At 37.1% G+C, this 59,064-nt stretch overlaps 1 protein-coding gene and 1 long non-coding RNA gene across 2 annotated transcripts; one reads left to right on the top strand and one right to left on the bottom strand.

The window, feature by feature from the left end:
• The first annotated feature begins 1,802 nt into the window (after window positions 1-1,802).
• On the top strand, window positions 1,803-7,081 carry LOC103024302 (uncharacterized). Its single transcript, XR_453801.4, has 3 exons — window positions 1,803-1,977; window positions 4,407-4,496; window positions 6,741-7,081. It is a non-coding gene; the product is annotated as an uncharacterized LOC103024302 (long non-coding RNA).
• A 1,040-nt stretch (window positions 7,082-8,121) lies between these two features.
• On the bottom strand, window positions 8,122-55,919 carry glud1b (glutamate dehydrogenase 1b). Its single transcript, XM_022670332.2, has 13 exons — window positions 55,336-55,919; window positions 44,032-44,112; window positions 43,135-43,190; window positions 39,540-39,603; window positions 36,425-36,519; window positions 28,653-28,832; window positions 22,346-22,483; window positions 20,750-20,887; window positions 20,122-20,202; window positions 18,224-18,347; window positions 15,031-15,122; window positions 11,928-11,990; window positions 8,122-9,994 (listed from the first exon to the last, which is right to left on the bottom strand). The coding sequence occupies exons 1-13, from the start codon at window positions 55,733-55,735 to the stop codon at window positions 9,875-9,877; spliced, it is 1,632 nt and encodes a 543-aa protein (XP_022526053.1). The 5' UTR covers window positions 55,736-55,919; the 3' UTR covers window positions 8,122-9,874.
• Between the last annotated feature and the right edge of the window lie 3,145 nt (window positions 55,920-59,064).

Here is a 59,064-nt window from a genome sequence, read left to right as displayed (position 1 = left end):
ATATTCTAATTTTCTGAGACACTGATTTGTGGGATTCCTTTGGCTGTAAACCATAATCGTCAACAATAAAAGAAATAAACGCTTAACCCTTTCAGACCTGAATTGTCTTGCAGTGGTATAGGTAATAAAAAAGTATAAGAATGCTGTTTTCTGTCTGTTATGCACACAAAACATTTAAATATAACATTTAAATTTAAGATCTTAAATAAAGCCTATAATTGCTTTTTGATGTCACGTTGTTCATGGCAAGTAACAATTTATTACACACAAAGTAGAACAATAAACATGATAAGAAGTGTTTTAAATCACATAAAATTGGTAATAATGAGCCCTTATACTACCTTGTTGGTTCTATTGCTGCCACGCCCTAATGCAGGGGTCAGCAATTAAGTCTGGCTTGGGGCTAGATATTTTCCAAGCCATTATGTGGCAACAAAAAAAATCTGTTTTGGAAAATGAAGTAATGAAGTGTAATGGGATGATGTAGCGCTGCAACAGACTAGTAGCTCTCCAGCCCAGAGGGTTGTTGAATCCAATTGCAGAACAGTTGATCTCAAAGCAGGTAAACCCAAGAAGAAAGGAAAATAAATAAATAAATAAATAAATAAACACACTGCTCCTCACGCGGGATTAAACCCATGTCGCCAGGGTCACGTTTAGTGGCGACACGATCCGATTAGTCTATGGTCATTCATTGGTTTGATTCATCAAATTTACAATATCTTATTTCTAAAGGTGGGCTTGATATAAGTGATGCAAAGTGATACAAGTGATCAGTAATACACCACATTAGGCACTACTGGTCAAATTTAAATAATTTAATTAAGATATATATGTAATGCCATCAAGTGGCTTTTTTTGGTAGCAGCAGTGTGCACTATTAAAACAGCAATGTGCAACATAACAAAATAAATAATAAAAAAATACAGGAACAGTCATGCAAAAAATAATAGAACAATTAGAGCCTTAACAAACTGAACTCTATCCTACTATAACAGTTAAACATGAAAAATAAGACTTTAAGACTTTTTCAGTCCCTGAGAATGACAAGTTTTTTTCTTTAATAAAGATATATTATTAACTTTATCTGAGAGAAAGATGCTCCTTAAAGGTACCAAAACTATTAACATATTTGAGGCTAGACAAAACAACTGTTATTTTTATATTTTTAAGTTTTTCTTTAAGAAGATGAGAATGTCCACATTCTCTGGAGAAAGGTTGGCTACAGTGTGCTGCACCGTTTGCGTAGCGCGCATGCTTGTGTAGCTTACCTCTTTTTGACTTCGAGGCTCGAGACCATGACATAATTTCGATCGATTTCGATTAAATATCAAAATCGTGACAGCCCTAGTTTCAATACACTACAGCTGCCCTGGCTGTTGAATTGGGACACGGCCGAAAAAAGCGCCCTTATAAGGAGATAGGGAGCCCAAGAACAGGTGAAAAAATTAGACTGGGCGGAAACTAGTCACGTTGAGTGAGACAGAAAAGCAAAAAAATAAAATGCATCACGTCTATTGTAATGGACACAAGATCTGAAAGGGTTAAAATAGATCACTCTGTGTGTAATACACACATTTATATAATATATGAATTTCACATTTTGAACTGAAATACTGAAATAAAGTAACTTTTTAATGATACAGTTCTTTAAACGTTGTATTTTATTCTGTCACTGTGTAGAGTGTATAAGGTGTGTGTAGAGGAGTGTGTGTGTGTGTGTGTGTAGGGGAGTGTGTGATCAGCAGTGAATGGGTGTATACTCTGTGCTCTTTGTGTAGTTGGGGTGTGTTTATGGGAGATGGCTCAACATTCCAGTTTCTATAAGAAGCTCAGAGCTCTCTCAGGTTTACCCACAAACACTCAGACTTCACTCCCAGCGCTTACCTGCAGCTCTCAGCCGGAATACACCCGCAAACATGAGCTTCTTGAAGGGAGGTCTGGATGGACAGGTGGAGAAGGTCATCGATCAGGCAGGTACGACAACGCAAAGGCATTTCTACACCACACCTGTCTGTTTTCTCTTTTCTATTCAGGAGAAAAAATAACGCCATGGTTATATAATTAGACAATTCCATTAGAATTCCATCTAAAAATCCATTAGACAACTTTACAAAATTAATTTACTGAGTTAAAATTGAGTTAATTGAGTTACCACATACCAGACACTAACAGATGGAACTCCAGTTATAATTGGCTTTAAAAGTAGAATAAAAGTTGAATAATTGCACTTCTGACCTTAACCTAAGGTCATTATATATCATTATATATCACTGTTGTCCAATAAAAATGTTGTAAAATAAATAAAAATAACATAAAATAGAATGACTTTTTTTAGGATTAGAAACAAAAATGTGTTTCAATTTGAATGGAAGTCAATGTAAACTAAAAGCATTTCCAAATAATTCTAGAGCATTTCTACTGGTTCATTTATTATGTACCATTTACTTATATAGTGTACTTATAAAAGATGTCCATCTGAAGAGGCTTAAAGTTAAAAGTTTTGCCTGGTTAAAAGTAAAAAAAAAAATTATAAGTTATATAAGCTTATAAGTTAAAAAGTTAAAAGTTTGTCATTAAGAAGTTGTAGCGAAAACGCATCTATAACACCTCCATAATATGTGTTTTTATTATTTTAACTAATACAAAAAAAAAAAAAACTACCAAATAGCTAATTTAAAAATACGTTCTTATATAAAACAGCTTAAAAAATAATAATAAATCAGCGTTTTAACCAGGTGTTGCTGGCAGGTATTTTTACTTTTATCCATCATTTGAACCCTGCTGCTGCCCAGTACACAATGAAAAAAAAATTGTCCAACTGGAATGAATGTACAAATATATATTCTCTAAATTTATTTGGAAATACTTTTAGTTTACATTGACTTTCATTCAAAGTTAAACACATTTTTGCTCCTTCTAGTAAAAAGAAAAAGAAAAAAAATCGTGTAGCGTACTGGAAAATTGAAGAAACAATAAGTAACTTACAGTAAGTTGTTGTCATCATGCAAAATCCTTGTATCTTCAGAAAGCCAGCTTTACAGGAGCAGTTAAAAGAAAAAGAAATAAACCCTCCTTAACCGTATATAGCACAAATTTTACATTTGTGTGGAGATCCCTGTTGATATATACATAAAAATAATAACCACTGCTTGCAATGATTACCTTGTTATATAACTGCATGTTACATGTTATATTAAATAAATTGAATTAACAAAAAATCACAAAACGCTGTTTTAGTTTTAGTAAGACAGTAAAAGCAAAACAGCCAAAATAAAAAAAACAGAGTGAACGTACAATGCAACAATCAAAAAAAAAAAGAAAAAAAAAAGTGTTTTGTTGCCTGAAAGCAACTTCATGCCATAGAGGGTTAACTCCAAACGGACATCAGCGTAAAACAATTTTATTAAATTTTTTTTAACTTCTGAGCATTTCTATTGGTCCAAGCTACATTAACATTTTTTCAAAAAGTGATAAACAGGATACAGTATTTATAGAGAGTACTGGGCAGCAGCTGAGCTCAAATGCTGGATAAAACTAAAAACATGCAAAAATGAAGACATCCACCAGCACTACCTGGTTAATAACATGTCAAAAAACATGAGACGGTCAATAACCTACATTCCATTTGGGTTGAAAGTGAAAAGATGTTCATCTAAAGAGGCTCAAAGTTAAAGGGTTTGTCTATTAGACCTCTCTTTAAGATGTCTTTTAACTTTAACTAATACAAAAAACTACCAAATCTACAATTTAAAAATACGTCCTTAAATAAAAACCTTATATAAACAACTTTATACATTTTTTAACTAGTTGGTGCAGGGGAGTGTAAACTGTACACGTAAAAAAAAATAGACTAAAAACAACTAGAATGAACGGACAACTAGACATTTTCTCAAATTATTTAGTTTACAAAAACTTCATATTTGAAAACATTTTTGCTACTTCATCTGAAAAGAAAAATAAATATTGTTCTACGTAGTACCTGGAAGAAACTCCATACCATAGAGGGTTAACTTTAAAAGGACATCAATTTAAAAACGATTTTATTCCATTTTATTTCATTTTTAAGCATTTCTATTGGTCCAAGCTGAAATTGACATTTTGCCAAACAGTGATAAACAGCATACAGGATTTTTGCCTGATTGATTTATAGACTAGAGCGGTTTTCCACACAGCGGATTTTAAGTCTAGTTTTAGACATTAAGCCTAGTTTTAGACATTTTTTAATGTTGTTTTTTTATTTTATTAAAAGTAAAACACAGTTTAAGACTACGATTAAAATCCCTGTGTAGGAAACCAGCCCACTGTTTTTAAACCCTTTTTTAATCCCTTTTCTTCATTTGTGATCATCTAGTAGAATATTTTACCATTTTAACTCTAACATTCCTCTGTTAATTCTCCTAAAGCTGACGTTGCCAAAGAGAAAGTCGGCAGTCTGATCGGTGGAGGAGAAAAGAAGGACAAGAAACAGGGAGGAGGAGGAGGAGCAGGAGGAGGTAAACCACATTCAGTTCTACACCTTTAGAAAAGCTGATAAAACACAGCGTATTACTTAATTTCACCTATAATTAATCTCCATTACAGCGTAATGAGGAAACCTGCTGATTTCTGATCTCTTTTATTGTAGAATTATAGCTATAGCCACTCCTCTTTTTTTATACTTTACGTAACATCTACAGAGTGGCACATTCTCTATACCGTTTAAACATTTAAGTTATATAAATCAGTGGTTCTCAAGCATTAAAGACTATGAAACACCCACACCCATCTAAAGTGGTTCTTGCTCATTGCTATCTTACACCCTGTCAACTGTCTATTTTCACGCCTTAAGCCCACTCCATTAAAATAGCGTCTGAGTTTAGGAACAAATCTACACTGATGGGCGTGGTGGTCTGAAAGTGAGGTGTGTTCAGGTAAATTTCTTTTATGTTTGTATCTTGGCGACAGGAAATACAGGTGCGCCACTGACTGATTAAAACCCTGACAACAGTCGACAGTCAGCCTTTCAATCCTATCTTCTATCTCCTATGCAGGTGTGCCACGTGCATTGTGCACCCTCAACACCTATAAACCCCTGCTTATTATACACACACAAATAAACGCACTGCAGCGCAAGTCTAGCTTTTACATCTACAATAAACAGAATAAAAATAAAACAACATTGCTGTTCCCTTAAATCAGCAGCTGGTGCACCTTCACGCAGCTCAGTATCTGTCTCTGCTGAGACGCACAAAAGCGCCACGCTGTTAAGATACGAATGTGCCAAAGTCAGAGCTCACCTGCTGTATCTCTTAAAGGAAATGACAACTGGCACACTGATTGGATTATTTCATGGTACGGCCAAACTTAACCACACCGATGATTAATGAAGAGAATTAGTTCATGCTTTTCGCGAATTTCGAGCTGTGCAAGGTGTATTTTTAGCAATGTTTCCAAGATACCAAAGACAAACTGACACACCCTAAATCCAGCTGCATGATGCACAGTTGACGAAGTGCTTTAGATTGCTAAAATAGGGCAGATTGTCTCCAATGAAACCAGGCATTTTCTTAAGCTATTTGGACATGCACTTGTTTGTATAGGCTTTTGTTTTTGATACATTAAAAACTTCTATTTTGTGGTGTACCACCTTGGTGCGCATCACATTCCACAGTTTGAGAACCACTGATCTAAACAATGTGTTAAAAAATGTTTCGCACCCATCTATCTATCTATCTATCTATCTATCTATCTATCTATCTATCTATCTATCTATCTATCTATCTATCTATCTATCTATCTATCTATCTATCTATCTATCTATCTATCTATCTATCTATCTAATGGAAATCTGTACCTACTACTGTCTGACAATTTAATTTAAGTCTTTGAAACCTCCTTTCACAAAAACTGTAATACTTTAGACATAAAAGTAGTCAATTACCAATAAAAATAACTTTAAATGACAACAGAGGCAGAGCTTCTTACTCTTTGTAAACAAATTTAACAGATTAAAACAAAAGGGTTTCAACTAGGATATAGAATACAAGAAGCCTTTATATACATAAGAGCAACAAGATTTTCCCCTCAAATAAACAAACCTACAGGCTTTATCAACTATAAATAACTCAGTTACAACATAAGCTATAAAAGTGCTTCAGCCAGTATAAGGAAAATACTGTATGTAGTGGAGTTGCTTGAGGTGGTGGAACAGATTAGATCTATTAACGTTACCGCTGCTGGTCGGCTCCACTCTCCGGCACAATTTACAGCAAAGCGGCAAGCGGCTGACCGGACCGAGTCTACCTTAGCCTTGAATCCGCTCGTCCCGGCTCCATTTGGCTCCAGCGCGAGACATTTTAAATGCGGAGCGGAGCGGACTCGAGCCTAGCCTAGCCTAGCCATTTTAAAATAGCCTTGCCTAGCCTAGCCTTTCTGGCTACGTGCCTGTGTGATTACGTTACGTTACGCACTGACGTAGCCCAGCTACGGGGGCTGATTGTGTTCAGCTCTGCGGCGAGCTGACGCCAGTAAAAAATGCCTGTTGTGACAGATTCTATAAATAATACATATCGATATACCACAAAAACGATATCACCGCTACTAAAACATTTCTTATTGCGATAAATACCGATATTGAATTATTGTCCAGGCCTACTATTTAGTAGCATATATTTTGCACAGATCTGTATATGTATATACATATATGTGTGTGTGTTGCTGTAATATGGTTAATTAATTATTATTAATTATGCTTTCAGCTGGTATTGGCAATATGGTGAGCGGAGCAATTAACAAAGCTGCTGCTGATGTTGCTGCAGACAAAGCAGCCGACAAGGTGATGTCTATTGGGAAGAACCTACTGGGATGATCCATCATCTTCTTCACTCAATCATCTGCGCACCGGAACAGAAATTAAGAGTTATATATTTACAGTATGTCCTGTGTGATGAAATTATTAAAACTACTTTGTTTTTGATTTACATGAGTGTGGGTCTACTTTTTGATGTGTAAAAAAAATTATATTAAAAAAAAGTACATGATTTTTAGGTATTTGTTTTGTCAACTCAAACCACCTGTAAATAAAGCTGATTTTAATTCATTTCTGCATTAATTTGTATTTTTTAAAATATTACGTATTAAACCATTACTTAGGAAAATTACTTTCTTCTGATAATAAACGTGTTTTTAATCATCACACCAATGTTGCAGATGACTCAAAACCTCCAATACATAATACACGTTGGCCATAATACTCAAATACAGCATGAAAACGTTTTGTCTTTTGAACATATTTAAACATATATACAGCTCTGGAAAAAATTAAGAGACCACTTCAGTTTCTGAATCAGTTTCTCTAATTTTGCTATTTATTGGTATATATTTGATTAAAATTAACTTTGTTGTTTTATTATATAAACTACAGACAACATTTCTCCCAAATTCCACATAAAAATATTGTCATTTAGAGCATTTATTTGCATGAAATGAGAAATGGCTGAAATAACAAAAAAAATGCAGAGCTTTTAGACCTTAAATAATGCAAAGAAAACAAGTTCATATTTATAGAGTTCAGAAATCAATATTTGGTGGAATAACCCTGGTTTTTAATCACAGTTTTCATGCATCTTAGCATCATGTTCTCCTCCACCAGTCTTACACACTGCTTTTGGATAACTTTATGCCTCAGCTTGGTTTGATGGCTTGTGATTATTTATCTTCCTCTTGATAAGCTCGTTCTACAAACTCAAGTTAAAGGAGAGGTAGATAACGCAGCATGACAACGACCCAATTTAAGAAGGCTGGATGTTTATCATATATATGTGACGTGGGGTTAATTTAAGCGGGTTGTGCATACAGACGCCTGTAAGCATCACAGAGGTGAAAGAATTCTGCATGGAGGAGTGGGGAAAACCCTTCTTTCTGTCTAACTAGGGGTTATTAGGGCATAGGGTTCATTGCATTTTATTTAAAAGTATTTAAAAACATATTTTTATCGTGTTTTATTTATTACTACTGTTGGTTATGTATACGTTTTATATATATATTTTTTGTATAGGGATTCATAATCTTTTTTCCACATTACTGTATATATTTTAAAGGGTTTACATTTTAGATTAAGAAAGTGCAAGAAAACACAAATATTTGTTGTAATTTTTTATTGTCAACAAAAAAGGCAATACAAATTTCCAAAAGCAAATTGTCCAGATGAAGATCTAGATGAGTTTTATGAATTGTTTTGTTCCCAAACGAGCTACAAGTCGCCTTAACCTATCACACCTATCTAACTGAGGGCTTGCCCAGTGTCCTGTGGAACCGATCCCTGCGAGATATGGGCGATCAAAACATTTTAAAATAAAGAATTCAGATTCTGCATGTCCCCAAAGCAAAATACTGAACGCTGGACGGATTTCAGGTACGGCTGGAACAGTTCTGAACCTCTGGGTAAAGAAATAAAGAAATAAAGAAAGAACTCCTCTGAGTATAAAACTCCTGCTCTCGGCTCTAAGGCATCTTTAGTGCTGTCTTTATTTATTCTCACTAATACAGACAGACAGTTAGGGGTTAACGAGGGCTGGGAAGACACAGACTCAAAATAAAACAGAACCTAAAGCTAGTTCAGAGAACCGACGAAGAAAACACAAATACTGAACACCTCGCCTCGCTCTCAACCCAAGCTGGTTTGACACTGCGCCACTGAGAATGAAAAATACAGCCAATAACAGACAATACTGGAGAGATAGCTCTGAATACGGAGAAGAGAGGATCACATTAATCAACAACGGATTGATATAAAACCCCACCACAGCTGTTTGATAGGATAGACCGGATCATTCTATCATTCAGAATTACATCAGAACAATATGAAGTACTGCAGAAAACAATGCTGCCAGCATACAGTTTATTCCAGACATGAGGCTACTTGTTAATGGAGCCTAAAAATGCGGAAATAACCTATTTTAAATTGGTTTTATCTGCATTCTGTATATTTATAATAAATTGACCTCACTTTTGATAAACCTCTGAATATTTAGTGGTGCAATTCATACATTTGAAGTTCTGAACTTTGAAGTTTCAAACTTTTGAACTTTGAAGTTTTAAACTTTTGAACTTTCAAACTTTGAAGTTTCGAACTTGTGAGGTTGTGAAAAAGTTGCTGTTAAAAATACATAAAAAAAAAACTTAAGATTTTAGGTTTATAAATTTCAGATCCATAGTTTTATTTAAGATTTAAAAACTCAGATCCCTCAGTTTAAAGGTATTTGAACTCAAAATAAGACAGATTTAAGTTTTATGATCTGAAAATGTATGGAAAAGGAAAAAAAATTAGTTTTATTAAATTGTATTTTTTTTCTCCAGCAAGTTTCAACACCTCAAAGGTTCAAAAATCACAAAAAAGGCATTTTTGAAATAAAAAATGTATGATTTACATCATGAAAAGTAATTCAACGTTAATCAAAAGTCAGGTTTAATTTAAGTAAAATATGCAAAATGCAGATTCATATACTTGTTTTAGCTTTTAAGCTCCATATTTGTCGTACAGTAGAGCCGAATATTAAACCTACAGTCTCAGAATGGAACGAATGGAGCAGAGATGTTGTGAAAACTGTGTGTGAACATGTTTCAGGCTGCGTGAAGGTGAGCCTGGAGGTATTAATCTAATTAACTCTAGTGTTTCAGACAGTATAGAGTTTAGGGCTGAACTCCTGTAAACTCCTGATATGTCAAAAGGTGGGGCTGGAACAGTGGGGTAGAGACAGAAAGTGGACGGGGCTGGAACAGGGAGGAGGGCGGGGCTGGAACAGGGCTGGAACAGGGCTGGAACAAGGAGGAAGAGTTAAAAAAAAAAAAAAAAAAAAGGAAAAGAAAAATAAGGGAATAAATGTGAGGAGGTTTATGTGAAGGTCAGGCCGGCCTCGTTGTAGACCTTGAACACCTTCTCAATGGCGTTGACGTAAGCTGCCGTCCTCAGGTCCAAGCCCAGGTTGTACTTGTTGGCTGTGCGCATGATTTGCTGAAAAAATATAAAATAGAAATTATGATTTACAATACAGTTAGGGGAATGAAGAAAAAGAAGCACCAACACCACCAAAAATGCACTAAAATTCAAATTTTTAAATTTTTTTGGCCAAAACTGACAAAATATAAGATATTATGGAAACATTCTGCTGAGTTTAGGCACAAACAGCTCTCGTCAGCAGAGCTTCGGCCAGTATTTTAATACTTGAACTCTGCAGGACATCACGGTAATCTGTGTGGGTTAATACTGATTGCTCCTTAGAATAAACAGAACAAAAATACTAAATCGTTGTTTTTTTAATGATGACATTCTGGCCTTTCATGTTAACGGCCTCTCCTTTATTTTAACTCTGTAAAATATTAAAGTACCCCTTATTTTCAATGCAGCTGAGCGTTTATGATTCAAAGGGACTCAAGAATACATTTAAAATTAAATTAAAACAAGTATTTAATCAGATGAGCTAAAATGAGGAACTTAATAAACAAATAATTAAAATTAAATGGTAAGAGCATTAGAAAAACAAGCAAACAATAAAAGATTGTATTAAGAGGAAATAAAATAATTTAGAATAAAAGCAGGAGTGGACAGGTTAAATGTAAAGCAATAAAATAAAGAGATACATACTTAAAATAATAATAATAATATATATAATAATATATATTGAATAATTTATAATATATATATATATATATATATATATATATATATATATATATATATATATATATATATATTATGAAAAGCCTAGTGATAAGTGGTGCGAAATGTTTTCCAATTTATTTCATTTATTTATTTGTAAAAATGAACTTAAACCTACTGCTCCCTCCTCAGTTGGAGGGAATACCGAAAACAGTATAAACTACTATATTTATTTACAGTTTTATTCAGCTTTTTTGACATTTTTGGTTGCCAAATATTCAGTGCATCCCTATTAAATATGCAGCAATTTAGCATTCAGACAGTTTCATACAAACTTTGAAAGTAAAATGCTGAAAACTGATAGACTAAGTTAATTATGAGATGTGGGAGAACCCCCCTGGGGTGCGTGTGCAGAAGTGAAGGGGAGGTTTATGAGGTTATGTGCTTTATGTGGTGATAATTCCACAGTGAAAACTCAAAAAGCTAAGGAGGTGTCAGCAGAGAGCGGCTATAATTACCCTCTCTTACCATCAACAGCTCCACCACAACAACATTCCTGTTATTAAGCAATTGAAGTGAAAAAGCAGAGCAGTTTGGTGGATGAACTTGAATACAGGAGAGGCTGTGATTTACAGAGAATGTTTAACGATGAAGAAGAGCGGCTACCACCCTTAACTGTGGTGAAACGATCACAAACACAAGAGCACGAGTGCCAAGAACATACAGTGCAGTATGAGAAATATGCAACAATGCTCAGTAAGTCTATAATAACTTTATAATTAATGCTAACTGTGAGAAAGCTTTCTCCCGCCCAGGAATGGAGGTGGTTAACTGTAGGTCATGGGGTCAACACAATTATTTGTTTAATAATTAATTAATTAGGGCTACTATTATAAATAGGGTTACAGGGTTCTTGCACCATTTTAAAAGTCCAATGTAATGCTTTTTAAGCCCTTTTTTGATCACAATAAATATAACTTAATACCCAAAAATGTTGTTATAATGTAGGCAGAAACATAAAATTGGTAGAACATTTGTAGAAAATAATTTATTTGATTGGAAATCAAAACTTAACGCTTTCTATTTATCAATTTTTTTTCAATCTTCCCGTAATGTTAGCTAGCTCTCGCCACCATTAGTTCTCTCCCCAGTAAGCTAGCTAACGTAGCTAACTGACCACTAATGTTACTATGTTAGCTATATATATATATATATTTATATATAAATATATACATATTTATAATGTATTTCTCAATACATGGTTCCGAAATTAAGATAAACAACTTACCCTTGCAGATCTCTCCATAGTGTAGGCAAGACCAGAGTGCACAATGTCCTTCTCAGAAGCACCCTACACAACACACACAAAACCCAAATTAAATCAGTTTCCCATAGCAGAGCACTGTTTTTTAGATTAATAATAAAAAAAAAAAAAACAGACCAGATCTGATCACATTTGACAATGTCTTACACTTCTGCATTGTTATCTTAAGTTCTAGCTAGCATTGGCAACGGTCACAATCCATTGAGTTCATTCTAATCATTGATTAATTTTTTATTTTATTTTTTTTATGATGCAATAGAGATGCAATGCTATTTTTGTCCCACCCATTCAGCCGCTACTTAGCTGTATATCCCCCATCACAGGTGATGCCACAACAAAAGGAGGGTGAAGGCTAGCCCATGCCTTCCTTTAAACTGCTGTTGATGCAGCATTGCTGAGTAGCATCACAGTGCTGATACATCAGCTCACAGACGCAGCCTTGTGCTGATCCACATCACCCTAGGAGTGAGGAGGGAAAGAGCACCATCTACTGTACACACGCAGAAAGATCAATGCTTATTGTACTCTCTCAGGGCTCCGGCAGCTGATGGCAAACTACATGACCGGGATTCGAACAAGCGACCTCCCGATCATAGTGGCAGCTCTTTAGACCAATGGACCATTTGGAGCTCTAGATTGAAGAGCTTTACATAAAGAAACTGCCAGTAGATTAGTAGGCTTGTATTTATATTTATACATTGATTATCATAAAAGCTGAATATATAACATGAATGACAAAGGTCAAAGGGAGCTGATCGCTAGTCCATAAAAAATAGATAAATTATTATAGAATTAAGATACAGATTTATTTTTATATTGGTTTCATAAGTTTTAATTTGCTTGCATGTTCTTGGTTGTGACTCCCTTAAAGAAATTCAAAGAAAAAAATCAAAGAAAAGTCTCCAAATTTGACAGCTGTAAATAGTGTTTCTAACCATTTTGGAACATCTACAAAAATAATAATAATAAATAAAAAAAAGAAATTATAATTAAAAATCCTTTATTTCATTTACAAACTGGAGGAATATCAAGATTTTATTATTATTATCATCATTATTTATTTTACTGCCAAGCTTTTATTCTAGCACAAATATGCTCAAAATAAATAATTTTCATTAATTAAATACACCAAAGCTTAATTGTTGGGTGCTTCATCATCCAGCCACTTTATATTATAATATACTTAAATATAATTACAAAAGCAATGAACAATAACTTAGAAGTGAGCTGGATTTGGCAAGGCCTTTCTGAATTATTAAGTCATCCTGATTCCTTAAAAATCATCTGTAAGTGCTAAAAGTTAACTACAGATATGATGTGTGATGTGATGTGATTGGTTCTGACAAACACGGCTTGTGTGTTCAGGAACGCTTGGCTGACAGACAGACAGAGAGAGAGAGAGAGAGAGAAAAAAAAAGAAATTTCCATCCATTTAGCTCCATTATACCACACACTGTACACAGAATTTACTCCAGATTTCACTTTTCAGGAATTATTATATCTTGACAGATGCTAAATTATTAGCTAGTGAAGTATGACAGTTCCAATAGAAGACAGATCAACACATCTCATCATTAGAAACACTGGAAATATGATCTATATTTCAGATCTTTTCATTTCTCGACATTCATACAGCCATAAACCATTCAGCTGTCAAACCCTCACAATGCTATTTAGCGCTGCAAGCTAATTAGCAGAGCTAATTCAGTGAACAGGCCAATTATTTCATTCCATTTTAGATGTGAACAAATGTGCTGCTGGAATGAGTAAATTAAATGAACTGTATATTGTAAGAATAAAAAGTAATGAACACAGCAAAACCTACATGATAAGGACAAATGTATTGTACTGGAACATCTATCTGCTCATCCGTTTTTTAGCACAATAGCAAAGATCTTTTTAAGTTTATTCTGCTTTTGATTTGAAACAATTGGGTCAATAAGTGAGGTCAGGATTAGGGATGGATATCAAAATTCGATAAGAAAAATGTAATTATTATTATATTTTTTTAATCCAATGCTTTTTTTCGCTGACATTAACTGTTTCATAGCATGCTCAGTGAGACACTTAAATAAATAAATAAATAAATAAATAAATGAACCGGCATACTGATGCAAACAGAATTTCACTTAATCTTTTAATTTCTCTCCCAATTCTTCAATCTCTTTCAATTTCTCTCAATATTTTTCTTTTTCGATCTTTCAATCTCTCTCTCTCTTAATATATCTATCAATATCTTTCAATCTCTCTTTCAATCTCTCTCAATATCTCTGTCTTTCTCAATCTTTCAATCTCTCTCTCTCTCTTGATATCTCTCTCTCAATATCTCTTTCAATCTTTCCCAATATCTCTTTCTTTCTCAATCTTTCAATCTCTCTCTCTTGATATCTCTCTCTCAATATCTCTTTCAATCTTTCCCAATATCTCTTTCTTTCTCAATCTTTCAATCTCTCTCTCTCTTAATATATCTCTATCAATATCTTTCAATCTCTCTTTCAATCTCTCTCAATATCTCTGTCTTTCTCAATCTTTCAATCTCTCTCTTTGTCTTAATATCTCTCTCAATATCTCTCAATATCTCTTTCTTTCTCAATCTTTCAATCTCTCTCTCTCTTGATATCTCTCTCTCAATATCTTTCAATATCTCTTTCAATCTTTCCCAATATCTCTTTCTTTCTCAATCTTTCAATCTCTCTCTCTCTTAATATATCTCTATCAATATCTTTCAATCTCTCTCAATATCTCTGTCTTTCTCAATCTTTCAATCTCTCTCTCTCTCTCTCTTAATATCTCTCAATATCTTTCAAACTCTATTTTAATCTTTCAATTTCTCTCAATATTTCTCTCTCAATATCTCTTTCTCTCAATCTATCAATCTCTCTCAATATGTCTCTATATCTTTCTCAATCTTTCAATCGCTCTCTCTCTCTTAATATCAAAAATGCATTCATTAGAAGGGGTGTCCACAAATATTAGGATATATGGTATTAAAGTATACAATTTCTTTGAGAGACGCAAGCAGACACACACACAAATGTGTGGACAGACTGAGAAAATGAATACTTACAGCCACTCTGGCCTGGAATTCAGCAGTTGGGACCACAGGGATGGGACCACCTTGTTTTCCGAACTTCCTCTCAAGACTCTCCTGCACAGACACTGAAAAACAAAAAGAGAGGAATTAGATAAATATCAGATTGACAGACTGTCCTACTGTATGCTCATTCTACCTTTATTTTAGGCATACACTACGCAAAAATACTGTATTTTTCAAACTATAAGGTGCTCTATCAATGAACGTCTATTTTCTGGTCTATTTTCATACTTACAAGGCGAACCTGATTATAAGGCACATTAAGCGACACTAGTAAGGATGAAGCGCCAAAGTAAACAAAACTGTAATTCTTAATAAAACAGTTTATTTTAAAGTCAAACGAGGGCTGGATGTTAATCTACACAGATTTCTCCCCTGAAAACTGTTTATTTGGGTGAGTAAAGCACTTCCGTTTATGTACAGTAAGCTTAGATTTCCAATATTTTGTCTAAGTATGAGTTTTCAGTGAAGTTTCTCCAGCAGTAAGGCTGGGTGCAGCAGCATTAGCATTAGCCGCTAATTTTGCAGGAGGAAAATGCCACGTGATAGTGCTGGGCTAAGGAACCCTGAGTGTTCAGGTAACTCAGCTAGTGGTTTGTCCCACATAGTTTGTTTTAATACGGCAAACACGCTGACTACAGTGAGCTAGCGAAAGAGCTAGCGCTGCGGTTAGCGGCTAATGCTAATGCTGCTGCATCCAGCCTTAGTTTTGAAGAAACTTCTACAGAGAAAACTCAACCTTATAACCATATGTACTTCAGTGGGGTCTTTTGGTGATTAAACACTAACGAAGGCTACATACATACGTACGCTTAACTACGTAAAATCCATGTTAGAATTATTCCATAGTTTAACTTCAACAACAGATATAAATGTCATGTATTAAGGTCATACAAGGTGTCCATACAGTGTATTAGGGGTGGGCGAAATGGCTCTAAAATAATATCACGATATTTCAGGGTATTTTTGCGATAACGATATACTTGGCAAAATAGGAAAACTAAAATAATTCATTCATTTCAGGAATCGAGTATAATAGTATAACAGTATAATCATAATGTGTCAAAATAAATAATATAGCATAAAATAATATAATGCAGCAAATAATATTGCAGAATATTTAGTGCATGCATATAAACTGCAAACTAAAACAATTATACAACAAATACACCTAAAGCTACACAGTAAATAATAGACTACTTTTAACACAGAACAGCCCTATTATCACGATATGGATTTTTAATATCACGATATTTCTGTGTCACGATATATTGTATACGATATAATATTGCCCACCCCTACAGTGTATTATCTTTTAATTCTAACTAAGGCACAGATTAAAGTGTGAGAAGCATAAATTTAACAGCTTCTCTCCAGAAGCATCATTAATTATACAAGGTTATATGTAAATGTTGTTTTCTGGGTCACGGCCATTGATTTCTCTCCCTTGTTTTTTCTTATCTTGTCTCGTCTTCCTCCTTTCTGAATATTCTGTGTCCTTAAATTTCTTGCTGTACTGGTTTAAAGGGCAGGAGAGAGAGAACGAGAGAGAGAGAGAGAGAGAGAGAGAGAGAGAATATGACCTAGAGTAAGAACATGTCGGAGGGATGAGCCGCTCGTCTGTGACCTCGTCTGTCTGAATGGTGCATAAACAACGTTAGCACTGCGAGGGGAGGAATTGTTTACACTGCTGCAGGGCAGGGCGGCACACCCTGCTGATCCCTGATCAGGGCGCTGCCTAAAATACAGTGAAAGGGACGATGCAGGTGGCGAAAGAACGATGATGTGATGAAAACAGTTTAACAATACGTTGTGAAAATAGAGACGGGTGCCGTGCTGGATCTGGTGCTTTTCTGCTTATAAATAGTCTTTGTCATTTAAATAGCAATAGTAGTGCGTGTGAATACAGGGGTTGGACAGTGAAACTGAAAACTGAAACACCTGGTTTTAGACCACAATAATTTATTGTGGTGACGGACAGTTCTGGTGGAATCAGGAGAGTTGAGGTGCAAACTGAATTCTGTCGTGATTTGATCAGCCGTGGTTTTATGTTTTTTTTTGGATACAATCCGGGTTAGCACCCGAACATCCCTTTCAGACAGCTTCCTCTTACAGCGTCCACAGTTAATCCTGTTGGATGTGGTTGGTCCTTCTTGGTGGTATGCTGACATTACCCTGGATACCGTGGCTCTTGATACATCACAAAGACTTGCTGTCTTGGTCACAGATGCTCCAGAAAGACGTGCACCAACAATTTGTCCTCTTTTGAACTCTGGTATGTCACCCATAATGTTGTGTGCATTGCAATATTTAGAGCAGAACTGTGCTCTTACCCTGCTAATTGAAGCTTCACACTCTGCTCTTACTGGTGCAATATTGTGCAATTAATAATAAATAATAAAATAAAAATTAATAATAAATAAGATTGGCCACCAGGCTGCCCCAATTTAGCCATGAATCCTCCCACACTAAAATGACAGGTGTTTCAGTTTCATTGTCCAACCTCTGTATATCTACACTGATGGGTGTGGTGTTCTGGAAGTGGTGTGGAAGTGGTGTGTTAAGGTAAATTTCAGGTGTATTGCTATCTTGGCAGTATAAAAACACAGATGCATCACTGACTGATTATACACTAGACAAAAAGTCAGACATGTACACTTCACTTGTGACACATACAAGGACACAAGTGCTCAAACCTAACTTTTTAACTTTTACATCAACAATAAAGAGAATATTGAATAAAGCACTTCGACAAAGGGAATGGCAAGTGACACGCGATTGGTTTATTTCATGTTACGCCCAAAACACAGCCATGAGTAGTCTTTTTCGTATTTCGAGTAGCGCAAGGTGTACTTTTCCTGTCGTTACGATAGCAAAGACACACTGACACACCACACCTAATCAAGCAGCTCCTCTATAGATTGCTAAAATGGGGTCTTAGGTCATAGTATAATGCCTGAGGAAGGAATGTGTGCATACTCAGTCCAGCAGTGACACTGAGGTGTTTAAACACTCCAGCAGCACTGCTGTAAAAACAAAGATGGTTGCTATGCTCCAGCTTGTGCACTTCTGCTTATAATAACTGGATCAGAGGTGATGAACCAGGTCATGATTCTCAGGTGAGATGCCTGGGAAAGGAGTGTGTTCAACATTCTTGCAGACTTACTCAGCAGGTGGTAGTTGGAATCCCGCTCATACTTGAAGGTCAGGCGACCGTAGCTGACGTGGTTCAGGTTCTTCAGCCACTCGAAGTAGGAGACGGTCACACCACCAGCATTGAGGTACATGTCCTACAGAGAGAGATACAGTACGCTGCTTAAGTCCAGGGGAACCAGATGTGTCAAGGTTTACAGCAAATACATTCATTCAGACTTGTCTATCCTCTCCAGCACTACTGCAGTATTGTGAAGCCTGGCCTGGCAAATCCAATGCAACATTCCCAAGCAACTTTAATTAATGTAGTAAATCTTAGTGTATAGGTAAACATGCAGAGACACTTGCTTATTCAAAGTTTCATCTGATATCTCAAAAACACTGACTGGTCAGTTTCAACTAACTCTATAGAACTTGACAGGGTCTGTAGGGATGGACGGGATGGTTGGGATAGAATTGCACTGGATATAAGCACTGGATTTGAGCATTGAATTGATGGATGGTTGGATAAACTGGAAAGATAGACTGGATAGAAGGTTGAACTGGAGGTTTGGAAAATAACTGCTCTGGAAATAAGCATTGAATGGATGGACCGTATGGATGAATTGATAGACTGAATGGATTGATTGGATTGGCTTGGCTGGATAGACTGGAAAGATATATTTGATGGATATACTGGATGGGGTGAACAGACTGAATAGATGGACCAGATAAAACTGCAACTGGATATAAGCATGGGATGGATGGATTGATGGATTGATTGATTGATTGGATGGGCTGGATAGAGGACTGCACTGGATGGATGAAATAGGATTTCACTGAGTGGACTGACTTGAGTGAATTGAATTGGATGGATTGACTTGGATTAACTGACTTGGATTAATAGATTGAATAGATGGATGGACTGACTTGGATGGATGGATGGATGGATGGATGGACCTGATATAATTGCACTAGATATAGGCATTGGATTTTAGCACTGAATGGATGGATGGGTTGAATATACTGGATAGATGGTTGGACTGAAGGGTTGGGACAGAACTGCACTGGATATAAGCACTGGATGGATGGATGGATGGATGGAATAGAATTTAATTGGATGGACTGATGTTAGTGGACTGACTAGGATGGATGGATTGATTTGGATGGAAGGAATGACTTGGATGGATGGATTGGGCTGACTAGATGGATGGACTGGATGAATTGACTTGGATGGAATGGATTGATTGATTTGGATGGATGGATTGGACTGACTAGATGGATGGACTGGATGGATTGAATTGACTGGATGGATGTACTGACTGGATGTATTGACTGGATGGATAGACTGGTTGGATGGGCTGGATAGAGGAATGGACTAAATGGATGAAATAGAATTTCATTGGATGGACTGACTTGAATGGACTGACTTGGATGGATGGATGGACTGGATGGATGGATGGAACAGAACTGGACTGTATTTGATTGAATTGATGGACAGACTGATTGGATGGATTGACAGATTGACTGGATGATAGATCGGATGGATGGATGGATGGATTGGATGGATGGATGGATGGATTGACTTGGATGGATGGATGAATTGACTTGGATGGATAGATTGACTTGGATGGATAGATTGATTGATTGATTGATGGATGGATGGATGGATTGACTTGGATGGATAGATTGATTGATTGATTGATGGATTGGTGGATGGATGGATTGACTTGGATGGATAGATTGACTTGGACGGATGAATTGATTTGATTAATTTGATTGATTTGATTGATTGATTGATTGGATGGATGGGGATATAATTGGATTGTATTTGATTGGACGGTCTGTATGGAAGGAAATTTAGAACAATATATGCAATAATAATAATAATATAACTGATAATAGTGATAACTGAAGTTAAGCTTAGCTTACCGGGATAACCATGACGTTCTTCTCCAGGAAGATCTTGTCAGCATCAGGGGTGGTGGGCCCATTGGCACCTTCAGCAATGATCTAGAAAAGTACAAGACCACTCATTAGAAACACAGATATAGACTCTGATGAGGTCATATTGAATGTCAGTAAAGGAATATAATAAGTAAGTATTAGTAATTTCTCTGTGTATCTTGGTGAATTCTTTAGTAGTGAAAGAGTTAAACTGTATAAAGCCTGAATGCTGAAGCCTGAAGGTGTGTGTATTGTATGCGGCTGGGTGTCACCAGGATTAATGGTTCTCATTTAACCAGCATTACGAGAGAGAAAGAGAGAGAGAGAGAGAGAGATCTCGTTTAGATATACAGACTACCTCCACACACAGCCAGCATCCCGAGCAACTCTCTGACATTTACATTACTGAGAGAAGAATGGCCTCAGATAGGGAGTATCCAGCTTCTCTCTACCCTGAACGCCCCGCCATAGAATGATACGGTACTGGTCTGTTGTGTAACAGGGTTATATAACAGGGTGGACTGAGGCTGAACGCTGTTTGGAGGTATGAATGGGAGGAATCTTTGTGTAAGGAAGGAACTAAGTGCTGAATCTGTTTGTGGATAATTCTGACCTTGGCTTTGATGTTGTGAGCGTTTTTCCTGGTGAGCTGCTTCTCTCCTGCGGCAGGGATGAGGATATCACACTGAGCCTCCATGATGTTTCCTTCATACGGCTGAGCGTTAGGGAAGCCTACAATGGTGCCGTGTTGCTGTGAAAATAAATATAGAAAATCTATTCTATCTAGTCTATTTTCAATTTTTTAATCTTCTCTGATATTATAAAGTATACATTATTTTTAATGAACTACTCAATTATGTATTAAACATGTAGGGTAGAAATCACAGTATCATAATATCAAAATACAGTGATTCTACTGGAAACTATAAAGCTCGCTCGTGTCACAAAATCATTTTAAACTCCTAGTCTCTAATACCTTTAGACAACCTACCACTGTTATAGTTGATTTCATTTTCTTGAGTGTTTTTAGTCGTTTTTTATTTTAATAAAAAAAAAATGGTTTGTTTAAGCGGTCTTTTCTTTGTTTCCATTCTTTTCGTACTTTCAATTGTAGTTTATTTATTTATTATTTTTTATTTTATTGTTTTTCGTTATTGCTTGTATTATCTTTGATTTTTCTACCTATGATTTTTACAAAATTATAAAAAAATGATTCTTACAAATGTTTTTTTTTTTTATCTCTTAAAGATCTTTTATCTTTGAAAGTATCCTCAAGTGCAGTCACAAAGACCATCCAAATTGTTATGATGATGAAACTGGCTCTCATCAGGACCACCCCAGGAAAGGAAGAGCAAGAGATTCCTCTGTTGTACAGGTTAAATTCGTCAGAGTAACCATTTTTTTAATCCCTTATAATTTTACTTTATTTAATTTTTTATCTGTAGTTGCATTCTTTTTTGATTTTATGATTCTTACAAAATTCTTTTTTTTTATATATATATATTTTATTTGTTTTATGTCTTATTTTAAATTCTTAAAATTCTTAATATCTTATTAAAATTCTTTTTTTTAATTATTATTATTTATTCATCCCTTTCCTATGTATAAGCTCAGATTCTTTGTAAATGTGGGCCATCCTCAATGTACTCAGAGTTTAAATAAAAGGTTGATTGATTGATTGATTCTGTGATACTCAATAAATCTCACAAGACAGTTCTCATCAAAACTTCACAGCATCTTTGTTACTGAAGAGGATAAAACACGATTAAATAACTGAATACTAGGACTTATGGCTTTATTTTCATCACAATTTCACAGAATTTCACAACCAATATTCTTCACCTCGGGTTTAACATATTCATTGGATTATAGCGCAACCATGTGGAGTACTGAAGCAGTAACTTTAGTAATTCAAACTGAGAGCAAGTCTTTAGACTTCAGAAGTTTAGAGTATAAAAATAATTATTTTACGGCAGGTATCGATATGATACGATACAGTCGATTGAAACAATAAGATGTATTGAGATATTAACAAATTAATTTTGTTCAAAATTCACCTTATTTGTTACTACACATAAATTACATGTTATGTTACATATATATTTGGCTTCTACTTGTACTTTCTCAATGACATAATGTAATGTAATGTAATCTAATCTAATCAAATCAAGACAGGACATATATTTAGATATTTGTTTTCTCTGCTCACCAGTTTGTAGTCCTCCAGCTCCTTGGGGTCGATGCCATTGGGGTTCCAGATGCTTCCATCAATCTCAGCAATACCCACACACTTCGCACCGTAACGATGGAGGTAACGCATGGAATGCAAACCCACGTTTCCAAAACCCTGAAACACACAAAAATAGAAATTTCCTTTAATAATAGAACCCTTTCTTTCTTTTTCTTTTTAGATTTTGCTTTTTTGCCATTAGGCTGGTAGTTTTTAATGTTATGGCTGATTAAAAATGCATTTGTATGCAATTCAACTGCTAGTCTGATGAGATGAGCTCTGCTGCCCTCATGTGGTCTAAAAACAGCATCAGATATTTTGACAGTTTCTTTACCAGTCCTATCTCTTCTAATAACACACATTTACACAAGTCACAAATGTATTTGGCATATTTATGAAAAGTTATAGAATTTTATTATAGAGGTTCATTAATGTGCAGTTTCACCATAAATCTAAACTTTGATCAAATACAAAGACACTTGTATGAATGCGTCTCACAAACAACAGGTTTTACTCCCTGTAGTGCCGGGGGTTTAAATTAATTAATTTTGATTTGATGTATTGTTTTAATGTAGTTTTACATGGGATAATGTAGATTTTATTTATTCTTTCCATATATAGTGAATCTCAGTAGATAGGCTTGTGTTTCTGTCAGAATTTTTTTAAAAACTCTTATGAATCAGGGAATTTCAAATTTTTTGCATTTTACATATTTGTCATATGTTTATCTTTTTCTAAAATATAAACTAAAATATAAGGAGGTTATTTTTGGCCCATGTTTTAAATTATGAAAGCTGACTGTAAGGCTGAATGAAACTGCTCAGTATTCCTTAATTTAACAGCTAAATAATCATTTTATTTTTGTATTGATTTTATACAAGTTTTATTGGAAATATATTACATTTTATATATATATTTTATATATATATATATATATATATATATATATATATATATATATATATATATATATATATATATATATATGTGTGTGTGTGTGTGTGTGTGTGTGTAATATAATATATTTAAAATGTATTATATATACATATATAAAATGGTGATGTTTGCAACAATATCAACCAGCCTTAATCCTGGTACAATCACATAATTTTATTTTTCTTATTTTATTCTGCTTATTCTTTCTTACAGCTGTGTGTGTATATACTAGTTCATCTAAAAAAAAATGAATATGTGGATTTTATTTTCCAGCAGGATTTGGCACACTGCCCACAGTACTGCCGAAACTACAAATTGGTCTTATATAATATTCTAATTCTAATTCTAATTACTGAAATAAAGTAACTTTTTAATGATATGCAAAATTTGGTAAGCTGTTGAAATGCTGGAATTCCTAAATTAATAAAAAGTGTTATATTACCTTATAATATCTTATCACACAAACCAGAATCAGGGTTCTACTCCTCTGTTTTTAAAATCACCCTGGTCTCTAAGCTTAAACACACTGTAACGTTGGTTTTGCCCTTTTGTTCTCTCTCTCTCTCTTTCTCTGCACAACAACAAATCTGTAAGAAAATTGAATTTCAGGGGCAGTAATCCCACAGAGAGACTGAGCAGGGTGAGGAAGCTCAGCTGTGTCTGGGATTTCTCCTCCTCATCCTCGCTCTGCAGCTCACTGATAGGCCAGGCTTCAGCTCCACTGTAATTAAGAACGAACATCAGTGGAAATAGAAAAGCTGAAGTCTGTTGCTGCTGTTCTGCTACCCTGAAACTGATTAATCTGGAGAGATAGACGAGTGCAGCTGTGGGTCACCATTCAGACGGGTATTTAGAGGGTATCAGAGTAATCAAACAGTGATTGTGTTGATTTACTACTAAACAAAACCACTTGATTTGAACTAGTTTGAGAACAGCACTGGGTGATGTATGGGTTTAGGGGTGGGGCAGGAGGGAGAGCTGATTGCAGCAGTAGTGTGTTCTAATTGCGGTGAGACACAGATGATTGGACGTCGTCAGAAAAAAAAAACAACTTTATTTTGCGCAAAATTAATTTGCGCAAAAAAAAAATCTAAATGAATTAATACAAACCAATATGGCACACCCTTAATTGCTTTTAAATTTAATTGAGTAAAATTATGTAGAAGCATAGAAAATAAGTAGAAAATAACTACTGTGTTAATTTAGAGGGTAATTTAGAGAGTAATCAAACAGTAATTGTGTTAATTTACTACTAAACTAAACCCCCAGATTTGAACTTAAATTAGAAAATGCAAAAAAAATAGGGAGAACTAGTTTGGGAGGGGTGCTGGGTGATGTATGGGTTTAGAGGGAGGACAGGAGGGAGAGCTGATTGGCTGAGCTGAAAAAGCAGCAGTGTGCTTTTGATAGCGGTGAGGCACAGATGACTGGACGTCGTCAGCAGGGGGGCAGCTGTATTGATTGACTGACTTATTTGCATATTGTGATGTGTCTGCGTACCAAAGCACATGGAAACATCATCCACTCCTATAGCACAGTTGAACCTGAGAGGGCACTGCAGAGGCAAAAATTACCACAATAACAGAGTTTTTTAAAGATTTTTTTAAGCAGGACTGGTATGTTTCATTTCCTTCAAAGGAGCAAATTTCAGCTATAAATAAAAAAAAATATGGTTTAGGGTTAAAGTTTAAGGGTGGTGTAGGGTGCAGATCATGGTAATTAATTGTCCACAGTATGATAACCATGCATAACTGCTAAAAATCTACTTTTAAACTAATTTTAAGACATACTTACTCAAATTCATGTTAAACTGTAGTCAGTAAAAATGATTAAAACGTTATTCTCATATATTGTATGATAAATCGATAGTGAAATTATCATTATAGGCTTACGGGGAGGGTGTTTAGAGAGGAACACGTGCCCAGGAGGAACTGAAAACTCTACTTACTGCTGAGTTTTAACTCCCTGTTCCCTTTTTAAAGCCCGAATTCAGACACTGAACACACACTGTGGATCTATACGTCTATACAGTGGGCTGTTTTATCTCACTACTGCTTTCTATAGAGAAGATACTCAAAATGTTTCACACACATATATAATACCCCTAACCTACCACCAACCAAAGAGTTCAATTTCATTTCTGCTTCCTCACAGAGGGTGAAATCTACACTGTGTAACAGAACCAGAGCAGTGTGAGTGTTCAGTCACTAGTACAGATTTTAAGGAGATAATCGTATTCAGATTATGTCATTTTAGACGGTCAAAATTTGAAGAGATTATAAAAGGTTTAACAGAGCTTTACTGACCAACACTGCAGCACTACAGCTATCAGCTGTCAAATGTGTTAAGCAACATTAATAATAATACAAATAAAAATAAATTAAAAAAGGACATTGCAACACATTTATGTTTGCAATATATATATATATATTTTTTTATATCACATTTATATCTTTTGCAATTTTAAAAACTGTTCTCCTTTTCTGTAACTTATCTACAAGAGCCACACTTTATTTACCTAATATTAAAGATGCACTAAATATTTGGCAACCAAAATTAAGCAGAATAACAGAATTATTTGTACCAATTTTATGTTAAAAACTAATTATAATAAAAAAACAAAATTACATTTATGCTATTTAATTCAAGCAATAGCAATAAAAAAGTTAAAACCTGCAAATATTTTTTTGAGTGTATTCCTCCACCCAATATAATTTATTTTATGATAATCTTAGGCTGGCTAGGATGAAAGTTAAACCGAGCAAGTCTAGGAGTGTATCAATCGTTAAAGGGAAATTGATACAAGAAAGGTTTATGATGGAGGGAGAAGTCATACCATCTATATTGGAAAAGCCAGTTAAGAGTTTAGGTAGGTGGTATACTGCAGCACTGAATGATAAAGAGCAGGTGGAAGGGTTGAGGACAGAAATGGTGGAGGCCATTAATAGAATTGATAAGTCTTTTCTGCCAGGTAAATTAAAATTGTGGTGTCTGCAGTTTGGTTTGTTGCCTCGTCTAAGGTGGCCACTTACAGTTTATGATATTCCGATTTCTGAGGTTGAGAGGTTAGAAAGGGTTATGAGCAAGGCTATAAGGACATGGTTGGGGGTGCCGCGTTGCCTTAGTAGTGTGGCGTGGTGTGGGAGAGGGATGCTGGAACTGCCGTTGACGAGCTTGGTTGAGGAGTTCAAATGTGCTAAGGTAGGACGTGAAATGCAGTTGTTAGGGTCAAAAGACGGGCTGGTTAAAGCAACAGCACCAGTGACTAGGTCTGGGAGAAAGTGGAATGCTCGAGAAGCTACTCAAGCCGCAAGGAGGGCACTGGAGCACAGGGATGTTGTGGGGCAGGTGCAAAATGGGAGGGCAGGATTAGGTTTAGGTGATTCTTGGAAAGCATTCGGCAAGGCCACATCACCTGAGAAAAGGCGTATGGTTACAGGGTTTATTCGTGAGCAGGAGGAGGAAGCAAGGAGGGCAAAAGCAGCAGGGCAGAGTAAACAGGGGCAGTGGATGAGATGGGAAAGTGTAGAGAAGCGGAGAATCACCTGGCGAGAGTTATGGGGATTGGATACAGGCCGTATAAAGTTTCTTTTGGGAGCTACATATGATGTTCTGCCAACGCCACAAAACCTTGCTCAGTGGGTGGGTGAGGATCCAAGTTGTAAGCTATGTGCAGGAAGTGGCACGCTGAAGCACATTTTGTCGGCATGTAAGGTGAGTCTATCCCAGGGGCGCTACACATGGAGGCATAATCAGGTACTTAGATCTCTTGCAGGTGCACTTGATAAGAAACGGTTAGAAGTTAATAACATGCCCGTGGTAGGTTGCAGTAGGGTAATAACGTTTGTGCGTGAGGGGCAGCATAGTGGAGAAACAGCACAGTGCTTGAAAACTGCTGGTAAGTGGGCCAATGCACGAGATTGGAAGTTATTAGTGGATGTAGGTAGTAAACTGCAGATCCCACAGTGCATTCTGGTTACAACCTTGAGGCCGGATGTAGTGTTGTACTCTGAAAGTAAGCGGATAGTGTATTTTATAGAGCTGACTGTTCCGTTTGAAGACGAGGTAGATGGAGCTTATGAAAGGAAAAGGCTGAAGTATACAGACTTGGTGGCTGAGGTGAGAGAGCGTGGGTGGCAAGCGTATATTAGACCGGTAGAGGTAGGTACTAGAGGCTTTGTTGCGAAGTCTGCCACAAGACTGCTGTCTGAATTCGGAATTAGAGGTCGTGTGCTAAGGACTGTAGTGAAGGAGTTGTCAGATGTAGCTGAAAGATCTAGTCAGTGGTTGTGGTTCAGAAGGGCTGAGGCTGTGTGGGGAAGGGAGTGAGTTTGTGCTTCTACAGCAAGCTTGGAGGGGGGTGGGTCTGGGACGCCAGACTTCACTGTTGAGCCTTCTGGAGGTGTCGTGGGCCTAATTCAGCGAAACACTGACGAAGGAAGGTGCCTGCCTGATGACCCCCGAGAAGAGCTTGCACTGAAGTTTGTGTTAAAGTTTGGATGAAGGGGATTGGTGTGGTCCTGCTCTTGTAATAATTTGTCTCATGAGTTTTTGTAGACGTCTGAGTACTTGGCAGTTGAGGCACGGACCATGAACATAGTTCGCTATGCTTCTGGATTCTTGTCGAGCCAGTATCAGATGGTAGTGGTTGCTGTGTTCTGCTCACGCAACTTATAATGTGATTTATTGTGTGTGATTGTGCTTAGGTAAGTGTGTTGTTGCCATAGTTAAAGGAAGTGAGCTTAGATTAAGGAGGGATTTTATGTGTTCATAGGTTATTTTTTGGTAGGTCTGTTACTTGGCAGTTGAGGCAATGGACCATGAACATAGTGTTAGGCTGTGCTTCTGGATTCTTGTCGAGCCAGTATCAGATTGTGGTGGTTTTGCTATTGTTGTTAGTTGAGTGAGTAGTAGATCCTGGCTGAGCCCTATGCATAACCCCAGCTGTTAGGTGCAGGATTTGTCAATTTCCTGTATTATATTACTTTACTTTAATATTGCAACCAGAGTGCAGATTAATAACAGAAAAGTATCACTGGTGAAATTTGATGTATATATGAAAATCCCTGTATTTTCATACATATCGCATGAACGTAATTGAAATTTTTCTTCAGTATGTTAAAGCCCTAATTTAAAGACCTCTTAGCCCGCTGGACAACTTGGCAAACTGTCTGCTGTAACTCAGTTAATGTTAAAAGTGGATACAGACAGAGGCTTTGGTATTTTGTCTTTATTTTATCTGTATGTATGAACTGTCCTCTAGTGGAGGCAGTGCAAAGAATAGTATGTGTGTATATGTACACTGAATGGGGTATAAAATGATCATTGAAAAATGAAAAACAACCCTTACCTGGATGATGAAGGTCTTGTCTGCGAAGCCGGGGGTGAGGCCCAGTTTGCTCATGTACGACGCCTCGTTGATGAAGTTCTCGATGCCGTGGAAAACTCCGCGACCCGTGGCTGAGATTCGGCCGTGGATGCCGCCCTGACTGATGGGCTTTCCCGTCACACAGGCGTGAGCGTTGATGTCCTACAGAGAAACAAATACAAGACGACAACAAACACACAGACACATTAGCGTCAGTGTTTTTGGACACTCAATAAATACAACTGCGACTACTGTAGCAAAATTACTGCTGTGTAGACGAGGACATCATCATATTGATCATATTAATGTATTATAGAACATAACCTAAATAATACTATAATATTCTACTCTAGGGATGCACCATGATATTGGAATCGTATCGCTATAAACGTATTTTTCGCACCATAAGGAGCACTTAAAATGCTTTCATTTTCCCAAAAATCGTCAGCCTCATGTATGAAACCTACCAGTCAGGTATTAAGGAGCAGTAAAGCCACTCCACTAAAGTACAGAGTTCTACAGGAGTTTCAGTTTAGCATTAGCCGCTAACCGCCTCTTTCGCCGTACAGAGGTGAGTTTACCGCACTGTAGTCTGCAATTTACCATGTTAAAATAAGCTACGTGGGATGAACCGCTAGCTAATATCACCCTGGCTTACCGGAACACTCAGGGTTCCTCAGTGCGCTGTCGGGTGGCATTAGCCACTACCGCAGTTAGCGCTAGCAGTCAGCTGCTAATGCTAATGCTGCTGCACCCAGCCTTAGTGGTAATCTGGAAATCTAAGCTTACTTTAAATGAATGAAAGCGATTTACTTTCTCTCTCTGAAATGCTTTTTTTTTTTTTTTAAGATTTAAAGTTTTGTTTATTATACAGTATGCAAGTTATAAATCTGTATGTTGGCATTGACATCAGCAGATATATACATGTATGCAAAATTCCCCACATCGGTGCATCCTTAATTCTATTTCATAACTAATTACATTAAAATACATAAAAAACCTATTTAATAGGATGACGTGTCCAGACTTTAGACTGGTACTGTATATTGTGATGTACATTTATGCACATATTGTCCAGTGCTACTCACATACATATAAAAAGGATCACTGAGTAAGACAAAGGCGTGGCCTGTGGTTAAAAGAACTACAACACCCAGACTTCCTGAGACACCAGACGGGGGAGGGGGACTACTGTCCACTGGGGGCAAGGTCGTTCTGAGCTACTGTAAACTAAATTTACCTTTGGGTATAAATAAACTAACCTAAGACCTAAGACCTAAGAGTGTGACTAAGGGTACGTATGCGGTGTGGATCTGATATCACGTGAGGGAGTGCAGGGGGAGGGCGGAGATACGAGGAGAGGACATGTCCTCACAGCAGACTCACTGCAGCAGGGGGACCAGAGAGGACACGCAGGAGGTCACGCAGGGGAAGGACACGCTCACAGAATAACACCCGCAGCACTTTACCTCACCCTGACACCTGCACACCACGGCCTGCTAAATATATACTACCTTTATAACCTCAATTCATATACACACGCATATCAGAACTGCAGAACGGGGCTATAGAGTTACAGAGCTGTGAGGAAATCTCTGTAAAACGACACTGAAATATTAATCAATGTTCATTTTTTCTACGTTCCTATCATCTACTCTCACACAGCACTTTACTAGTAATACAAAAATACTAAATACTACCTTTCTTTCCTCCCAAAACAGCCTTAATTCTCCTCCCTTCATCTGTAGTATACATTCCACAATTCATGTGCGATTTTCTTCCATGTTAACATGACTAAATCTAATAATGAATCATTTATGCAGATTTCCACTAAAGAACAATGGAACCATAAACTAGTTATATGATGTTGAATCATCATACTGGAAGTTGCCATTAGAGGATAGTTAAATTGTGGTCAAGAGCTAATATTGTTAATATTGTTACTCTCCATATAGTGCCTTAAAGTACATAAGGTAGTATATGATAATATACAGTAGAATAGGGTATTCTACTTAAGCAATAGAACACGAGAGGGAGTGCGTTATCATGATGTTATTTGTGATAACACACAACCTCGAGTGATCTATTGCTTTTATACACCAGGTTTTTTTTTTTACAGAATGAATAAAAAAAAAAAATAACCAAAGAACTTTAAACAAATTCAGAATGAATATGCTTTAATATGGACTGTGCCTTCCTCCAAAAAGTAGCTCCACAACAACTGTAACAGAACTGAAACTACAAAACGGTGCATGGTTCATACAGACTAACACCATGAAAATTAGCTTGAAATCAAAATTGACTCTTAAAAAAAAAACTCTTAAGGTGAACGCTGCACATTTTTTGAGCATTTCTGCTTGTTTTGCTGGGTGGTGTTGGTTTTAGGTAGCCGGCTGGACTGTGGTTAGGTTAGCGTAGCTTGCTTTAGCTCAGCATTAACTTAGTTTAGCCTAGCCTGGCTGGTTAGCGTTCTGGCTGTCAGACGGCATTAGCCGAGCGATTTTCTTTCCCTTTTTTCCACAAAAGAGTCAGCGCTGCGGGCGAGCGTGCCGCGGCTAAGCGCTAGTCTGTGCTAAGCTAACGCTGCTGCGGGTGTCCTGTGTATATACGCCGTTACTTGGCAACGCATCGGCAGAGTGATAAAAATTTAGTGTGAGAAGGCCATGATGGTATCACATATATCAGCACGGCTAGAACACTTCTCAACCAATCAGATTGTGAGGTCGGAACTAACTGTTGTATAATGTATATTATCATATACTAACCTATATACTCTCCCTATACTGCCTTTACTACCATATTCTACTCCATACTCACTATAATACTCTATACAGCCTATACTACTTCTACACACCATCATAAACTATCCCCTGCAACTTATCATCTTTATTTTCCTATACTACTGTACTCTACCACACATACAACCATATACTCTCACATGCCATCTTTGTTCTCCCTACACTAATCTACCATATACAACCATATACTTCCACATACCATCTTTATTTTCCTATTCTACTCTACCATATACAACCCTATACTCACCTATAGTAACATTCTCTACTATATAATACCCCGTACCATCTTTATTTTCCTATACTACTCTACCATATACCACCCTATACTCACCTATAGTAACCTTCTCTACCATACAATACACTGTACACCCCTGCACTCCCCTATACCATCTTTATTTTCCTATACTACTCTACCATATACAACCCTATAGTAACCTACACTCTACCATACAATATCATATCATATACTCCCTTGCACTACCTTATACCACTATACACTACATCACACCACTACCCTGTACTACTCTACCATATACCACCCAATACTCCCCTATAGTACCATATAATCCCCTATACCATCTTTACACTCCTATACTACTCTACCGTATACAACCCTATACTCACCTAGTACCCTACATTCTTCTACTGCCCTATACTACCTATAACACACCACTGTACCATATAATACCCTGTGATACTCTATCATACACTTTTCTATAGTCACCTATAGTACCCTACTCTACTACACATTATCCCATACTCTATAGCACTCACTAATTCTACTCCATATGCCTCTATATTAGCATGATTGTAATGAAATGGCTAATTGTATTAACAATTGGCACGAGTGGCTAAAGTCTGAAGTAATGTTTGGCCCTATAGTCAGTCTGGTCGTCACAACTTTTGGACGGCTGGTGCACTGCTGTCCCAGAACTGTCTGATGCAAGTACGCTTCCAGATGATGCAGTGTGCAGATCATTGAGGTCATTATTGTACTATTCCGAGCACACTCTAGATATATAAACCCACAGACACACACACACACACGTGTGTGTGCATATCTACCTATGTACATACACTACATGACTGTGGCCTTCAACTGCATGCAGGCTCTACAGGGCCTGATGTCCTCATTCAAACCTGTACAAACGCCAACCCACTCAACTCCTTTTCACAGAATCATCAATCATTTACTGTTTATCTGCGGGGGGAGCGTCACACTGTCTCTCCTCTGCTCTTTTAAATGAATGGTCTACAGGCACTTCCTCTGAGCTCTGGCAGAACTGCACAGCCAAAGGCCATCCGATGATCCGTCGGCCCAGATCTCTTAATCTTTTACAAATTCAGCTCTCTGAAAGCTGCCAGGAAGGAGCTGGACCCTTCAGCGGCCGAGAAGAAGAGAACCCTGCCACTTAAAAATAAATAAACACTCACGGGGGAGAGAAGGAAACGTAAGGAGACAGAGCGGGGAATGCTCACACTCTATTTAAAGCACTTAGTGTGAACTTACTGTGAGTCTTGGGGGGGGGGGGGGTTCACACAAGCACTATTCAGTGTGTTTAAAATAAACTTTGTTTTAATTGCAGCCTTGCTCTCGTTTGTTTCAGCAGGTGTGAAAACAATATAGCTGCACTTGCGAAAAGACATGGTCTTGGTCTGGTTCCAAACTAACCCTGGAGAAGTTTAGTTGTGGTGAGAACGTGAGCCAATTATTAATCCGACCCAATTATCATATAAACTTCTCACATTTAAGCTAAACAGCTGTTCAGGTGCAGTTAAACTGATTTATTACCCAAATACTATATTTTTCTGACTATAAGGCTCACTTAAAATTCTTTAATTTTCCAAAAAATGGTCAGTGCGCCTCATAATCCAATGTGCCTTATGTATAAGTCTTACCAGTCAGGTATTAAAGACCAGTAAAGCCACTGCTCGAAAGTACAGCATTATAAGTATTAGCATTAGCCGCTAACCACAGAACTAGCTCTTTCGCCATCCAGAGGTGAGTATATCAGACTGTATTCTGAGTGTTTGCTGTGTTAAAACAAGCTACGTGGGACAAACCGCTAGCTAAGACAACCGCCATCGGGTGGCACTTACATCCCGCTTAGACAAAATATTAAGAATCTAAGTCTACTGTAAATAAACAGACAAATCTGTGTAGATTAACATCCAGCGTTCGTTTGACTTTGAAAGAATTACAGTTTTGTTCACTTAGGCACTTCCCACAGATTCCCTATTATAAGGTAAACATGGCGACAACCTTGCTCACTTCAATGTAGGCATCCTTACTAGTGTCGCTTAATGCGCCTTATGAGTCCTGATGAGAGCCAGTTTCATCAAAATGTTTTTGATGGTCTTAGCGACATGTTTAATCTGTTTTTCCAGATTGACCTTCATTTCTCCAAAGTTTTTAATTTTTTCTTAACTTTGAGTAGTCACTATATGGATTAGAACATTACTTAAAGCAGCACTAGGTAGGATTTCCTTGATTTTTGATCTTTTTAAGAAGTAAAATTACAGCTTGAAACTCACTGCAGCGCTGCATTGAGGTGTAATAGGAGGAATAGCGGTGCTCTCTTGTCTGTGCCGGAGCTCCTCTGAGCTCAAACCAGACTCTAAGTTTTCAGAGGCGGCCTCGACCAAAGCTCGCGAGAACTGAGACCTGCTTTCCGACCTTTAGTTCTAACAGTTCTACAAGGACTACTGGTTCATTCTTTACAAACTAACATACAGACACTCTGGCAGAAGCTGGAAAGAGACCGAATATGTCTGTGAAAGCCAGAAAATGAGAAAGAGAGAAACTAACGCGCCTGGAACATTTATTACACTCTGCAACTGTAGGGGGAGCCCACGAGCACAAAATCTCAAACCTACCTAGTGGGGCTTTAAATATTCACTATTCACTGTATACCTGTACCTCAACATCTTCACTACTTTACAACTGATGCTCTCAAACACATTAAGAGTCAAGAAATTCAAGTAGTTAACTAAACTTGATGAGTTTAGCACAGCTGAATTCCAGGTGACTCTACCTCATGAAACTGACTGAGAAAATCTAAGCAATCTAAGCAAGAGGTGCTACTTTGAAGAATCTAACATATAAAGCATATTCCGTAGTGTTAAATAGTTTTTTGTCTACTACATAATTCCATATGTTTTTTTTTTTACATAGTTTTGATGACTTTAGTATAAAACACTGAATTTAAGGTGTGTCCAAACGTTTAACTAGTACTGTATTTGATAGCTCGAAATGGTGCTGTTTGCTGAGATTGGATTTTATTACAATATCATCCAAATCCTAGAAATCAGTATACGCAGTAAGTACACAGTCTACACCAAAGCTGCTTGTTTAGATGTCATAGTTTCTTGTGTTTGTTATTTGTTACTCATTGAGCCAGTGCTTTAAGAGGCTCAAAACACGATGTGTGTGACTCTGTGTGACAGATTACACTCTTCCCAGAGTAGCCTAAGCCTCTTTCAATCACGCCAGCTGCTGTAACTCCGCCACTACAGCATATCTCTCTCTATTTCTCTATTTCTCTGTGAGCGCTGATGATTTCTAATGATTCCTATCTGTTCCAAATAACTACACATACTCTAACTGCCTGGAGCCTTTGTGTTAAAAACAGCAGACACTGTTTATCCAGTAGAAATCCATGTAGTTCCTATCTATAAAAGCAAATACTGCAGATACACACTTCTATCAGAGCAAAAACAAATACAGGCTATAGCTGATAAAGCTGATAGAGCTGCAGTGAGATGAAGGAGCTTTTCTTCTTACACACAACGCTCACGACTCTGTTTATCAGAATCACTAATCTCATAGTGACAGCAGTGTTTGTAGGGCTTGTTGCATAAACACCCTTAACAAACTATTGCAGAATCTGAATTCTATTACCTTCGCTTCTATCGAAACTAGGGCTGCAGGTCAAATCATATTTTTGATTAACAATGAAAAGTTACTTTATTTCAGTAATTCAGATGAAAATGTGAAACTCATATTACATATATTAGATGTATTACACACAGAGTGATCTGTCTTCAGTGTTTATTTCTTTTATTACTGATGATTTTGGCTTACAGCCAATGAAAACCCCAAAATCAGTGTCTCAGAAAATTTTAATATTATATAAGACCAATTGGAACTTTTGGTACTTTTGGCAGTACTGTGGGCAGTGTGCCAAGTCCTGCTGGAAAATGAAATCCAGCATCTCCATAAAAGTTGTCAGTAGCAGAGGGAAGCATGAAGTGCTGTAAGATTTTGTGGGAAAACAAAACTGCACTGACTTTAGACTTGATAATAAAACACAGTGGATCAACACCAGCAGATGACATGTCTCTCCAAACCATCACTGATTGGTGGAAACTTCACACTAAACCTCAAGCGGTTTGGACTGTGTGTCTCTCCACTCTTCCTCCAGACTCTGCTCCCTTGATTTACTTTAAATGAAATGTAAAATGTACTGATGATCAGTGATGGTTTAGAGGAGAGACATGTCATCTGCTGGTGTTGATCCACTGTGTTTTATTATCAAGTCTAAAGTCAGTGCAGTTTTGTTTTCCCACAAAATCTTACAGCACTTCATGCTTCCCTCTGCTACTGACAACTTTTATAGAGATGAGGATTTCATTTTCCAGCAGGACTTGGCACACTGCCCACACTGAAAACAGTACCAATTTGTCTTACTGTATATAATATTCTTATTTTCTGAGACACAGATTTTTTGGGAAAAAAAAAATCTTAAAATAGATCACTCTGTGTTTAATACATCTATATAATATATGAGTTTCACATTTTGAACTGAATTACTGAAATAGCGTAAATTTTCAGTGATATTCTTATTGTTTGAGATGTACTAGTATAGCAGCTTCACTTTTAGAGATGTTGCTTCATCCTAAAGATTATGATGGTTCTTTCTGAATGGATTTATTGAAGCTCAGTCAGACACTTACAGTGTGGGCGATAGTGTTGGCGTAAGTGTCGGCGATCCAGGACATCTCCCGCTCGCCAGTGCTCATGTCAGGGGCGGGCACGTCAATGCCAGGTCCTAAGAGGAGGAGAGAAGTTAAAAGAGAACAGAAAGTGATTTAATATTTATTTTTTGTGATCAATATTTTATTAACCAATAAACTTCTAGATCATATGAAATATGTTTACGCCAATACCTCAGCAAAACATTATACAAGGTTCATCCCCTTTTAACCAATAAATTTCAATGTTTTTTTCATGACTTTTTCATGCCTTCAAGGTGCAGACATTGACAATAAAACCAAAAATAAACTAAAACTATAATTAAAATGTATATAATTTTGTATATCTAAAATGAATAAGATAAAAATGTTGACATACATTTTTTTTATAATAATAATAAAATGTGTGTCAGATCCTGAGAGCTTCATTGTGTAGGGCTAAATTAACTCTGAGCTGTTGTATTTTTTTAAGCTTAAAATAGATTTTCTCCATCAATAAACTGTAACACAAATATTTGTAGACCAAATTTCCATAACTTAACAAAAACCTTCTGGGTATTTTTACTTTTCCTAAACATATTCAGGCCTGGAAATAGCTATTTTAAAATTCCATGACTTTTTTTTAGGTTTTTCATGACCATACAAACCCTGACTAAAGAGTTACAATAAGGTAATAAAAAAAAATTTAATAATAATAATAATAATAATATATATATATATAGATGTAGAAACACTAAGATTAGAGAAGGCATGGTTCCCAAGTAAGTAATTATGTTTTGCAATAAGTAGTGCTCAATGTTACTGCACACAGGCTGACAGTAAATACATAACAAATAAACAGAGGTGTTATTTGAGGTGTCAGGTGTTATGTAAGTAGAAACGTTGTTTATCTATACTTTACTGGAGTAATTATTATTTTTTAGACAATTTTTTAATTCTACTTCTTACATTTTCACACAATAATCTGAACTTTCTACTTCTTACATTAAAAAAAAAAAATCATTTCAGCTCGTTTTCATTACGGCTTCTCATCCTTCAATAAAACCCCTATCCAGATAAATCTCTCCTCCATCCAGATAGAGTGAATCTGATTGTGATTGGATGTAGAGAAATATAAACATATACCATTCCACACACACACACACACACACACACACACACACACACACACACTCCAGCAAGAAGATAGCAGACGTATGTAGCCTAGTATGAAGATGATCCGTGCAGAGACTCAAGAGAACTCCACCTCTCGAAACGTCTTAAACAAGCTTTAATGTCTTTAATATATTCATATTCTACTAAAATACATTCATTTTCAATGAGCATATATGCAGCTGAAACACTAGGGAGGAGCCTAGTGCATCCCAAATTATATTATCAACATTAACATTTTAACAATATAACATTATAGTTATTATGGCTTTTAATAAAATGTGTTTTGGGGAGGAGTTTTTTTTTTACACTAAAATTACTTTTACTTTTATACTTTAAGTAGTTTTGTAACCAGTAATTTTACACTTTTAACTTGAGATTGAGATCACTTCTTCCAGAGATCTGGTCACGCTGCCCATTGCAGCACTGTGGAAGAAGGCAGCCCCCTGCCCCAGTGCCCTTGTTGACTGGGGTAAACAGGTAGGCATCCAGATAAACAGTCAGGTTTCCTGCAGCCTGAATGCTTTTCCAAAAACAGCTCTGCATGGGGCCACGAGCCGCTAAGAGGGGCTGTTTCTGAAGAGGTAGGGAGTTGGCCAATTTAACAAAGTGGGCGTTTAAAGCACCACTTACAGGAAGATTTCCTGAATGCGAATGCTGCCACTTTGTTCTGTAGCATGACTAAACTAGATGTGTTGATATGAAGGTAGGAGGTGAGGGTATAGCTCATCAGGGCTTGTTTTTGGTGATACAGCCATGGAGGAGGGCATAGGACAAACGGAAGACTTGATGGGGGTTGTTAATTGGTATATTAATGTACTTTCTTTTACATTTCATTACATAGAATATAGTGGACGCTTTTATTCAAAGCGACTTACAAACAATAGAGCAATAGAGGACATAGAAGTTCAAGGCAAAAAACATTATTTGACAGGGTCTAAAGGAGGCCAAAGGAGGAAATGAGGGGAAGAAGGAACATAGCGGAAGAAGGAAATGAGGTTAGAAGTAGTTAGAGGTGTTAGGAGAGTAAGTGCTCTGTGAAGAGCTCTGTCTTCAGGAGTTTATTAAAGATAGTGAGAGATTCTCCTGATCTGGTAGTAGAAGGTAGTTAGTTAGAGGTGTTAGGAGAGTAAGTGCTCTGTGAAGAGCTCTGTCTTCAGGAGTTTATTAAAGATAGTGAGAGATTCTCCTGATCTGGTAGTAGAAGGTAGTTAGTTAGAGGTGTTAGGAGAGTAGGTGCTCTTTGAAGAGCTCTGTCTTCAGGAGTTTATTAAAGATAGTGAGAGATTCTCCTGATCTGGTAGTAGAAGGTAGTTCGTAGTTTGTAAGCTGTGTGAAATGGCCCTAAAATAATATCACGATATTTCATGCTGTGAATACACTACTGCAACAAAATGAAAATCACATTTTATTATTGCATACAATATGATATGACACACCCCTAACTGAGATATTTGAAAAAATGCAAGAATTTTATCAGATTTGTAACAGAAGTCAATGATCCAGAATGTCATGATACTAATAGTAATGCACTAGCACTTTGAGATTTCTTTGAAATGTAAAGTGCATTACAAATAAAATGTATTATTATTATTATTATTATTATGATTATTATTAATGCACTCCTCCATATATCTCCATATATCCAGGATTAAAGTAAAATAAATGATACTGGACAGATATAATCCGTCTCTAGTAGATATATAATGGGAAATGAGAACAGTGTGATTTTGTCTTTTGCTAAAAACAGCAAAAAAGTAGTACCCTGATGTGATAATTAGGGGTGGGTGATATGGCACCATATTTCAGGGTATAAGATCGTTCACCATATTCAAAAATGTTGGCGATATTGTTGCGTACGGTATGATATGGCTCACCCCTAGTCACACACGATGAAAAAGATCAGATTTGGGCCACATTTAGCCATAGTCACTTGGTAACTTACCAATAAATCCCTTTTTGGCGAGTTCAATGGTGAATCTTCTAGTGATTTTCTCCAACTCATTGTCCTACACAGCATCAAAAAGAAAGAGAAAAAAAACAGAGTGGAATGTGATTAAATTATTTTCTATTGTACAGACATCATTAACTCCCATCCAAATTCAGCTCTATCTGACAGTAAATTAATACAAAATGCTGAAGGTTTGATTAGGCTGCTGTTTTGCGATTTAGAACAGATGACTTGCAAACTATTAAAATGCTGAGACGTTCATCACAATCAGCAGGTCAGCTATTTTCCCCTCTCTGAGATTCAGCAATGAAGCAGAAGAAAAGGGAAATCCATGTCTCAGATCAGCACTTTCATTCTGAAGGACATAAAGACTGTCTAACTTGCAGAGAGAAAATGCCACTACTTTAATGTTGTTTTGACCAAAGTTAGTCATGGGAGACACTTATGGAAAAACTGAATGCATTGTATAACCCCTACTCTGTCACTGGCTTGTTCATTTAACCCTTTAACATACAGAATAAATGTGTTTCTGGATTTTCGTTTGGATTTTTTCTTTCTTAGTTTGTCTCTAAATTAGCCATTTAAGAGCAGATATGCAGGTCAACCAGCAGGTTATTTGCTCAGTTAAGGCATGAACAGTTTAACAGCAAGCATTATGATTATATACACTATATAACCAAAAGTATCCATTAGTCTCTCGTCTAATCTGAAGCTACATGAAGTTTGGAGGTGTGTAGTGATGATCTAATCTGAAGCTACATGAAGTTTGGAGGTGTGTAGTGATGATCTAATCTGAAGCTACATGAAGTTTGGAGGTGTGTAGTGATGATCTAATCTGAAGCTACATGACGTTTGGAGGTGTGTAGTGATGATCTAATCTGAAGCTACATGACGTTTGGAGGTGTGTAGTGATGATCTAATCTGAAGCTACATGAAGTTTGGAGGTGTGTAGTGATGATCTAATCTGAAGCTAAATGAAGTTTGGAGGTGTGTAGTGATGATCTAATCTGAAGCTACATGAAGTTTGGAGGTGTGTAGTGATGATCTAATCTGAAGCTACATGAAGTTTGGAGGTGTGTAGTGATGATCTAATCTGAAGCTACATGAAGTTTGGAGGTGTGTAGTGATGAACTAACCTGAAGCTACATGAAGTTTGGAGGTGTGTAGTGATGATCTAATCTGAAGCTACATGAAGTTTGGAGGTGTGTAGTGATGATCTAATCTGAAGCTACATGAAGTTTGGAGGTGTGTAGTGATGATCTAATCTGAAGCTACATGAAGTTTGGAGGTGTGTAGTGATGAACTAATCTGAAGCTACATGAAGTTTGGAGGTGTGTAGTGATGATCTAATCTGAAGCTACATGAAGTTTGGAGGTGTGTAGTGATGATCTAATCTGAAGCTACATGAAGTTTGGAGGTGTGTAGTGATGATCTAATCTGAAGCTACATGAAGTTTGGAGGTGTGTAGTGATGATCTAATCTGAAGCTACATGAAGGTTGGAGTTGTGCAGTGATGTAGTGACCTCCTTCCACGACCGTTGGCGTTGATATATTCACAAACGCCGTTGCTACTGTATTTTTCACACTATAAGGCCCACTTAAAACCGTCAGTGCACTAAGCGTTATTTAGCTCTTTCGGCATTCAGATGCGAGTATATCAGACTGTAGCCTGCTGCTAACCTCGACTAGCACTGCTGGAGCAGCATTAGCATTACCCGCTAATCGTGTTAAGTGCTAGTTAGATCTTTCGCTGTTCAGAGGTGAGCATATCGGATTGAGCCGTCCCGTTTACTGTGTTAAAATAAGCTTTGTTGTCTGAACCGCTAGCTAATATCACCCTGGGTTTTACTGAAACACTCAGGGTTTCTCAGTGTAGCGCTGTCTGGCTAGCCTTAGTGTAAATCTGTAAATTTTAGCTTACTATAGATAAACAAAAGCGCTTTAAGCTCCCAAATGAACATTTTTCAGGAAAGAAATCTGTATAGAATAATATGCAACGCTCTTTTGACTTTAAAAATAATTTTATAATATTTATAATTTGGTGCGCCTTATAGTATTAAAAAAAAAAAAACAATATTTAAACAATGCAGGTGGAAGGCGTGAAAACAGACTGTTCACAGGATGCAAGATAGCAATGAGCATCGTAATGAACCTTGTGCAAGGTAAAAGATGGGAGCCTTTATATTTTGGACAATAGGCTGAATAGTGAGCTGACGATGCTCTTCTACACTGAGCCCTACAGCACCGTGCTCCATCCAATAAGAGAAGCCGACCGTAAGCTACATGTTCTGTATAATGGATCTGACAGGGAGAGGGAAACATATTTCAGCATATTCAGTCAGTGTGGCTACAGAATAAATACACCAGAGTTTAAACAAATAAGGGCATCTTATTGTCCAGCCCTGAATACAGCCAATTACTGTACTCACAGTGTAAAGCACTGTGTATTAGAAAAGAGAGGAAGAGAGATGGGAATGGATAATGAATGCAGGATGTAGAGACAGAGCTGGACACAGTCTAGAGATGCTGGCAGCATTCAGCATTTACAGGGCCATTTCCCCCCTCTTGGCACAGAGAACAGCCAATTAAATCAAAGCTATTTTAGGGGTCTGAGAGATTGAGAAGAATGCGGATTTAAAAAAAAAAAAATGAAAGACTGACTCAACACAGTGCAAATATGGTCATATTTGTATAAACTAGAAACATCCTTATCAAGGTAATTTAATTTTTGTACATTTTGGTTGTTCAGAACATAGACTGTATATAGCTGGACAAAGCATCGTCTCTTAAAAGTGAAGCCACCACAGGTCGGGCGCCCCCTGCTGTTCGGCTGCAGAAAGCTGTGTAACTCCACCCATCCCCATAGGTTTCAATGGCAAAACAGAACAACTTTCAATCACGTTTTTTTCTAATATACTGTAATTCTACCTCCTTTATTTAAATGCAGCAGCTAGTGTAACCTCTGCTTATATTGTCAAATTTTTATATCCCCACAGAATTCGGTTTTTAAAACGTTATTCAGCTCTATTCAAAAAAGGTGTGGTTATGGTAAAAGGCCTGCTTGTGGGCGGGACCAATAACAGACCGTCAGCTCCTCTCCACCCCGCTCTGCAGTCTGTGACCGCGAGGCAGCCCTCAGGGGCGGGGTTATTTAAATGAGTAGGCGTCTCTCCACAGCCTTTCTCCCTCCTCTGGTCTCTACTGCGCAGACTCTGGTCTCTGAATCGCCAAAATGGCGGAAGATTTTGGCTTCATTTTCATTGAATGAATGGGAACGGCGACACGGCGTCCATCTTTATATACAGTCTATGGTTCAGAACATTAATAATTATCTTTTTTATTTTTTTTTTAAGAAACATACACCGCTATTAAATGTGGTCGAATTAGAACACTATCCACAAATACAAAATAATAATAGGTTATATGCTCAACATATACAGTAATTAAGCAAAAAAAATAATGAAAAAAATGAATTTAATAAGATACAGTGGCAAAAAAAATGATGTACTAAACAGCTGAGCAGAATTCAACATTTAAAGAAAAAGGTAAAAACTAAAAAAAAGGAAAGGAATAAAAGCGTGGCACTTACAGAGTAATTTCTGGGGTTGATTTTGACTCCAGCTTTAGCACCTCCAAATGGCACATCTGTGGAAACATTGTAAAAATGATATATATTTATTAATACATAAATAAAACCATCAAAAAATTTGATGTACCCCAGTATGGCTGGGGTATATCTCACATATATTATATGTACAGTATATATGGAACTTTATTTTACACAAGAAATTAAAGTGATGTTAAAGTAATGTTAATGTAGGTTAATGCAATTCAATTTCTGTGTAATATTATGTGTTTCTGAGTAATTTTTATTTCTATTATTTGGTTCGTTTTGTTGATTTATGAAATACAGTCCAAATGTAGAGAGCAGTTACATCCAACAAACCTACCAGATCATTCTGTTTCCTTAAATGAATATACATCTCTGAAAAAGTTTCAAATATCGCAAAATAAAAAGTTCATATTCATAAAGTTTTAAGAGTTCAGAAATCAATATTTGGTGAAATAACCCTGGTTTTTAAAATCACAGTTTTCATGAATCTTGGCATCATGTTCTCCTCCACCAGTCTTACACACTGCTTTTTTTTTTTTTTCCAGAGCTGCATTAGACATTGCATGGATGGTCATAGCAGAACACTGCAGAATAATTAGGATATTTATTTTTAATCAGGAATACTACTGTTTTTATAATAAAAAAATACTCAGGGACTGGTGCTGTAAGCTGAATGTGGAGACATTACAATAACTACAATAATATCTAGTGTAATATATATATTTTTTGCAATTTATGCATCTATACTTATATCTATAGTTATATATTTTAAAATCCAGTATGACTGGCACTGTAACATTAACCTGTGTTAAGATTTCAAATCATTTTGTACCATGTATCGCAAAGAAGAATACTGTATGTAAAGCAGCTTACCCACAACAGCACATTTATACGTCATCAGAGAGGCCAACGCTTTGACTTCATCTACTGACACGTCCATGCTGTATCGGATACCTGAAAAGAAACAGATAAGAACGACAGTTCAGCATTAATACTGGTGTTTATAGACAACAATAAAATAAGACTTACAGACAATACAATAAAAAAAAACACTGAAAACTGCGACCTCACAAACACTAGACTGTGTATTGTAGCAATCTATAGGCGAGCCAACAACTGTAGAGCTTGATTTAGGGCGTCTCAGTGTGCCTTTGCTATCAAAATGACAGGAAAAGTTTGCCTTGCGCAGCTCGAAACATGCAAAAGGCATGCCTTAATACTTTTAATTAATCATGGGTGTGTTTTGGGCATAACATGAAATGAACCAATCAGCATTCAGTCAATTGCCATTCCCTTTAAGAGCCATGTGTGCTCTGACTTTGGCGGATTACTATTTAAACAGCGCAGAGCTTAAGCAGACCGGCTTGTTCACGCTTATTTATAAGAACAGTGTTTTATGTAGTATTCTACACAGCTCGCCTGCGTTGCCAAGATAGCAATGGATGTCTGACTGTTGACTCTTGTCAGGGTTCTAATCAATCAGTGGCACACCTGTTGTTTCAGTTGCCAAGCTAGCAATACACCAGAAATGTACCTAAACACACCTTATTTCCAGACCACCACACCCATCGGTGTAGGTGTATTCACAAAGCACCTTTGCTAGTTAAATGACGCAAGTGGAAGGCGTGAAAATAGACTGTTGGTGGGGTGTAAGATAGCAATGAGCATCACAACACACCTTGTGCAGGATGTAAGATAGGGCCCTTTATGTCGAATTATTTGTGGACATGACTTTCAAAAAAAATGCATTAAGCTAGTTTAAAGTTGCACCCATTGCTCATTACAGTGTTTCAACCCATAATGTACTAGAATTTTTGCACTATAAAGCGCACCGGATTATAAGGTGCACTATCAATAAATGTCTGTTTTCTGGTCTATTTCCATATATAAGGAGCATTGGATTATAAAGCGCATTATGCGACACTAGTAAGTAGGGCTGGGGCGACGCGTCGACATAATCGACGTCATCGATTACGAAAATACATCGATTTGCATAACGTGCGTCGGCGCGTCGTAAACATGGCGGCGCCTGTGGAGAGCATTAGAGGTTAGATCGGGCCCAAAAATTCCGACCGCGGACCGCGGTGTGCCTCCGCGTTTGTGCCGAATCCGACTCCCTGCTGAATCCGACTCCCGCTTCGCGGACAGAATCGGCACAACACCCCCGCTGTAGAACTGCGGTAGTGAAAACAGCGCTTATAAATAAATTAGTTTAGTTTCACTTTCAGTTTTCATTATTTTCGTTTTTTTTTTAAATAAAAATATAATTAAAAAACAGACGCCTACATCTCGGACTATTTTCGGGAGCCCGGGTCATGTCTGGTTCGGGCAGAGAATCTAAGCTCTAGAGAGCTTGGACTCCGGAGAGCAATCTCCAGCTACAAAAAAACGCCAGCGGGCATCTAAAGTTTGGGAGCATTTCACGCAAAAGGGCAACAATGTGGTCCTCTGCCATATGTGCAAAAGGAGCACTTGAAGCGCAAACATCCAGGAGCACTATGTCAACAGGGTCACACAGTAAGTTACCGTTTACATCAGGGTCTCCGCGGGTGTCCTTAAAAAGACTTAAGGCTGTCTACCAAAGGTTTTAAACCTGCCACAGGCAGAAATTATACATTTTTGGTTTATATTTGTGCATGGCATTTCGCAGTTTCCAGAAACAGTAGCATCATTCATAAGTTCAGGTGTTTAGCTAAGCTAGCTGCCTTAAGTTATTTTAGCTAGCGCCGTCGGCGCTGCGGTGTTACACCGTTTTCTGTCACCGTCGGAATTTTGTGACCAGTGCTCACGGTTATGAGCGTTCATTGGCAAAACGGAAGCTTTCTATACCTACACCTTACCCTCAGCCCTAAACTGAACCGTTTTGGCCAGTCGGGGTAAACATTAGAAACGAACACGTTTCGAATCGGCCAGTGCACCGGTCTGCTGAGAACTACTTGCCCGTGGTCACAAAATCTAGCGGTCACAGAAAACAGTGCAACACACGGTTGTGGTGTATGGGAGCTTATCCATTTTTAGCGTTATAGATCTAAACGTGTTGTACATGTAAGTGATTATAAGTGTGGGGTTTGGTTTAGTAGGCTTGTGTTGCTGTTGTTGTTGTTATTATATATAAATATAGTAATTTATCGTTTGCTTTAAAACGTAAAATAATAATTATTTAAATATGTTTCTCAATAAATAGATTAGTCGACTAATCGAAAAAAATAATCGTTAGAATAATCGTTTAAAAAATAATCGTTAGGGACAGCCCTACTAGTAAGGAACAGGGATGTTGCCATGTTTTCCTTCTAATTCAGCAGGTCTCGCCACTGGGTGAAGGTAACTAAGTTATGTAAAGCTAAGCTAAGTAAACAAAACTGTAATTCTTAAAAAAAACTTTTTCTTTAAAAGTCAACAAAGGTGCTGGATGTTAATCTACACAGATTTCTCTCCTAAAAAATGTTTTTTTTGGGTGAGTAAAGCACTTTCATTTATTAACAGTAAGCTTAAATTTCCAGATTTCCACTAAGGCTGGGTGCAGCAGCATTAGCATTACTAGCAGAGCTTAGCGCTAGTAAATGTCGCCCAACAGCGCTACACTGATGAACCCGGAGTGCTCTGGTAACTGACGATTTTATAGTGCGTCTTATAGTGTGAAAAATACGGAATTCCATCCAATACAGTACTCTCGAAAAAGATAAGTTAAGACAGAATGCAATCAAATCCCCAAAGCAATGCTTCAAAATCGAGTGAAATGCCTTCCTTAAACAATTGAGACAGTCCAAAAAAGCATGATTAACTCCTTTTGTTAGACAATAAGTAGAGTTTGGGTCCCAATACTTTTGTCACTGTCCACACAAAAACCTTTGACTTTGACGTAAAAACACAGATACTGTGTTCTTTAACTCCCTGCTACAATGCCATCTGATCTTATGCACTTAGTGCTCGATATGCTATATGCTAAATAAGGGCAGGAAACACAGGTTCTCACTCCCTACAGTAGTAAGTGCTATATAGAAGCACAATCCACTCATGCAAGAAAGACGGAATAAGGTCACTGAGGCTGTTCACGCTGGCGGAAACAGGATTCTTGTATCATGGTGCCTTGTGGGTATCTGACATAGCAGATTCAAAATGCTGCCAAGTTTTTAAATGGTCCAGAGTAGAGCTAGGCAATATATCATAAATATTGATGTATAAGAAAGCACTGTATACAAGACATAGGAAGAAAACTGTTTGATGGTCAGAAGGATGACAACCAACAGTGCATCTAAAAAAAAAAAAAGAATATCATTGAAAAGTTACACTACTTCAGTAATTCAGTTCAAAAAGTGAAACTCATATATTATATAGATGTATTACACACAGAGTGATCTATTTTAGGCGTTTGTTTCTTTTATTGTTGATGATTATGGTTTACAGCCAATGAAAACCCAAAAATCAGTGTCTCAGAAAATTAGATTATTATACAAGACCAATTGGTACTTTTGGCAGTACTGTGGGCAGCGTGCCAAATCCTGCTGGAAAATGAAAGCTACATCTCTATACAAGTTGTCAGTAGCAGAGGGAAGCATGAAGTGCTGTAAGATTTTGTGGGAAAACAAAACTGCACTGACTTTAGACTTGATAATAAAACACAGTGGATCAACACCAGCAGATGACATGTCTCTCCAAACCATCACTGATTGGTGGAAACTTCACACTAGACCTCGAGCAGTTTGGACTGTGTGTCTCTCCACTCTTCCTCCAGACTCTGCTCCCTTGATTTACAAATGAAATGTAAAATTTACTGATGATCAGTGATGGTTTGGAGAGTCATGTCCATCATCTGCTGGTGTTGATCCACTGTGTTTTATTATTAAGTCCAAAGTCAGTGCAGTGTTTTTTTTTTCTTTTTTTCAGCAGGAATAGGAGCCTTCCTCACAAAGAACAGCCGCATTTTAACCATAGAAGAGATGCTGAAAATGAAGGAATAATATTTATAGAACTACATACACATTGAGGTTGACAAATTTTTTTTTAAATCTTAAACTTATGATTGTCTATTTCTGTAGCTTCATTTGAATTAAAAACGTCACAGACACACCCACACAGCAAGACGAGAGATTTGGCACGGCTACATGCGTTGAAGAAAAGTGCCAGTGGAAACGTAGCGTAATAAATCAGTTTAAACTGCACCTGACCAGCCGTTTAGCTTAAAGACGACGAGATAATTTGGTAGTTGGGTCGGATCAAGATCGGATCACAATTCTCACCACAAACTAACCTCTTTAGAATGAATTTAGGGCTGGACAGAGACCAGCTCCTCTCACGGGTTACAATTACTGGTTTTAAATGGACCAAATTGTGCGAAATGGTGAGAAATTGCCCTTAATCATAAAATCAGGCCCTAGTACATAGTGTACTTTACCCAATCAATGATTAAAAGCAGAGGCACTCACTGTTCAAACCAGTGATATGAAGAAATGTTCCACTCTGTGAGATAAAGATAAAAAAGATAAAACCTCAGAAAGTTAAGAACTGTGACAATTGCATAAGTAGGATCACTGTTTGAGTGTGTTGGCCTGAAGCGGCAGCATTTTTCACTATGTTTTAGCACTCTGTCATTTTCCTCCAGCACACAGTTCCATCCAATGAATCTTAATAAACGTCTGCAGCAGAGACGTCCCTGAAACACCAGCCTGGCACCACTAATCCATTACCACTGAGCATCAACAAACAGCATCAAAGAGTTCCATTACCATCATGTATCTCAGGAGAGAAATCAGTTCCTAAGCAGGACATGACATGTTCTGGGTAAAGAACATTAGTAAAGTATTAAAGGTCTGATCAATATAAAAATACAAAATATACTAGTGCATCTCAAATTACAGTGATTCATTTTAAGAATTTATTGCTTTTATTGTTGACGATTATGGCTTACAGCCAATGAAAAACCACAAAATCAGTGTCTCAGAAAATCTGAAATCCTGCCAATTCCTGCTGGAAAATGAAATTGCTGTAAGATTTTGCGGGAAAAAAACATCACTGATTGGTGGAAACTTCACACTAGACCTCGAGCAGTTTGGACTGTGTGTCTCTCCACTCTTCCTCCAGACTCTGCTCCCTTAATTTACAAATGAAATGTAAAATTTACTGATGATCAGTGATGGTTTGGAGAGACATGTCTGTCATCTGCTGGTGTTGATCCACTGTGTTTTATTATCAAGTCTAAAGTCAGTGCAGTTTTGTTTTCCCACAAAATCTTACAGCACTTCATGCTTCCCTCTGCTGCTGACAACTTTTATGGAGATGCAGATTTCATTTTCCAGCAGGACTTGGCACACTGCCCACAGTACTGCCAAAAGTACCAAAAGGTCTTATATAATATTCAAAATTTTAACTAATTTTTGGGTTTTCATTGGCTGTAAACCATAATCATTAACAATAAAAGAAATAAACTCTTAAAATAGATCACTACATCTATATAATATATGATTTTCACGTTTTGAACTGAATTACTGAAATAAACTTTCCAAAGATATTTAAATTTCTTGAGCTGCACTAGAAATGTATTTATAAATATTTGTATTATAAATTTAAATCTAAAAAATCATATAGCAAATAATACTTGATTAAATATGTGCATCATGCAGATGTTTAAACCTGAGCAACATTTCACAGAATGGGATTGAGCCATAGAAATCAAATAATACATGAAACTTTATAGATATAAGTCCTTAATATTTTAGTGCATACTGTTGATGTTTGTGTACCTCCACTGGTACACAGACCATGGTTTGAGAACTATAATCTATTTAACAGACAGAGAATGCTGTTACTTCCCTACTCCTCCACATCATCCCCATATATAGATCCAGACACCTGGTAGTGATATATTCTATGATATATTTATGTTTTTAACTCACTTTACCCTTTTAGTCCTCACTTAAACGCTAGACTGTAGTCCAGCATCAGAACACAGAACAGCCACCACAATTTATGCCAAGACTAATTTTAGACACAGCGTTTACAAATTCCACTGAAACACCACACCCTAGAAGAGTTTAGTACAAATCCAGCCTGTTTGCAGTGAACAGAGGAACAGTTTACTTTAAGAGATGCAAACAGATGCGGAAAGATGGAGGAGGGGAGGGAGAACAGAGGAGGAGGAGGAGGAGTACAGGAGACAGAGAGGAAGAGGGATGACTCAGCACAGAGCTTCTTCTGTTTCTCATCTGAGCTCTTTCTATGAGAAAATGGCCCAACACTTTCATATTCTTTAGCTGTTTTGGTGTATGTGGTTTCATATACTTTGGCTTAAATCAATTTTCTCAGTTTTGTCGTGCTCGAATATATACAGCTCTGGAATAAATTAAGAGAGCACTTCAGTTTCTGAATAGGTTTCTCTGATTTTGCTATTTATAGGTTTATTTTTGAGTAAAATGAACATTGTAGTTTTATTCTCTAAACTACCGACACCATTTCTCCCAAATTCCAAATAAAAATATTGTCATTTAGAGCATTTATTTGCAGAAAATGAGAAATGGTCAAATTAACAAAAAAAATTCAGAGCTTTCAGACCTCAAATAATGCAAAGAAAACAAATTCATATTCATAAAGTTTTAAGAGTTCAGAAATCAATATTTGGTGGAATAATCCTGTTTTTTAATCACAGTTTTCATGCTTTTTGGCATCATGTTCTCCTCCACCAGTCTTACACACTGCTTTTGGATAACTTTATGCTGCTTTACTCCTGGTGCAAAAATTCAAGCAGTTCAGTTTGGTTTGATGGCTTGTGATCATCCATCTTCCTCTTGATTATATTCCAGAGGTTTTCAATTTGGTAAAATACATTTTTAGTGGTCTCTTATTTTTGTTCAGATCAGTATATTGATAAAAAACAAAATACTGCTAAACAATATTATAGTTAATTTGAGACTATCTTGTGGCATGCTTATTAGGATGTAACCAAATATTGATAAATTAAAGTATTGTGATATTTTTTGGAATACTGTATCCTTTTTTTTCCAAAAACACAGTACCAATATTTATGTATTAGTTTACATGTAAAGATTAATTTAGGGATTAATTTAGTGTTGTTTTGTGTAAAAAATCCACACTCTAGCAGCGTTATACTCTTTAGTCTTCAGATCCCACTGTTCTAATTGGATACAAAAGTAAACCTTTCTTTTACCCAGATTTTATGAATAATAGTGTGTTGTTTTCATAACATTAGATTTAAACGATCGCAATATATGCCCTATGCACTGACCCTATTCAATTAGGCAATAATACACAAGAGGGACTACTATAGTGTGTATACTATTGCGATTATACCACAGTTCCATTATCGGTGTTTATCACAAGATTTTGAGTTAAAGAGGATGAGAAAATACAATCTGTTTAGTTATAAACACTCTATAAGATAGAATAGTTCCATTGCTGCTCTGTTTGTAGCTGCGCTGTTTGGTTTGTAAGCGCTGCATCTTTGCTAGTTTACCTGTATGAGGTAGAGTAATACATAGAGAGCTTCGGTTACAGTGCATTAACTGCTGATAACGGCACTCATAGAACGCCAATCACATGGGTGATTGGCGTTGGAACTAACTAATGGTATAATTACTAATAACCACGCAGTGAAACTGCAGAAATAACCAATAAATATGGCTGCAGTGATTTGTTGATATAATCAACAACAAAGTGCTGGAGACAGAAACACAATGGGGAAGTGCCCAAATACAAAATATTACATTTTTACTCACTACATATCAGCAATTTTCACATTTAAACACCTTCTGGGCATTTAAAAGGCATTTAAATCCCACGTTCAACTGTTTCTTTTCTTTAAATGCAATTGAGGGCATGGCAGCTGGCTGATCAATGAATCGAAAAAATGATAAATCAGATAAGTCGACTACTAAAATAATAATTATTTTGCAGCTCTACCAACAAGTCAGCTTATTATCATTATTGCAACTCATCATCTGCTGTGAATGCACTTTGTTTTTTTGCCCCTCGGGCTTGTGCAATAATACGTCAACCAGAGTAGCGTTCTTCAGTGACACTCCTTAAAACGCCAAGAGCAAACATCCTAATGACTGAGGGATTACCTCAATTTACCGGTGAATCTGCCAGTGGAAATGAGTTTCTAAGGAGACGCTAATAGCAGCTACTGAAATAAGTAGCACTACAGGCCCACCTGCCACGTCATAGGGGTCCCTAAACACGACTGCATGCAGGCAAACCTGAAAATCAAGCTACACCATAACACAGTCTAAACACCAGGACTGCTTTCCTCAACAGCCAGAAAGATCTGTACGCTTGCTAATGTCGTATTTCTGTCAGGCAGCAGACAAATGACAGCGCCTGGCCCAGTAAACTCGCCCTTCCCCCCAGACTGAAACCCACCCTCTCAGAACTCCTTCTGGATTGGCTACGTCATCTCAACCACCCATAATACACCCACAACCCAGCGCAGTGACCCTCCTCCACTCCACTTTACGATCGGGCCACTCTTCCTTCACATCTGAGCAACATTTATTTCACACCTCTGCAACGAGCGCACTGAACAGTATGGCATTTTATCCACTCTATAAAGGTGTTATAAATAGACACTGATAAGGAAATTAGGGCTTCATACTTGTATGTACATGTATTCTTCATATGGTGTTGTAGATTGATCTTATATGCCACATAATTTATTTTATATTATTTATTACATTTTTATAGCCCTTCCTGTGAGCTCAGGATTGTCTCACTTAGGTTAGATCAAACTCACTTTCTCACTTTTTCTGATCAAATGACATACATCGCCATTACATGCAAAATACATGCAATTAAGTCTATTAAATACATTTTGCTGTACTTCACATAAAGACGAGTTAGTGAGTCTCATTTGTCTCTCATTTTTATCACTATATCAGTCTTTTTTGTTTCATTTAGCAATTTTAGAGATCTCTATGTTCTTCCTGTACTACAAAAGTCCACTTTTGACTGAGTGCAATAATATGCATACAGTAAGCACCCAAACTAAATTACTGTGGCCAAAACAGCTCTGTAGGAATGTACTGAAACCTGTCTATAAACTTTACAACAAAAAAAGTCCAACCTTACGAACTACAAGTCACATTTTATGTTCTACCTCACATTCACTGATTAAATAATACAAATTGAATTTTAAATGGCATTACATGCAGAGTACATGTAACCAATTCATTTAACTGATAATATTTAGCTAGAAAACTGAATCTAAAGCTTTTAAATGATTCTTCTTAACATCTTTCTACATTAGCTATAGCTCCACATTATCTCTGTCTTTGCTCCTCCCAAGGTTTCTTTCTCTTAGTATGAGAGTTTGTCTTTGCCACTGTTGCCCCTATCTCTGTAAACTGCACATTTGACTTGAACTAGAACCAATTAACACTAGTGACAGGTTTAACAAAAATGCCTGAACAATTAAAATATTATTTTGCTATGTTCAGGAATTAGTCTAAATACACAAAATATGTTATTTCAATTGGAAAAAAATGGCTGATGTTTATGATTCTAAAAAGACACAAGCTATTTGCACTATTGTACTATTACTAAAATATTTGAATGGAAGTCAATGTAAAAATTTGATCTAAGTTTTTATCATGTTTTTAAGTCTATTCACTGTGACATTTTGACTCAATTTAAAGAACAGACAGATTAAACTTATGTAACAATGAAAGACGGCAAAAACTGAAACTAACCAAAATAAACAAAAAGCAGCTTAAAATCAATGGATTTTACAGAAGCACCACCAGTGTTGCTTGGTCCTTTTCCAGCATACAATAAATATGTCAGATATTGAGATATTGGCCAAATCAGTCGATAATTAATTAATAAATAAATATATTAATAAATAAATAATCATCCTATAAGGATATAATTCTGATACTGTTGTGCACCCCTATTAGAAAAGATTAAGAACAAATATGTTGTTTTATTACGCTATGGAATTAGCCTAAACACACAAAAACATGTTCTCATTAAAAAATAAAAAATGTGTTTCACACTTGAAATATATATATATATATATATATATATATATATATATATATATATATATATATATATATATTTTTTTTTTTTTTTTTTGTTTTACTAAACATTGTATATGCAATATTATTTTGCTTAGTATCTTAAATCAGTTTTACTTATAATTTTATTTTTTTTAAATAATTTGAGTTTAAAACGAGTACAAAAAGTCATACTAATCGTGTCCAAATGGAACCCTGTACACAAAAATGTTATTTTCAACAATAAAAACTATTTCTTTAGCAAAGTCGTCCTTGGACATGGACTGTTAACAACTTTTAACCCTATTTTTGTTCCAAATTAACAGCTTAAATAATAAAATAGATCTATTAAAACTAATCAAAATACACAAAATAGCTTTAAATAAATTAATTTTACAGTAGTACGGCCAGTGTTGCTTGGTCATTTTCCAGCAAACAATAAATAAGTCAGCAAATATTGTTTTGAGATATTGGAAAAATAAGCTGATAATGATTATTCTGGAATACAAATTCTGAAAAGTTGTATTACAAGAACACACTTGCTGTTTTCTTATGCTAATGAATGAGCCTAAACAAACAAAAACATGTTATTGGGTGTAAAAATACTTTTAAAAATGCATATTTTTTCCTTTTATATCACAAACACATGCTAGTTAACCTATCAATCCGGCACACCCAGACCTGGCACTGCATGAATGTGTTGATTTAGTTCTGATTTACTTTTATAAACACTACAAGTTCATATAAGCAGCTTTGTAATCACTTTAACTGTTGAACTATAACTATCAGAGCTATCTAACGAATATAAATCTTATTAAAAAACAGCCAAAATTAGCTAGTTAGCTAAACTAGCCTGCGAAGTTACTTGTTTTTAGTTAGTTAGCGTTAACTAGCTAACCTAACTAGCTAACCTAGCTAAGCTAAGCTAAACTAACTAGCTAACCTAGCTAAGCTAAGCTAACTAGCTAACCTAGCTAAGCTAAGCTAAGCTAACTAGCTTAGCTCCGTTGACAGCTCCAGCTGTTGCAGCCCGCTGCGCGCGCTCCCTCCCTCCTCTCTAGCGGAGCTGTCAGGCACTCGTTCCCGGCTGTTTACTTTAGCTGAACCCGCTGCTGTATGTAACTCGCTACTGGAAAGGCAGGAAAAGCACGGAGGTCTCCGCGGTTCTTACCCCCTTTGCAGGGAGTCCTGTGCTGGCTGTGCTGCGCCCGGTAGCCCTCGATAACCTCCCACTCGCCGTTGTCTCTCTTGATGGGGAAAGACACGCTGAGGACGTGGTTGCAGGGCTTGATGATCCGCAGGATCCCCCGCACCCTGTGCCGCTTCTGCTCGGGCGACTCCCGCGTCTTCAGGTCCTCCACCAGCTTGTTCTCCACGATGGCCGCGCCGCGGTCGAAGAAGCCCTCCACCATCCTGAAGAAGTTGGGGTCGTCCTCTTTCTCCGCGGCGTCGCTGTAGTGGCGGACCCGCGCCAGAGCGGAGGAAGCCGGCAGCGCGGACTCGACGCTCCCCGAGGCCAGCAGGGCACTGCCCGCCCCGCGGCTCAGCAGCTCCCCGAGATACCGGTACATGTTGCCGTGTGGAGGTGCGGGGCTTTACAAGCTTTCCGAGCCTTCAGGAGCTTCTGGAAGGAGAGAAATAAAGAAGCGACGCGCTGCCGAAGAGAGAGAGAAAGAGAGAGAGGTATATAAGGGAAGTGAGGGAGGAGAGGAAGAAGATAAAAGGAGGAGGAGGGTAAAAATGAACGACTCGCTCCGAGTGGCAGCGCTCATGCCGCCCCCTTTGCTTTAAAAGGCAGCAGCGGGCTGGAGATGAGCTGCGCAGGCCGGCAGGAGCAGCAGGGGAGGGTCACCTGAGGGTACGGGGCTTCAGCAGGAGCAGGGGGGGGGGTATTTAAATAAAACAAAATAATAAAAAAATAATTAATAAATTAAATTAATAAAAAATAAATATATATATGAAACTAAACCCACATTTGTTTAATTAACGTGTGTTCTTAATTTACTCTTTTGTATTTATTTTACTTTATTTTATAAAAAAAAAGTTTTTCATTTTTTCCCCAATACACACTCACTAGTGATGCCCCAACACCAGAAGGGTGAATACTATCACATGCCATCTACAGCACATGTAAACTCAAACTCCGCCTCTTCTAGAAATTTGAAGGAAAGCGCAGAATCTTGGTTCTCATACATCAGCTCACAGACGCCTTGTGCTGATTGACATCCCCCATGGAATGATGCGGGAAGAGAGCGCCATCTACCCACCCAAAGGGAGCAAGGACACTTGTGCTCTCTCTCAGGGCTCCGGCAGCTGATAGCAACAAATACATAATGCTGTGTTCTCAAGTCTCACGCTTTGAGCGTGTGACACACGCACCTCAGCTAGTTCACACGCTCACACGCCACACATGGTATTTCAAACGCTTGCCAATCCATTGGCTGTATATTATAATGTACTCTCGTTGAGCCAATCAGAATATAGAATCGCTCTGTTGTTAGGCAGACCTAGTCAAAGAGGGTGGAGATTCAGCCAGAGTGTCAGGCGCAAAGAACTGAAGTTCTGAAGCACCCCCCCCCCCCCCACCCCCCCCAGTTGAACAACTGAAGAAGAACAGCACGCATCCAAATCCCCCCTCCCCCTTGGTACAACTGAAGAACCAGTTTTAGGCACCAAAGCAAATTACACAAATCCATTTATCAGCTCAGATTAGGAGATGTTTTAAGGAAAACAGGGCTGTAATGTAAGATTGCTGTTTGTATTTATTGTAATGCTGTAATGTGTTTTACTGAGGTAATAAACTTCACTTAATCCACAGATAAGACACTTATTCTTTACTGAAATTCCCACAGGTGCCTAAAACATTTGCACAAACTGTATATTTGTAACGGAGTGTGGAGAGATAAGGAAAACAGCCTGGAGGGATTGTGAGGCCCCGAAGCAAGGCTGAGTGTGTATTTCTGCATACCACCTGTCTACTACACACTACACAGTGTGTAGAGTAACACAGCCCCTCTGCAGTTTTACAAGCAGGAAAATGTGTTGGGGTCCCATGTTCTAGCCTGAAATCTACAGATATTCTTCTTCTTGTAATCTTCCGAATAGACAAAAGAGGTTGAGTGTGTGTAATTTTTTACAAATCTCAGGGAAAGACGTACTTCATAGCTGTTCCAAAACTGAAAGTGGCTGTTGTGTTTGAATACTAGAGTTTCTCCATCAGCAGCCAGAGTCTGAGAGAGCAAAATTGGGCATTGTCCCTCTGGGTGGGAAGATGGCACTGTGTTAGGCAGCACACGCGTCTGTTAACTGCGCTTTCCTGAGCGGCAGTTGGAAAAGTTGCAGTGGTTAATTTTACATGTATTGGAGGAGGCGTGTGCTAGTCTAGTGGGTTGAGTACCTGGACTTCCAAATTGTGAAGAAAATTAAATAAAAATTAGAAAAAAATTAATAAAAAATAGAAAAGAAAATGTTTTATCCAGTCAGAACAGTCAGATCTGAAGACTCCCTAAAAGGAAGAGTTTAAACTCAACATTTAACCTAATACTATGCAGTATACATATATTGAAAATCATAGTATTGTGATACTTCAATATATCAATAAACAGTACCAATCAAAAGTCTGGACGCACCTTAAATTCAGTGTTTCTTCATTATTTAAACTTTTTTTCTGCAAACTATAAAAGAAAAAAAGTGTTTAACAAACCAGAATATGTTTTATATTTTAGATTCTTCAAAGTAGCACCTTTTGCTTAGATTAGACAGTTTTGCACATCTTGTCTGGATTTTCTCAGTCAGTTTTATGAGGTAGAGTCACCTGGAATTCAGGCTTTCAGTTAACAGCTGTGCTGAACTCATCAAGGGTTAATTACTTGAATTTCTTGCCTCTTAATAAAATGTTTGTGAAGAGGTAGAGTTTGTATACAGTGAATATCTCTATTTGAGTAATATTCAAATAAATATTATAACCAGAACTACTCAACTAAGTGAAGAAAACAATAATGAATTTAAGAAATGCAAAAGGTTGCAAAGACGATCAAAACTATTATGATGAAACTGGCACTCATCAGGACTGCCTTATTTCATCAGATTTGCTAGTTTTAGAAACTGTAAGTTGACAGCTTCCCAGATAAGAGCACCTAAATGCTTCTTCACAGAGTATTATGGTTTGTTTAACACTTTTAACAAGTTTAACTAGTTACTACATGATTCCTTATGTGTTCCTTCATAGTCTGGATCACTTCACTATTCATTTATAACGTAGGAAATGAATAACAAATAAAAATACTGAATAGTTCATAATCTACAGTACCTCTTTAGTAAGAAACAGCACTGTTAATGATAGTAATTTCACTCTGCTTTATGCTGACGACACTGATGTTCTGCACTGACCGTCCGTTGCCCTGCTGGACTCTGCTCAGCCGATAAGATAGGACTGATCCCTATAGAACCCGGTACAGATCAGATGCAGCCGGGTCTGGTTGAGAAAATAAGCAAATATTAACCAGCAGTGAAGACATTCAGCTAAATCACACAGAACAATCCCGCAATCTCAGAGATCACAGTGCAGCAGGCTTTTCATCACACGTATCAGAACAATAGTGATACCAGGACCAGGAGTCCGTATCAGCATTCAGCCTGTAGAGACCGGTTCTGCCCTGCAGACACGAGTTACCATATATGGACAAAAGTATTGGAATGACTGTTCATTCTTTGTTCTCAGAAACAGCAGAGTTTATCTTGCTTTTGTTGGAGTATCTGTCTCTACTGTACAAGGAAGAGTTGGAACATTGGAGCATTGGATTGTGGATTGTTGGAGTTGGAGCATTGTTGCCTAATGCATCAGCTCAACCCTTACAAAAGTATTGGATGAAATACAGTTCCATTACTCAACAGCTTCACA

Source organism: Astyanax mexicanus, chromosome 15, assembly GCF_023375975.1.
Source record: "Astyanax mexicanus isolate ESR-SI-001 chromosome 15, AstMex3_surface, whole genome shotgun sequence".
NCBI lineage: Eukaryota > Metazoa > Chordata > Actinopteri > Characiformes > Acestrorhamphidae > Astyanax > Astyanax mexicanus.
This window is presented reverse-complemented; position numbering and strand designations above follow the sequence as displayed.

Coding starts and splice junctions, on each gene's coding strand:
- glud1b (XM_022670332.2), bottom strand. CDS start 55,735: ATGTACCGGTATCTCGGGGAGCTGCTGAGCCGCGGGGCGGGCAGTGCC. Junction 39,604..43,134: donor TCAACCCCAGAAATTACTCT/GTAAGTGCCACG, acceptor GATGCTGTGTAG/GACAATGAGTTGGAGAAAAT. Junction 36,520..39,539: donor CGCCAAAAAGGGATTTATTG/GTAAGTTACCAA, acceptor TCCTCCTCTTAG/GACCTGGCATTGACGTGCCC.